This window comes from Prorops nasuta, unplaced genomic scaffold (genome assembly GCF_024137725.1).
Source record: "Prorops nasuta isolate Cenicafe-Biocafe unplaced genomic scaffold, Cenicafe_Pnas_1.2 PNAS00024, whole genome shotgun sequence".
Classification (NCBI taxonomy): Eukaryota; Metazoa; Arthropoda; class Insecta; order Hymenoptera; family Bethylidae; genus Prorops; species Prorops nasuta.
In genome coordinates this window covers 936,369-1,008,457 of record NW_027116821.1, presented here as the reverse complement: position 1 = coordinate 1,008,457, position 72,089 = coordinate 936,369, and the positions used below count along the sequence as shown (strand labels likewise).

General features: G+C 34.4%; 2 protein-coding genes across 5 annotated transcripts; one reads left to right on the top strand and one right to left on the bottom strand.

Moving 5' to 3' along the window:
- Positions 1 to 18,040: 18,040 nt before the first annotated feature.
- Positions 18,041 to 47,225, top strand: LOC136781692 (uncharacterized). Of its 4 annotated transcripts, none has more exons than XM_066740645.1 (11): positions 18,041 to 21,178; positions 21,264 to 21,387; positions 23,123 to 23,303; positions 24,235 to 24,321; positions 25,286 to 25,399; positions 25,469 to 25,807; positions 25,871 to 25,951; positions 27,181 to 29,280; positions 29,348 to 29,413; positions 29,500 to 29,675; positions 47,099 to 47,225. In XM_066740645.1, exons 2-11 carry the CDS (start codon positions 21,301 to 21,303, stop codon positions 47,135 to 47,137), a joined length of 3,270 nt encoding a protein of 1,089 aa, XP_066596742.1. In that variant the 5' UTR covers positions 18,041 to 21,178; positions 21,264 to 21,300; the 3' UTR covers positions 47,138 to 47,225. The 4 variants fall into 4 exon arrangements, with proteins under 4 accessions (XP_066596742.1, XP_066596743.1, XP_066596744.1 ...); XM_066740646.1 differs by lacking the exon at positions 47,099 to 47,225 and adding an exon at positions 30,456 to 32,629; XM_066740647.1 differs by lacking the exon at positions 47,099 to 47,225 and adding an exon at positions 29,986 to 30,303 and having other exon boundaries at positions 25,544 to 25,807.
- On the bottom strand, positions 47,112 to 49,903 carry LOC136781693 (zinc finger protein 502-like). The gene is made up of 3 exons (XM_066740648.1): positions 49,557 to 49,903; positions 49,122 to 49,468; positions 47,112 to 49,052 (listed from the first exon to the last, which is right to left on the bottom strand). Exons 2-3 carry the CDS (start codon positions 49,428 to 49,430, stop codon positions 47,112 to 47,114), a joined length of 2,250 nt encoding a protein of 749 aa, XP_066596745.1. The 5' UTR covers positions 49,431 to 49,468; positions 49,557 to 49,903.
- Positions 49,904 to 72,089: the final 22,186 nt, after the last annotated feature.

Sequence of the window (72,089 nt, the reverse complement as noted above, 5' to 3'; positions counted from 1 at the left end):
AAAACATTGCTCTTATTTATCCAGGAATTGTGCGTACTGTCGAATCCCAGCCACTTAACGAACACTTTTTCGCCCTTTCTGCGCAATACTCTCTCCACCAGATACACATCGGGATTGATGGTTTTCGAAAGCTCGTATTCGTAAAATCCACCCAACAGTTGCGTGCCCCTGGAATCCTTGAGGAGATACGTAGCGGGATTGGTACTCTGCACTTTCGCCACCTCGAATATTTCGGTCGTCCAATTTGGCGTGTAGCCTTTGGCGAACATCTGCTTGTATTTACTGATTCGTACGAAATCGCCGACTTTGAACTTGGCACGACCTGCGACCTTGATGTTACTGTATACTGTCTTGAGTAGCTTATCTGCATGCTCGGGTTTCACATCCACGGGACGCATTCCCGTCGTACGATGCTTTCGCGCATTGTACGCGTCCACCAACTCTTGCAGCATAGCGCGCCACTTGTAATTACCGTTCAACGTAAATCGTTTCCACATTTCCGTCTTCAACGTACGATTCCAGCGCTCGACTATCGACGCTTTCATCACGCTGTAGGTCGAGTAGTGATTTATCCCGCGTTTCCTCATCAACGCCCGAAAGTCACTGTTGTAAAACTCCTTGCCGTTGTCGGTCTGTAAATTTTTCGGACATCTGCCGTCCTTCAGTAGGATTCTCGTCATTGCCGTCGTCACTTCTCCGCCGCTCTTGGTCTTTAATGCCACCGCCCAAGCGTATTTTGAGAGGGTATCGATTACAGTGAGAATGTACTGGTGACCCGCATCGACGTAATTGCGCATATCAACAAGATCGGCCTGCCAGAGATCGTCGAAGCCGCGCACGATGACTCTTCTGCGTGGAAAATTTATCCTCGCCGGTGCGTGGAGCTCCTCCACCAACTGTATCTTTTCTTTGCTCATTTTTTTTTTTTTTTTCGAAATTCCTAATGAAAAGTGTTGCTAAGTATTGCTCTTTCCAGATCTCTTTTACTCACTTTATCATCCAATTTTTCGCAAATTGTTTGAAAAATTTGGTCCATCTTTTTCTCAAATTGCTCATTATGTGTATTCAATGCCATTGTCAGATATTGCTTGAATTCAAGCAGTAAATGCTCTAAATTGGGTTCGTGTTTCCTACTCTCACCATCCAGTCCAATTCCAAATTTATTTATCGACATTTCAAATGCACTACTTTGTATTTCAAAAATCAGTCTCTTTTTCCTCGCTATTATTCCTCTTTTTGATGGCTCGTAATGTCGAGAGTAAACATTCTACGATGTATGTTAAACAAATGCAAATTTCACAACAGCAGGAATCAGACATTTAATTTTTTTTTTTTTTACCTCGTACTACCGAAAGACGTTGATATTACACTGAGGTAAGAGTGTAACGTGCAACTTTCTTTATACGATGAGATCCTCCTCGCGCAACTCCTCGATTATCGACTGTATCTCGTTGTGATGACTCGTATTACCGGCAGCCACCGACGCGATCAAAAGTCTCAAACGTTCGATCAATTCATTCGGATCGTTCCAATGTACGTAGTTGATTGGTCCCTCGGTGACACGCATTAGTCCTTTACCCCTTTTTTTCGATGCTGTTGATGCTGCGCCTGACGGTTTACTTGCGCCCGACGGTTTACTTGCGCTAGACGGTTTACTTGCGCCCGATGTTGACGCGTCAGAAGTTGACGATTTTCTTGCGCGTGATGTTGATGGTAACCGATAAGGTGGTAAAATAGGTTTTCCCAATAGCAATGGTTTCATAATTTCTGTATATTTTGCACCTCTATTACCTTTGATTTGTTTTAGACTATCGTTTAACAGTTTATGCGCTTTAGTTTGATTGAGAATACTCTTGTATCGTTCCAAATCGTCGGGTTCTATAATGGCTCGATTGGGTTCTCTCATGAAAATTAGTTCATAAGTACCTCTTGTACCGGTGTATAACTTCTTATCGAGAATAATATCTCCCTCATGACTTATTTCAAATTTACATTTACCAAGCGTCAGTTGATCATCTTCATAACGAGGTCCAAAAGCATGATCAATCAAGTTCTCCCTATCAGTCAGAAGTAATTTAATATACTTGCCAGGGATCGGATGTAATTTAATATGTTGAAAGACATGTTGAAACAAGCCTGGTTCCTGTTTTTCATCAACATTTAATTTTTCTAGCAAACTTTTTTTTGAATCGGGCGACGGTTGATCGGTTATAGAAGACTCGTCGTCGTCGTCGTCGGTCATGAAATCCAATGGATTCGTAATAGTTTCACTAATATTACTACTACTAAGATTCTTTGCTCGTTTATGCGGTGTCGATGTGAAGTAGGCTCCCCTCTTCAATTTATCGTTGTATTTGACAAACGAACTATTATTATTATTATTTGTGTTATCCTCCGTTTGCGAAACGAGTTTCTTCAATGGTTCGACTATCGGCTTGAATGTCTCGTTCAAACTGCCCTCCATTATCGCCTTCTCCGATTTCAAGGCACGATGCTTGTCGCGAATCACCTCGCTCGTCTTGGCGATCCTCTTCAGAAGCGATTTTTCATCCATCGCGATGCTGTATAAAACAGCTTTCCCCCGAATTGAACGGTTTTTAACCGACCTGTTGCGATGCTGTATTCTCCCCGAACCGACACGGGTTTTAACCGACCTGACACGGTGATCCGAACAGCCTGCGCTCCAGTATCAAACTGACACTCAAGGCCGTGATCGTGAAACCTTACCGGCATGATTATCGACATTCACAAGGCCGAAACCTTACCGGCAAGGTCGAAACCTTACCGGCCTGACAAGACCGTTCACTCGATCGTGGCGTACTCGTTGAAACCTTTGCGATAACGACCGTTCCTCAGAGAGCTATCCTTGTCTATTACTAGGAAACCGTAATCGCGACTTCAACAGGTCGAACACAATGTGAGAAATTTCTCATACGACATATCACTGTTGACGTGATCGTTGAAAATATGCTTCAGATTAGTTCCATCCTGCTTAAATATTATTAGCAAGTTTGCGTTATCTCGTATCAGATGCTTCGGTATTTTCGCATAAGTCTGACAGAGGTAGAAACAATCGATGTTGGAATGTCTACCCATGCAAAAGTAGTCCCTTATATTGTCCTGCTTGTCGTTGGCCACATCGTCGAATATGAAAATGGAATTCGGCTTTGCATCCGCGACGTTCACAACCTCGCAATTGTTGGAAAATTGAAAGTAACCGATTTCCTCCGTTTCCTGCAGAAGCTGCTCCAGATATCGATACTTCGGTTGCTGCAGCGATTTCGAGTAGACGTACAGGTTCTCGAATCTCACACCGTGCGGACTCTCTATGAGGCTCAGCAGCACGTTTGTCTTACCGCAATTCGACGGACCGCAAACTATGCAGCGTATCGTAGATGGTAATAGCGATCCGTGACGTTTTTTTTTTATTTGCGCGGTAGCATTGTGAGCATCCAAATTTGTCACGCGAATAGTCGGCACGTGCTTCACGAAATGCATCCTCGCTATTGACCTTCGGCAACAGCCGTATCGTTCATTTATATTTCGCGATTCACGGAACTATTCGGTCAGTTGCCATTACGATGGCGTTCATGCTAGTCGTCGTCGATTCCCTGCATAACTTGACGAATCATCAGCTCGAACACATACCGAAGATCGTATTGCTCGAGTACTTTCCAGACAGTATCGCGAGTGTGTGGGAAAGATTACCTCGGCACATTCGCGCGGACTCGGATGTGCAGCAATATCAATATTGTTTGCAACACTACAATCTACCTGATACCACTCACCACGACGGACCACCGAGACGGATAAAAGACTGTTACGTTTGTCAGCAAGAGAAGCAGTTGCTCTAAATGTCTGGATCGTTCTTCAATAAAGTCTTGAAAAAATTGCCATTTGAGCTGCACGTGCCCGGTTACAATTATTGCGGGCCCGGTACTCGACTTCGCGAAAGATTGGAGCGCGGCGATCGTGGTATAAATCCGCTGGACGAGGCCTGCCTCGATCACGACTTAGCATATTGGCACAACGAGGATCTACCGGAGCGTCATCAGGCAGATAAAGTGCTAGCGAGGAGAGCGCGTGAACGTATTACCGCAAGAGACGCAACCTTGGGTGAACGCGCGGTCGCCACAGCCGTATGGGCATCGATGAATGCTAAGCGTAAACTTGGCTTGGGATTACATAATTTTGTCGCGATGAAGAAAGCAGTAGCGGCTAAAAAAAAGAACAACAACAACAACAAGAAAAAAATTGGTACTACTACTACGAGGAAGAGAAGAATTCGAGTGCCGAGGAAACGGGGCGGTATAATACCTATACTCCCACTGCTAGGTGCAGTCGGAGCACTGGCAGGTGGAGCATCGGGTATAGCGACGGCTGTAAACCGTGCAAAAGCTGAGAGAGAACGATTGCGGGAAATGCAACGTCACAATCGGGCGATGGAAGCGTCGCGCGAGAGAGGCCGAGGTCTTTATCTGAGACCGTACAAGCGAGTCGTCGGAGAGGGAAACCGTGGAGTTGGAAAAAAAAAAAACAACAAAAAAAAAACGGTCGAATAAGAGGAAGAAAATGAATGAGGGGAAATTTCGTCGCAATGTAGAAGCTCTCCTTCCGGATTCTGGTGCTACTAGTAACATACAATTGGCACGCATCTGCCGACGCATACCATTCTTCCGTGGAGTCTTTATGCGCACATCTCTGCCGCTCGACGGGCCGCGGTGCAACGAGTGCGCGATCGTGAATCTCGACGATCAATGCGGCCCTGGTACCCACTGGGTAGCCTACGTCAAGCGTAACGACATCGTCGTATATTTCGATTCCTTTGGAAATTTGAAACCGCCGAAAGAATGTGTGCGTTACTTTGGTCCTAACGTTACAATCTACTAGAATCATGATCGATATCAATCGTACGATAAAAGCAATTGCGGTCAGTTGTGCGTGAAATTCCTGCGAGAACAGATACCTTGAAAAAAAAAAAAAAAAAAAAATGTCTTTCACCGTGACATTATCGGATCGTAAATCAGTATTAAATTCAGATTTCTTTCCCCCGATCAATCTGCAAGTCGATCGGTACGAGATCGGTCTCGTGGACATGCAAACGTACAACTCGATAGCCAATGTGGACGAGACGAATAATAAGTTCTACTACGATAACGATAAGGTACTGACGACACCCAGAGGCTGTTACGAATTGAGTGCGATAAATGAGTATTTGCAGGCTCAAATTTCTGCGAGACACGAAATTCAAGACGACATTGACAGCGTTATTCTTCTACGAGCGAATAACAATACACTGAAGAGTGAAATATTCTGTAAATATTCAATTGACTTTGGAAAACCGAATAACATTGGCTCACTACTGGGCTTCTCGTCGAATCGCGTGATCGAACCGAACGCCCAGGCTGAATCCGACGAAACCGTGAACATTGTGAAAACAAATATTCTACGCATCGAGTGCAACATTGCGGGTGGTGCGTACACCAACGGTAGACCCCGACACATTATTCACGAGTTCTTTCCCAGCGTACCACCGGGCTATAAAATCTCGGAGACACCGAAAACCGTCATTTATCTACCGGTCATCGTCAGAGTAATCGACCGTCTCACGTTACGTATCCTCGATCAGGACGATCGTCTCGTAGACTTTGGACGTGAAGAAATTACCATAAGATTGCACATTAAGAAAAATGTTAATTTACAAAAGTAACGAGGATTATAAAGCGGTGAAACTGGATGAAACGTTCGCTAGTCGTTCGTCCTACGTGGAGTCGAATACACCGGTTCATCGGAGTGAAAATCGCGACAAGAGGAGCTTCTTGCTAACGAGAAGAAATATAGAATTTTTACAATCATTGGGATTCACCGTGAAGAGATTGGGTGAAGGTACATAGTGGAACAATGGCAGATCCCTTGAACGTCACCGCACCGCTGACCTACGACAATCGCATCACCAAAATGGAGATGCATGCCTACAATCCGTATGCGAACGCCTCGTTGGCGAACAGCGACGAGATTCGCATTCCCATACAGCAGCAAGATTTGATACTCCTGCCGTGCGAGAGTTATCTCTACGTCGAGGGTCAGCTGGTGGAGGGCACGCGTGACGCGAGCGCCAACAACGAGGATATAGTTACGCTCGACTGCAATTCCGCGGCTTTTCTCTTCGACGAGATCCGTTATGAATTGAACGGTATCGAGATCGACCGATGCAGAAACGTCGGTATTACCAGCACTCTGAAGAATCTCGTTTCCCTGAGCACCGAGGAGAGCGCCAGTCTACGTCATTCCGGATGGTTCGTCGCAACGGGCAAAGACCGGCTGAAAAAGGAGGCGGCTGTTAAGAATTTCAGCTTTTGCATGCCCCTGAAAATGCTGCTGGGATTCTGCGAGGATTATCGGCGAGTCGTCGTTAACGCGCGTCACGAGCTCGTTCTCATTCGCGCGCGCGACGATACAAACGCCATTTACTCATCGGTGAAAATCACCGATTCGTCGATCAAGCTGCTACGAGTGCAATGGAGAATACCCCATGTGACCCTGAACGAAATTACGAAACTCCAATTTCTCAGTATCGTCGAGCAGGACAAGAGTCTGTCACTCGCTTTTCGCGCCTGGGAACTTTACGAGTATCCGCTTATGCCCAAGTCGCAGCGACACACGTGGTCCGTGAAAGCGTCCACGCAATTGGAGAAGCCGCGATACGTCATTCTGGCGTTCAGAACGAACAAGAAGAGTAATCAGCACGAGGATGTGCTCAAATTCAGTCATTGCAAAGTACTCGATGTCAAACTCTATCTGAATTCCGAATCTTATCCGTACGATCGTCTCGACACTGATTTCACGAAATCCCGCTACTCCGTCCTCTACGACATGTATGTAAAGTTTTTCACCTCCTATTACGCTGGTGAGAAACTCGGGAGACCCATGCTCGACTATACGGACTTTTTGACGTACGGGCCGCTCTTCGTCATCGACTGCTCGCATCAGAACGAGTCCATAAAAACCGGCACGGTCGACGTTAAACTCGAGATCGAGTGTATGGAAATCATTCCGGATAATACTACAGCCTATTGTTTAATCATACACGATAAAATTGTACAATATAATCCTCTTACGAATATTGTTAGAAATGTAAGTTAAAAAAAAATAAGAAAACAATTTTTATTAAATAAATATATAATAAACAACAAATTTATTCATTATTTTTTGATACAAAATACCTATCAAACTTTAGACTTAAATTCCACGTTGTGATATTTTCCTCCTTTATATAACATTATTAAATTATTGGATGCTGCAGCCTTTTGTAGGTGCTGCAACTGCTCCGTATCTTCCGCCAATTTTGCCATTCTCCCTGGCAAGAATACCCAATCGGTTGTTGACAGCTTTACAATGATTTTCATTCCATATTTTGTCATAATTTTGTCCACTTCGGAAATATCGTACTCTTGATTTTCCGTCAAGCTATTTAATTTCACAAAATTTTTTGGAATGACGCTTCCCAATTCATTGATTTTATTGAAATTCATTTTTATCTCTATGAAAAAAAAAAAAAAAAAAAAAAAAAAAAAAAAATGATTAGTCTCATTAAAGTTAAAAACTCAATTAAATAATGCATGTACTAATCGAATGAAAAAAAATATCCTTACCTTTTTTATGTAACAAACAAGTTTCTTTTTAATGCGTTCAAACACACACACAAACTTATTTTTTCTTAATAGTTCAAGCACGCGTGGTACGACTATGCAGCTCTCGTTTAACAGACTGACTTTTTATATGAACGATATTGTCATATATTAAGCGTATGCAATTTTTGGAAGGGGTAATTTTTGTTTATTTTTTTTTCTTTTTTACTTGCGATGAATTTCCATTGTGATTGATCTATAGGTTTATCACAGTATAACACAATAGGAAAAAATATCTATGGATATCACTATACGGGGATTATTCAGAGGGTATAGTGTATCCTTCTTAATTAAGAAAGAAATAATGGAAGGGGTAATTTTTTTTTTTTATTTTTACTTGCGATAAATTTCCATTGTGATTGACCTGTAGGTTTATCACAGTATAACACAATAGGGAAAAATATCTATGATTAAACAATATTATTATTATTATTATTATTAACGTTCGTCGTATCAGGTCTCTATTGAAATTCTCTTTGACTGCGTTCCGCTTCTCGGATAGGAGGCTAATACGTTTTGATAAAGAGTAGACTAATATGTATGTATTGATAAAGAAGAAAGAAAGGTATCAGATTAACTACAAAATACGTGTGTAATCAGTAAGTTCATATTTCATTGGAAGATCGTTTTGCATCTGAGCGACTAGTGACGAAAAATCTTGAGATCATTTTAACGCTAGCAACGACAGTGACAATGTTCTGTGATACACCTAAAAAACGAGACATTTTTGAGGATAATCCTGATTTTGATGCCTTGATTGAAGACCTTGTGGGGATAATAAGTGAAATAGAGGAACAAATAGAGGAAGAGGACGAAGATTTGTTGAGGAATCCGGAGGATAATCCTGAATTTAGCGCCTTGGTTAAAGAACTTGTGGAAATAATGGGTAAAATGGGGGAAGAAGTGCAAGAGGACGAAGATTTGTTGGGTGACGATCCTGATTTGATAGTACTAGTTGAAAAACTAGTGGAGCTCAGAAATCGAATACAAGAAGGGCTACAGCAAGCGGAGCAAGAGCAGGTGGAATAAGAGGAAGAAGAAGAAGAAGAAGAGCATGAGGAGGAGGAGGAGGAGGAGGAGGAGGAGGAGGAAAACGAAGGAGAAGCAGCGAAAGCCTAAAAATCTTTTTGTGATTTTTGTAAGTATATTTGCTTTGTTAAAATAGTTATTACAATATCAAAAAAAAAAAAAAAAAAAAAAAAAATAACAAAATGTTTTTCAAATATGTCCCAGGTGAAAAATATGGCCACACAAACGGAGTCCATTGCTACAAGAACTGAGGCTACGCAAATGGAGCCTCAGATAGATCTCACACCACATTATTGGTGTACAAATTGTACAAAATATGGTCACCTACGCATCAATTGTTCACTACCAGAGTGATGTAGCATTTGTCATAAATATATACATCATGCAATTGAATGTAAAAAAAATTTCTAAAAAAAGCATTGTAAATAAAACCTTTTTAATACTTCAATAAATTATAATTTAAAAAAAAAAAAAAAAAGATTCCCTTTTTTCTAACTTACGAAAAAAAAAAAAAATATGGGGGAGCGATCACTGGATCGCTCTCTACGAGTATTCTCTCTCTCTCTCTTTCTCCAAAGCGTCTACACTATTCGCCTTAAAAGAAGTCGGTCGCGCGGGCACCCAGGAGCGTAAAGACTCGGTTGGGCACCCCCCCAACTCTCATCCGAGGAGCGTCAAGATTCGCTTAGGCACCGCTCTTTAAGGAATTTAAGGTAAAAGGGGGAGGCCACATTTGTACCCCCCCCCCCCCCCCCCCCCACCAAAGGAGTCAGAGGGGGGATACACGCGACAACTATCGGTAGTTAGCGATACCGACAATCATCGATGGAATCTCTCTCTCTCTCTTTCTCTCTTTCTCTCTTTCTCTACGTCCACTGCTTACCGTAAGAGGGGGGAGGCCACTTGTGTACCCTACGAGTTTAACGTCGGGGGAACGCGATAATGCGCACAACCGCATGCGCACAACCACACGAGGAGAGGGGGCAATTCCCCTACTTCCCTTGTCCCCGCGGGACCCCGACCCCCTCGCCACGCGGTCATAGAACCATCCTAGCCTATCTACTAACGGCAAACCAAAACACCACCTCAGACCGGGAAGAATAATCAAAACCCTTCAACACCCGAGACCCGAGAAATATGCCGTTATTGTAAAAATCAGGGTCACGATATATCAGTTTGTAGGAAGCTCGCCTACAGAAAGTCCATGCAAAACCCCAACCCCCATACCGTCCCTTTTACACCTAATCCTTCGAGTAATCCGACTAATCATAATAATAGACCGAACCTCGCGAATCAAAATAACCAAACATGGAATGATTCTAATAACCCGCGATATAATCCCTCGCACCCTTCCTCGGGAAACAACCGACAATACCCTGTGCGGTTCATACAATCGGACCAACCAATCTTCGAAACAAACCAAAGCCCAATAAACGAGTATCAACACCCCCCACAACCATCAGAACGATACCCGAATGAAAATGCTCACAACTACGCGAACAATTATAATAATAATAACGAGCCTCAACCCGGCCATTTTTTAGACCAAGATCTGCCAGAACTCCCGCCGAATCAGAATTAAAAATTGCCACTATTAGATTAAACCGCAATAAACACCGTAGTGTCGAATGCATAACAAATTCACTAACAAACACGACGGAGTTTCTATTAGACACGGGGGCCCAGGTGAACGTTATAAAACTCCATAAGGTACCGGATCATGTACTCGATAATTCCGAAATCTTATCATTGACAGGGATCACGGAGGGAAAATTAGTTACTCTAGGCTCGGTTAAATTAAACCTATTCGGAACATCTGCCAAGTTTCACGTAGTTCCAGACTCTTTCCCTATTAAATATGATGGAATCCTCGGGGACGAATTCTTTGCACACAATGAGGTGCAAATCAACTACGATGGAAAATGCTTGAAGATGAACGGCATTACTATACCGTTTAAGATTCCGGAATTAATCTCGCTGCCTGCTAGGACATGCAGCCCCTTTAAATTTCGAATAGGCAACCCGGAAATAAAGAAAGGATGGGTCCCCAAGATTAATCTTCTCCAAGGGTTATACGTGGGAGAAGCCTTAGTTACTAACACTAATGGGTATGCCCATGTCGCTGCCCTTAATATTAACAAAGACGATGTGATGGCCGAAGTTCCTACTGTGGAGCTTCTCGAATACTACGGGGTGACTAGCAAAGCACCACCGTCCACTGAATTTTCTAAATCCACTAAAGACGATGTGTTGGCTGAAGTTCTTACTGTGGAGCTTCTCGAATACTACGGGGTGACTAGCAAATCACCACCGTCCGCTGAGTTTCCTAAGGCCATTGAGTTTTCCAAATCCTCTGAATTCTCTGAATCCACCGCATTTTCTAAATCCACTGAACCCACCGAATCTCCAGAGTTTCGGAATATTAATCAAATTAGTAGTAATAAAGAATTAGGATTAGAATTAGATTTAGAGGGGTTAAATATCGAAGAAAAGGAGTATATTATAGATTTAGTCGCGAAGCATATAGAAAATTTCAAAATACCAGGGAGACAATTGGGACCCGCCAGTACAGCTAAATGCTCTTTCGATACCATCGACGAAATTCCTGTCCACACTAAACAATACAGATTTCCTCCCGTTCATAAAACCGAAATTAACCGGCAAGTACAAGAACTATTAGACCAGGATATAATTGAACCCTCCTTTTCCCCCTACAACTCTCCGGTATGGATTGTACCGAAGAAAGCAGACGGGGACGGTAATAAACGCTGGCGGATGGTCATAGACTTCCGTCATTTAAATGAAAAAACAATCGCTGACAAATATCCTTTGCCCAATATCACAGAAATCTTAGATCAACTAGGGGAGGCCAAATACTTTACAATATTAGATTTAGCATCAGGATTCCATCAAATCGAAATGTCTGGGAGAGATGCACATAAAACCGCATTCTCTACCCCTTATGGACACTATCAATTCAAACGAATGCCTTTTGGGTTGAAAAACGCGCCTGCTATTTTCCAACGTGTTATGGATTCGGTATTGACGGGGTTACAAGGGACAGAGTTGTTCGTTTATATGGACGACATCGTTATTTATGCCAGAACCCTCGAAGAGCACACAGTAAAGTTCGAGAGGTTGATGAAAAGACTGAGAGACGCCAATCTCAAATTACAGCCTGAGAAATGCAGTTTCCTGAGGAAAGAAGTGGTATATTTAGGGCACGTCATTAGCGAAGATGGAGTTAGGGTAGACCCGAAGAAAATAGAGGCCCTTCAGACTTTTCCCTTACCTAAAAACCCCAAGAATATAAAACAATTCCTGGGACTCGTAGGCTATTACCGACGATTTATCCCCGGTTTTTCTAAAGTCGCAAAACCCTTGACAGACCTACTACAAAAAGCGAAACCTTTTGTTTGGACTCATTTACAGCAAAAGGCGTTCGAAACGTTGCGGAACGCCCTGTGTACGGCTCCGATACTCCAGTACCCGAATTTCGACAAGCCTTTCATAATCACAACGGATGCATCGGGTTACGCGATAGGCGCGGTGTTGAGCCAAGGAGACGTAGGCAAAGATCTGCCGATTTCATATGCGTCGCGGGTATTAAGCAAAACCGAGGCGAAATATTCCACTATAGAAAAAGAATGTTTAGCCATTTATTATGCCATTTCCACCTTTCGACATTACATTTACGGGCATAAATTCACGGTGATCACCGACCATAAGCCGTTGGTGTGGCTCAAAAACACAAAAGATAAATCGTCCAGACTTTGGAATTGGTGGTTGAAGATCTCTGATTTCGACTTTGAAATAAAACATAAGCCCGGAAAAATTAACGACAACGCAGACGCCCTCTCAAGAATCCCTCCAGAATATGTCCTTTTCAGTCGTGTTATTTATTACCCCGATTACAATAAACCTCAGCTATGCGGACCCCCCGTTAGCCTCTTTACGGACCAAGAGACAGAAACCGGTACACACTGTTTAGACTACGAAGAACCTGAGCCGACAAACATACGGGACAAAGCCGAAATCTATGCTCTCCATGAAGACCCCAGTAGCGACGAACTGACCGACGATGAAATAATAGACGATATAAATGACACCGTGCAAACTACTACACCCGAAAACATCGACTCGCCTAGTTTGTTGAAACACGCGACTGCTTGACAAATCGACGCGATAACATCGTTATTTTTACTGATTGCGAAGGAGAACCCGTTGACAAAGGCGCTCTGAAATTACGTGAAGAGAACCTTTTGCCCTCTTATCAAGAACTGACACTAACTGAGGCCCATATAATTTATCAAAACCAGAAGGTCCTTGTAACTCTTCCAATAAAAAAGGAACACAAGGATTTGCTAACAGACGAAGATTTAAACCTAGCGTTATTATCACTATTACAAGTGCAAGACACTTTCAAATTTAAGACCATATGCCTAGCTAAAACAGAATCGATAGACGATACCCCTTGGAAACGAATCATAAATCTACTAAAGCGAATTTTTATTGGAAGAGAAATCACCTTCATAGTTTGTAAGCAATTGGTAATAACCCCAAATAGAGAAACACGGAAAACCTTAATTAAGGAATATCATGAATCTAGTTCAGGAGGGCACAAGGGTATCTCGAAAACGTACAACAGAATGCGACCTTACTACCATTGGAATTCCATGAAAAGGGATATCCAGGAGTTCATTCAGAATTGCCGGGGCTGTCAACTCCGCAAATTAATTCGAATAAAAACCAAGCAACCGATGGTCTTAACGGACACACCGGGAGCTTCATTCGATAAAATAGCTTTAGACATAGTAGGACCGTTACCCGAGACCCTTAAGGGCAATAAATACATCCTAACAATGCAGGACCTTTTGACGAAATTCCTAATTGCAGTACCCCTACCTGCTGCCAATAGTATCGAAACGGCACAAGGATTACTGAAAAGGTGTATCTGTGTATTTGGAGCACCAAAAGCTTTATTAACGGATCAAGGGTCAAATTTCCTATCTAGCATTATGAAAAGCGTAGCGAAAAAGTTCAACATCAAACAATTCCGGACTACAGCCTATCATCCACAGTCAAACGGGTCTTTGGAAAGGTCCCACCATGTATTAGTGGAATATTTAAAAGCTTACGTTAACACTAGTTACACCGACTGGGATGAGTGGCTCGAGACCGCCACGTTCTCGTATAACACTAGCGTACATGAGAGTACCCAGTTCACACCCCATGAATTGATATTCGGTAGAATCGCCAGGATTCCGGCATCGGACCCGCCGTTAGAAGAGTCTACTGAACATACGTATGTCGAATACGTTACGGAACTATTCCACCGCGTAAATAATGCTCAAGCTCTGGCTAGAGAAAATTTGCAGAAATCAAAAGAAAGAAATAAAAGATATTACGACGCACGCGTAAAACCTGTCACATTCAGGGAAGGGGACTGGGTATACGTGGTAAAGGAACCTAGAGTTGGAAAATTCGCGAACCAATATGAAGGACCCTTCGAAATCCTAGAGATTCTCTCTAACAATAATCTTAAGATTAGATATAAGAATAAAATGCGTGTTATACATAATGATAAAGCTAGACTAAGTAAGGACGTTCCTGGATTGCAGGACGCATCATGTACGTCTCATCTCCCCACTTCTTCCTCATCTTAACATTCGCACGTCTCTGCGCTGGGCTGATTGGTTATGACTGCCGAGGGCCCCATCTAAACGTTACCACCATCAGCCTATTAGATGTAGAAGACTGCAATATAAAGAACGTCCAAACCGAGACCACTCCTACCTATATCCAAGTCCTCCAAATCGCCGACTATCAACCCATCGAGATCATACAATGTTTGGTCCATTATTCACGGACTGTAAAATACTGCGGAATGCATTCGCATACCTCTGAGGTGCACAACGGGTTCGTCACGTATATTAAAGAGATCAATGAGCAACAGTGTCGCACTATGCACTCCACTGGTGTCTTCTACTTCAACGACCGTATAGTCATATCAGATCTGAAACCCAACTCCACCACATCCCGGCCGGTCACGGCTGCAGGAAGTATAGACAATGACGGGAAATGTATCGGAACATACTATGCAGATACTTACGGGTCCTGGGATAACGTGATCGTTCAGGGGTCACTGGAAATTACGCTTAAATCCGGAATAAGCATCTTACGAACACCCACAGGTAAAATTAATCTACCCTCTGGAACGGTATGCCACGCTGGAGATCTGGAATGCATGGATGTGCAAGACGGGAACACATATTGGCAGTTAACTCCTTCCAGTACTTGCGACTTCTCTGGGTATGACGTCCTATATGAAGGCAAAGCCCAGAAGATTCAAGAAGTTGGATCAACAAACGCACCCGAGGTCTTCTCCGTTATCTCTAATGACATCACTTTCGCCCTGACTCGCACGACTAGCCTGAAGATATGTGGATATGAGTTATATCGCACAGAACACCCTAAATTATTCATATTGGAAACTCAAGCAGGAAATACTTTCCCAAAATCCAGGGACATGTCAGTTGAAAACATGGACCTATTCACTTACATAAATTCGAAGTTTATATACGTAGAAAGACATATCCGCAACCAGGTAAATTCATTATATACGGATATCATCAGGCAAAAGTGTGATATGGAGCGTCAACTGTTGGAGATCACATTGTCGACCGCTGCCTCTAACCCCACCGATTTCGCGTACACACTTATGAAAGGACCGGGATACACTGCGGATCCAGCAGGGGAAGTAATCTACGTTATAAAATGCATCCCTGTGCGAGTGGAGATTCGGGAGACATTGGAGTGTTTCCTAGAACTCCCAGTAACCTACCTCAACGAATCGTACTTCGTGGCCCCCCGATCAAGGATTTTAAAGAGGTATGGCACTAAGAGAGATTGCTCCAGCGTCTTACCAACACGCCATTTGACTGAACATGGATGGGTGCGCCTGTTACCAAAAGCTCTGGACGTAAGTGCCCCAGAAAAGCTGAAACCGAAAACCCGACTTACCTGGAGGTACCTATCACCTGGAAACTTGGCTACTTCCGGTATATACAGCCAGAATGATATTGACCGATTGCGAGACCACATCATGTTCTCGGCCGAAAGACCAGCCCTGACCAATAACGTCATCAGAAGTTTCTCAGGACGACCATCCATGGAAGAGGGCATATCAATTCACCATTTATTAGACGAATCGGCATTAGAAAAGATTACGCAAACCACCATGGGAAAGATCTGGATGGGGATGACTACTTTCGGGACCACTAGTGCCGGACTGCTAGGAATATATATGGTATACGTGATGGTAAAGATGACTCTAGACACCCTTCTACATGGTTATGCCTTACACGCTGCCTATGGATGGGGAATCCATTTAGTAGGGGCCTGTTGGAATTCGCTGACCAACTTACTTCTGCACCGAGCCATCGTGAGGAGAGAAAATCGGGAACCTGAAGCCAGAGAAGGGAACAACGAAACGGAAGGGACCAACGGGGACGTTCCTGAAGGACCCCGTCCTAGGGCGGAGACTAATGTATACCCCGTCTTACACCGAAATCAAAGATCCATGGATTTACGTAGGGACGATCTCGATGGGCAAAATAACGCTCAACCCTCCTACCCTCCCAGCGCACCACATAACCATAGCTCAACTTTCCTAGATGTAACTAGAGTCTAAGCAAATGATACTAACAATCTCCAACATTACTAACCATCCTTTATTTCAGTTTCCCTTCCAGATTTTCTCTAATTTCTATCGCAATATAATCATGGACAACGGGCAATTCTACATCAAGGGTTCAGCCAAAGTATATTGTACGAGGGGTGCCCGCATCGTACTAAACGGAGATGTTACCAGCCCGGGGCTCATTTGTCACCTGTGTTTCAACAACAAGGATCCAGAGCTGAAACAACTATACCATGCGCGGGAGTACATACAGATCTCGAGGTCCACCTATGCAGAGGAGATAAAATGCTTCGAATGCAAAGGGGAGATATACACCAACTACCCCCGCTGCCCGAGCTGCCTCATGTGCTTCCTAGTGGACGATTGGTGCAATAATTGCATGGTAAAGGATGCACAATACAGCTTCCATAAAGTGTGCAATTTTTGCGAAGCTTACATAGACGATCCTAGGGACGAATGTCCCCACTGTGTCAAGTCCGTATTGGAGAGACGAACCAAACGAATGGAGTTAGAAGAGAACGCCCGGATTGCCAACCCGGAACCTAGCTGTAATTCTCTAGATAAGGACGAATGAAAAGCTCGTGACAAGCAATGGGCTCCCTGACCCCATTTACATAAAAGAATTCTTCCAATTCTTTTATTTATCCCAGGGGGGGAGGTGTAACATCCTTTTCCTCCTGGGAGCATATATTATAGCAATAACGTTCCTAAGATAGTGGAAAAGGGGGGGGGCAACCTCATGCGCACTAACCCTATGCGCACCCCCACTCCGAGGGTCAGAGAGTCCAGTCCTAGGTTAAGCTAACGTAGAAGTTAAGTTCGAACTTGGCATTCATTCTAATTAATTCCTTAAACTAAGTCACACGGTTACTTAAGTCGATTTGTATCAATTCCGTTACAACTACTTGTATCCAATATTCTTATCTACATTTATCTCTTAACTTTACTTTATTGTAATCTTTATCTTTATCTCAATTATACTATTCAATTATTTCCAAAGTGAAACTTGTGTCCGCGTTTTTCTTATTTTCCATCCTCATCACCGTCAAGGGTGTCTTTCTCAACACAAAAAAGGGGTAAACATCTCTGTTATTTCTTTCATCCTGCATATCGAATCGCGACCGGTCCCGGGCAAACAAGTCCAAATTATAGTGCCCGAAACGGTAAGTTTGCGAACAATACCCGTTTGTACAGTAAATTCCGACCCACGAATCGAGTCGTTACAATATCCTTTCAATTACCTATTAGGTACTCATAAATTTACCTAATCAGAAAAATTTTTATAAATTGATAATTAGTTTAAAATAGAATTAATCAAAAATTATATCAACCCAAGAATATTTATTATGTTATATATATCTAAACATATTATATTATATTCTGATCAGTAATATTTAATAATATCTAACTCATTACAAATATGTGTAATAAAAATTTAGAGAGTAAGTGACTCATTTAAGAACATGACTTTCGTTGAATTTATGAATATACTTTGTGGACACAAATATAAACACCTATACATACATATATTTAAACCTTAAACTGAATATTATTATTACTGTTTGACATAAAATTGTGCTTCAATATATATATATATATATCTATGTCAATTGAACAGTTTGGAGACTTTGCCTATATATTTAATTTTAATATATATATAGGCATAGTTTTACATTCTGAGCGTAAATATATTAACAGGATAATGTAAAATGTCTTGGTTTAATAGATATTTACAAAAAATGTAAATTTATATTAATTAAATGATATGGGGTCTTAAATTATATATCCTTATATTTCTTATAAAGTACCATAAGAACTTCATTTTAATACATATTTAGGCATGGTTTCAAATTGCGCACAAAGATATATTGGTTAAATTTAACAGAATAATGTATGTTTAAAAAATATTTCCTAAAAAAATTAAGTTATAACAATCGCATGGTTTGGGTACTAATTACAAAATTCATCCATACAATTCATCTACAATATCTTCAGTATTTTTAGAAATTGAAAGATTATTTTTTTGTAAAATTTTAAACTTCAGCCAAATATTAATGCAGCGGTTCATTCGGCTATAAAATATTATAGGTTTTTCAGTTATCCGTATAATCTTAATTATTTAAATTATATACCACTTACACAGATTAATCATATTGATGTTGTACATGTCCTCGCTTATATATGAAGTGAATTGTAAAGTAACATCATATGGTGAACGGATGAAGTTATTACATAACTATATTAAGATGGATATCAACAAGAAATTAAATATTCATTTTGCATAGTAAGCATAACTAATAATTTTATCCTAAAATAGGTTTTTTAGTTATCCGTTTAATCTTTATTACTTAAATTATATACCACGTACAAAGAATGATGTTATTGATGTTGCACATGTCTCCGGTTATATGTGAAGTGAATTGTAAAGTAACATCATATGTAGAGCAGATGAGATTATTAGATAACAGTTAAGATAGATACCAACAAAAAATTCTATATTCATTTTGCATTGTAAGTATCACCAATAATTTTATCCTAAAATAGGTTTTTTATTTATCCGTATAATCTTAATTACTTAAATTATATACCACGTACAAAGAATGATGTTATTGATGTTGCACATGTCTCCGGTTATATGTGAAGTGAATTGTAAAGTAACATCATATGTAGAGCAGATGAGATTATTAGAGAACTATTAAGATGAATACCAACAAAAAATTCAATATTCATTTTATATTGTAAGTACCACCAATATTTTTATCAAAAGTATAGACTTATTAGTTATGTGTATAATATTAATTGTTTAAACTATATATATACTACATAGCCAGGTTGAATTTATTGATGTTGCACATAGCCTCGCTTATATATGAAGTGAATTGTAAAATATCATCATACGTGGAACTGATGAGATTATTAGTCAACTATTATGATTCATACAAAAGAAATTAAATATTCATTTTGCATAGTAAGCATAACTAATAATTTTATCCTAAAATAGGTTTTTTAGTTATCCGTTTAATCTTTATTACTTAAATTATATACCACGTACAAAGAATGATGTTATTGATGTTGCACATGTCTCCGGTTATATGTGAAGTGAATTGTAAAGTAACATCATATGTAGAGCAGATGAGATTATTAGATAACAGTTAAGATAGATACCAACAAAAAATTCTATATTCATTTTGCATTGTAAGTATCACCAATAATTTTATCCTAAAATAGGTTTTTTATTTATCCGTATAATCTTAATTACTTAAATTATATACCACGTACAAAGAATGATGTTATTGATGTTGCACATGTCTCCGGTTATATGTGAAGTGAATTGTAAAGTAACATCATATGTAGAGCAGATGAGATTATTAGAGAACTATTAAGATGAATACCAACAAAAAATTCAATATTCATTTTATATTGTAAGTACCACCAATACTTTTATCAAAAGTATAGACTTATTAGTTATGTGTATAATATTAATTGTTTAAACTATATATATACTACATAGCCAGGTTGATTTTATTGATGTTGCACATGGCCTCGCTTATAGGTGAATTGAATTGTAAAGTATCATCATATGTAGAACTGAGATCGTTAGTGGATAACTAAGATAGATCATACAAATAAAAATTAAATACTCATTTTACATTTTAAGAAATTAACTGTGAAAGTTTATTTTCTTAAGAATTTTCATATATCAACACAAAACAAAGCAAATAGATAAACAGTTTATTACAGTATTTATTAATCATCTTAAATATATATAAATATATAAATGACGAGTGAATATATATGTTAACTAAAAAAGTGTGCAGATGCAATTGCTACTGCTGCACCACTGAATAAAACGTTTGTCGGGAAAAATTTAACTTTTAAAATTATCTCATTCTTTCGTCAATTTCATTAAATGTTCTAATGAAATTACAGTGGCTAATAAAAACTTATTTTTCATTCATTTTTCTGCAATGAAGTTTTTATTTTGTGTATTCGAGGAAATTTTTATTTCATCCTGTGAACAAATTACAAATTGCTTAACAAAGTAATAACATTTTAATATAATTTATAGTCTGTCATCTAATAAGCTAAAAATACTTATATGATTTTTATTTTATTAGAAATGAGATTCTGTGCTACATGCATAAAACTGGATGATGTTCGAATTAAAAGTAATGTATAACAATAAAAAATTACTACGATAGCTTTTAATATCTAACGTCAAAGTAGTATAAACGTTTTATCGTTAGATGTATATAGTCCTGATCCGTCATCTCAAAAGTCGGGATTAAGTAGGTATACCAACTTAAATTTTTAATAGCAATAATAGTATCGTCTAGTATATTTTTCTGAAAGTTGTATCACTGCTAATCCGTTGAGTTATAACCAGAACTTGATTGCGGAATGCAAGCACAAGCACCCTCAATAATTATTCAAAACCTGTTTCCGTTAAATGTTGAATTCCACCAACCTAGCAATGTGCAGCAATGAATCTACTTGCCGCCAGAATGTATGCATCGTCTGATCGACTTTTCATATTTAAGGTTAATAAAATATAAGTCAAGGTGATGATAGAATAAAAAATGAAGCAAATAAATCTTGCTGATGAATAGTTTGTTTTGATTTGATAGAAGCAGTGTTTCTGGTAGTATAGGTTTTATCCCATTTTGATGATTTAGAGAGTTGATAATAGGTATAGCTTTTGAAAGAATTATAACGGATAGAACATCATATAATTATACATATATGTATAATTTCAACGGTAATTTCAGATTAATATTTTATTCTATTCTCTTTGTAGTAAATTATATATTATTATGAAATTAAATGTAATTATTTTTTTGCAGATTCTTCTAAATAATACTTTCATTTACACTTATCAAAATGAAACTGAGAGGTAATATGGAGTCCTGGAAAAAATTAAAGTTATTTTCATTGATCGTTATCATCTATATTATGGCTTTAATACAAGTAAGTTGTTTGAATTTTATATTAAATATCTGATGGCTTAAACTGATGTAAAGCTAATATACATCATTAAATAATTAACTTAAAAATAAATTTGCTATTACTTCAAACAGACTAATTATATCAATCAAATGTCTGCTTTTTTAAATATTCAATATTCTCCTTTCTTAAGTGTATTTTATGATTTATACCTATACTATATCATACATTTGTGTGCCTATTATACCTTCTAATACCCCTCATTCTTATTTTTCAAACGTGATATTAAGAGAGAAAGAAAGGGAGAAAGGAAAATTTAATAAGTTTTTTATAAATAAAACTAGACGTCTCAGAGTATCTCGTTAATTTGACAAAATATTTGCAGTTGTTAAATACGTTTTTAATTTATACTGTAGTACTGTGATAATATCAAATAAACCAGATCCCACTAAGCACTTAATGACAAATATTTACCAAAAATGGGTGAATAAAACAGCTTTGAATTTAATCAAATTAGTATCTGGAATTTTCTCGTTTCCAACAATTACAAAAATTATTTAAACCTATCTATAGTTTTGTTAATAATAATGATTAAAAATAATATAAGGTTGCATTCAATTTATAAAAAGCACACACTGTCTCATATCATCTTTAATAGTCAGGTGGCACTGTTAAGACTCATCTCTTAAAATTAGTATAATTACTTCATATGTAAATACAAAAGAAATCTAATAACGACGTTTGTCAGTACAGTGTTAATTGGAAAACAAGATATGAAACTTATTAGTAGATACATCAACGATAATATACATCAGATTCTATATGCTGCGTTGAATGTTTCAGCAGACACCCTAAATCCACTATTCATAAATCTGTATAGGTATTCTCAAAGCTTCAGCTCAAAGTTCATTGAAAATCTTTATTTAAATTGTGGTTTAGGGTGTGAGTCCAACCAAATCCTATAAGGTAAAATTGTACCATGTGTAGGATTGAGACTTGTCGAAAATACCTATGTTGATTGGTTAATTAACAACAAATTAGCTACCCACATGGTAATATTTTGCCTTACAGGTTTGAATGGACTCACCTTTACCACTTTTTATATCAATCATTCACTATGTTTAGCACACTGAACATTTAAATAACTGATTATAGATTCTAGGTGAGTTCACGCAGTACACTATTCGCGCCAAACACGTTAACAGTCCTAGTACGCACAGTAAATTATCTGAGTATGTAGGTAGTAAGATTGATAGAGCAATTAATTCGAATCGCGCGGTACATAAATGTACCCTCTATCAACTGATTGCTTGAAGCAAAAGTTTGACCATTCATATGATAAAATCGTAACCGCTTATTTAAATGTTGGTTAGTCCCCGTATTTTGCAAGTATAACAAAAATTTTCATAATGGTAAGAACCAAAAACAATAGCATATCTGTATACATATATATATACTGACATGTCGTTATTGCACTATACCGATACCGATAATATTCGTTAAAGTTACAGAACATATGGCCAATGATGATAGATTGCGAGATTTCCGTACCTTTACTCTGACCACCATTACCCTGTGCTGCAATAGGAATAGTAGTCAGAGTGGGGGTAGCCAATTCTCGCCATCTATTATCACTACATTTGACTACGCTGAACATATTCCATTTTTGAAAAACTGAATATCTGATCCTCCCATATTCCCAATATCCTTTACTTTCCGCCATTGCAACACTAATACGAATTAACTTGGATTATTGCAGTACTCCATTGTTTCAACAAAGACGTCGACAATTCTAATTATACCATTTTATTCTTCACAAAGAATTAGACTTTGGTGTACTAACGGTGAAGAAATGTTTGCTTTAATTTCTACAAACTCTGGTTATGATATCAAGAAAAATATTAGTAGAAATAAATTGAAAAATATAGTGTTTAGGCATAGTAAGTATTTCTAATATATTATTAAAATTGCTTTAATAACTTTTTTTCGTCCAACAGTAATATATCAATTCGAAACGGTATACATTAAACCTTTCAGCTACCATTTTTTAATTTACAAAATGAAAATAAGAGGTTTGAAGGTAGAATGAATTTATTTTTTCAAGATTCAATCGTTCGATAATGAGATTAATAATGGTGCTTTACCAAAAAATTAATGTATTTTAAATCTTTTATCACATGATAAAATTTATAAATGCTTTATGTTTTCATGCAATAAATTGGAAAAGTTGAATCAGCCATTTGTCTAGGGGGTGACCGAAAGAATTAATAAACAAATCATGTCATTTATAATCTAAATATTTCAATAACTCTTTCAATAAAATAATTATCAGTGCATTGAATATAATAAATCTAATCACGTAATTCTGCCATGACTTAATTAAATTCTCATCTTATTGATTATTGCACATATTACTTATTATTAACTTCCTACAAGCACACAATATTGCTTAACATTTTACATTCCATTTTAAAATATCTATAGGACTTACAATATTTTAAGAAAGAACATAGAACATTAAATAATATTATTGGCTATAAAATTCCTGCTCTTTAAATATATGTAATTTTTTGTAAGTTATTTTAAATTCAATGATAGCTACTGTTATTACAGCCTAGATCACTAAGTACGATTAAGTTAAGATACAGCTAAAAAAAGTAGTATAGCTCCTGTTATGTAATCTTTTAGCTTGGTTTTCATTTAAATATCTTCAGAATATTCAACCTAACGAACAGATTAATCTAATAGATATTGATTAGATCTGGTTAAAATTTTAAACATGGCACTGTAGAATATAATATATCTAATGCATTTAAACTTTATAAAAATAAAATACCTGTTATCATTTAACAAAAACATTAAAAATTTCAGATGATTATCAAATTCTTAAGGATATTCAAAGGAATCTTCATTTAAATATTCCAAATGTGATGTTGACTCGATTGGAAAAAATTAATGGTAAGACTAGCCATTCAGGTAAAATGTTAATACTGCTTTTTGTAATTATTTGTTAAGCTTCATTACACTTACTTGTGGTTAAGTTTATCCATGGTTAAATATTTACTTGCTTACATTACAAATTAAGTTATAGCTGAAAGTAACTGAATATCTTCACTTGACTAAGTTTTGTAAGACTGAATAGTGGTCATAAATAAATAATTCTTATAAAGTGAGTAGTTTCAAAGGAATTAAAAAGGGTGGTTAATTAATCTGTATTATATAAACTTATGTATCTACTTCTATAGTTTTAATAGTTTAGTATTATCTAAGTATTGTTCAACAAGAGAAAGCTATTTTTTACAAACTTAAATTGTTGGATGCATAAATTGCTTTTGATCAACAGTTATATAGGGTAATCCAGACAAAACAACTCTAACCATTTAAGTAAAGTTCTTTTTTACTTCATAACTATAAGAGATATCAATCTTTTGTGTGAGATCTTTTTATGGTGTCTTTCAATTGGCATTCATATAGGTTTAAAACCCAAAATTAATTTCTGTATTCAAAATAATACGCAAGGACGTTAAATTTAGATTCTGACTGTTTCATTTAACAAACTCTATATAAGTTAGATGATTGGTAGACTGCAACATTTGGTGTGTAGGATTTAGTTTACCTGCGTAAAACTAGTGTCTTTTATATGGTACTAAAATTCACATCAAAAAGAATTATACTTAACCCACTAATGCTGAAGGAATATAATTCTAGTAATTATTTTAAAATTTCATTTTCCCTATTAAAATAGTAGAACTTTTAGTTAAAAGTTATATATTCTAGTGATTGTGAGTAGTATGGTTTATAGCTAAATTGTAATGAACTGGCTCTTGTAACTGTCGACTGAAACTCTAGAATAACTTCAACCTTCTATTGATTATTATATATATACATATTAATATATTAAAGACTGATATATTATTTTCAGGTATTGAACAGTTCAATAATGTATTTACTATTAGAGATGAAAGTATGGATGAAAGTATTGCAAATATTAATTACCGTTCTTTTAACTATCCTGATATTATGGATTCTTCGAAAGGTAACAACAAATTTACAAAAAAGTAACACGTATATTTATTTGGAAATTTAAAACAGATTAATGTTTTAGATGAGAAATTATTAAATACTTCTAAGATTGATAATTTCCTTAATGAATGTGAGCTAACCGAAATACCTCTATTAGATAACGTCACATTATTCGAGAAAGAAGCTGTAAAGAAAACCGCGGCTTCTACTCCATTTAAACCTGCAGAATTAACAGAAAACTGTCTTTCGCAATTAATTATAACGGATAGTTTGTTAAAAGATATTACATTTATTGAAATACCTCCAACAAATAACACTACATTATTAGAAAAAGGAGATAGCGGAAATAGTTCACCGTTTACTTCGTCTAAGCCAATTATAATCGAAGATAAAATTCTTTCCTCTCAAGAACAAATTGAAGGTAAATTTCATGATTTAAGTAAATAAATTTTCAATTAATATTCATATATAAATTTCGTTACAGTAATGATACAATTGAAAGGTATATCTAATACAGCTATTAGCACTCCATGGCTTATTCCTCAGAGAAGTCCAGATGAATTGGGTGAGTACATAGGAAATACATTTTATCATAAATTTAACAATGAACTCATGGTTAGCTTCTAACTGCGCACTACTTTATGTTATTATTGCGCAGAGTATCAATTTTTCACGAGTAGAGAAACTTACGTAGGTATTGCATACAATATTTTTATCATAGTAGCCTGCAAAGTTAGAATGCGAAGCACATTTTGTTTCATATAATATGTACAAAATATATTTTGCGTATCGAAAATACTATGTGAACAGCAAATTTGAGCAGTTCTGTACTGAAAATTGGGTGTGTACAATACAAATAAAAAAGAATTCAAACCACTGTAGCTCAGAATAAAATGAGTATAACAATATTGTGAAAAATTCAGAATGAAGCATAAAACGTTTGTTTTAAAAATACATAAACCATATTATAAGTCGTACTTTTATTTAAAAGCCGCTAAAAAAAATAGAATCGTATAACTTTGCAAATAAAGGCCCTCGCTAAAAAAAATATGCACGACTGAAATTAATAGAAGTTATACATAAACAAAACTAAATCCATCTTTTAGTATATTATATGTTTTTCTTACAATGGCTCCCAACGATATTTACACGATCATGTTTCATAGAGTTATCGATAATTATACAGAAAAATAGGAGTTTTTGTCACATATGCAATATCTCATGCAAAGGAAATATTTATACTGACTTCTTTATGGAAACGTCAAAAGAATAAAAGCAATACTTTCAAGTGTATTTAGCTTGTATGCAATTGAATTTTAAAATAATTCCACATCTTAAGTAATACAAGACGTAATGCAGAGTGTAACGCATGGTTATAGTAAATATTGTAAACACAGTTTCATTGGACCGTTTTAAGTAAAATAGTCAAATAAAACTTTCATTTATCTTGCACCAGTTTTAAATCATTTTCATTTTTAATTTAGTTTATAACATTGTTCAGAATTAAAAGCGAAAGAAAGAGAAAGCACTTGCTCTTGTTACCTTTGTAATTCTCTTTCTCATTCTTGCTGCTAATGCAATGTTATAACCTAAGTAAAAATCAAATAATAGAAAAATGGTACGAGATATTAAAAATAATTTTGTATTTTTTACACAAAGCAGTTTAAAGAATTTGTGGTCAAGATATTTCTTATGAGCTAGGTTTGACCATGTTTTTTTCTTAAATCTAAATGTTGTTTCTTATTATTTCTAGTATAATTACAAAGAATACTACTGATTACGTTTAATTTTTAGGTGGAGATGAAAATAATAATGATTACGAAGTTTCTAATAAGGATGGCCAGTTAAACGGGAATTCAGATATTAGCGAGCCTCAAAATGTAAAGGGAACAACGGTCGTTACTGCAATTGATAATTTGGAGGAAGTTGTAGATAATTTTGAGGAAAAATATTTGGATCATGAAAATGAGAATGATCCAGATTATGTTCCATCTGATCAAAGCATCCATTCAGACGAAAATATACAGACATCGAGGAAAGAAGCAAACGAAGAAAGCGCAGGATCACATGGCTTAAATGTGTCTTTAATGGATAGAGCAGTCGGTACTGCAATTCGTAACTCAGAAAAAGTTGTTGTTCAACATAGTAGCGACGGAACCAAAAAAAATTGTTGTTTTTATTGTAACAAATTTTATTCAAAACTTTCGAGACACTTGGAAACTGTCCACCGCGAGGAGGTAGATGTGAAACGATTTGCAGTACTTCCGAAAAACAATGTGGAGCGTAAGAAAATTATTGCTGAAATCAGAAAAAGGGGAAATTTTCTTCATAATACTACGTCATCTTTAGAAACCTGTAATTTCGTTGTTAGTCGTCGCCCAAATATTGAAATGCCGAGAACAGCGGATTATTATATACCTTGCCCAAGCTGTAAAGTATACCTAAGTAAAAAAACAGCTCATGTACATGTCAGATTATGTACTAACCGAGGTGCGCGAAAAAGTCACTCAATAAAAGTTTTAGGGCGAAGACTTGTTCCAAATGTTCACGAAAAAGCATGTTTTACATTAAAAAGTAAGGTTTTACCACCGTTACGACAAGACATTGTGACATCCGTTGTTCGGAATGATGAACTGATTGTTATATACGGTAATCATCTATGCAATAAATATAAACATTCGGCTCATCATTTTAAAATGATACGTGCACAGTTAAGATTAATAGCACGTCTATTATTAACGATGAAAGACTTAAGAGATGATATTGCAAATTTTGAAGATATTTTCAACCCCAAATTTTACGACACTTTTATAAAAGCTGTTAATATTATTGGAAGATATGACCAGACTAAAGAACTATATCTTTCTCCGAAAACGGCTGCAACTATTGGCACGTTGATATCCGATATTGGTCAGCATTGGATATCAGAGTGTATTAAATATAATAATGTTCAAAAACAAACGAATGCAGAAAATTTTTTGAAAATAAAAAAAGCTAATTACACGGCGGAAGTTAGTAAAACAGTACTTGAGTCTCAAACACAAATTCGAAGGCATAAAAAAACAGTACTTCCAAGTGTAAACGATATCAAGAAATTAACAAAATTCTTGTTAACACGAAGAAATGAAGCCCATAAAAAATTGCAAGAAAAATTCGTACTAACAGCATGGCATGCTTTAGCGGAAACAACTCTAATTACCATTCAACTTTTTAACAGACGCCGACCAGGTGAAATGGAGAGAATTTTATTGGACGATTTTAATAACTATCAGCGAATTAGTAAGAATGAAAATCCAGAGGAGTATGCCTCTTTAAGTAAAAGAGGACGAGAGGTTGCAAAGCGGTATGTACGTTTTCAAATTAGAGGAAAATTAGGCCGGACAGTTTCCGTTCTGCTAGACAACGGCATGCTTGAGAGTATTAAGATGATGTTAAAATACAGAAAAAAAGCAAGAGTTCACGAAAACAATAAATATGTATTTGGATTACCTGGTCCAGATAATCTCGTGGAAAAGCATCTAAATGCCTGTCAGTTATTGAGACGTTTTTCAAATGAATGTGGCGCTGATATGCCTGAGACATTACGCGGGACAAAACTTCGAAAACATGTAGCAACGAACTGCATAGCTTTAAACTTAAGTTCCAATGAGGTTACCGATCTTGCCGATTTCATGGGTCACCACGAAAAGATTCACTTAAAACATTATCGGCAGCCCTTGCTTTCTAAGGATATTTTGGGAATATCAAAAATTTTAGAGCATGCGCAAGGATACAACGATAGTGATTGTAGCGATGATGAAAATAATAATTTGGAGAATGAAAATGTTAATGGCGAAAACTATAATAAAAGTGACAAAAATATACAGGAAAATGAATTGTCAGGGTCGAGTGATGGTAAATTAATATTATTTAATTACTAATTTTTCATGTATTTATATATATTCAATTTTTGTATTTACAGAATCTGAATATGAGAGTCCTAATAAAAACGATACGTCTAATAAAAGAGAAAGGAAATTCAATATAGGTAAGTTAATCTATTTTTACTTAATTGATGTTTAAAGTTATAATGCTTAAAAAAATTTATACTATTAATGTATTCCTTTCATCTAGGTCATGCAAATAATGCGAAAAAACGTCAAAGAATAATGTGGACGGAAGAAGCAAAGTCAACTGTTCTTAATGCTTTTTATGAAAATATGAAGAAAAACAATAAAACTCTGCATACGAAGGAAATACAAGCATTAATAAATTCAACACCTTGTTTAGAAAATAGAACAGTTGCTCAAGTACGTACTTGGTTACATCTCCAAAAATCCAAATTTTTTTGATTTTTTATAATTTGTTTTAAGTCTAACTGCTATAAAACCGAAAAATATAAAGGTTCTCATATTTTAACTATCGCTTTCACGTGTCTGAAAAACTATTTATCGATTAAATTTTTTTTTACTGATTTTGCAACAGTTTAATAATATATATAGTAATAGCAACATTAGGATTTTAGATATTTGAGAGCGAAAGTTGAAAATGGGAAAGCGTATCTTTATCAACATATTTCTTAATGTATACACGGCCTGAAAATATTCATAATTCCTTTAGGGGTATTGTATGTGGAATGGAAGGTACGATCGTCGAATTATTACGTGTATCTTTGTTTAATACTCTTTTGATTTAGTCAAAGTATTAGCACTAGCGAAAAAAATATAGAAGGAACCAATAAACTATGATTTTATATACGTTTGTGTGAGCAAAAGTTTTATTTTAAGGGATATCGTACAGAGATTAATTATTTTGTTTATTTTAATTGTAAACAATTTTGGCACAAATGTTTAACATTATGAATGTTTATTATAAATTTATGTATTATTAAAAAAGCGTTAATATTATATGTCAATACTCAAAAATTACTATATTAAAGCAATGTTGCAATATTTTTTGAAAAATGTATTTTTCTATTTAGTATACTAATTAAAACTGTTTTTTTCAATTATCTTATGGTTGACAAACGAAACAAAAAATCTGAAGAATTTGCAGGATTACTTTCTGATTTATTATTCTTTGTTTCATAGGGGGAAAATGTGGAAGATGTAAAAGACTGTCTTCATTGAAGTAAATTGTCGAAAAAAAATTGACAAACGTAGGGTTAGGTTATATTTTTTACCACATAGTATCTGCATAACTGGAAAAAAACTACTCAGAGAATTTGTTGTAGTTATTCACGTCGTACTGGTGTTGGATTAGATTAATTACTAAACGAAATGATATAGAGCACATAAACCTAATTCAAGAAATCTGAAACCAGAGCGAAAGCAAATTATCTTGAAACAGCTTATGCTTCCGTTTTCAGTTGCTTTAATAATAGTGTATGCAGTTTTGCTACCTAGTTTCGTCTGCCATTATGTTCAACATACTCTTGTGCACAAGGAAGCAGTGAAGAAAATATTTCCATAATTTAGTTTCAATGGTTAAAAGGGTAAATTTGGACAAAAATTATACGCAATTGCTTATTGTTTAAAGAATATCAGTGACATAAATGCATCGTCAAAAAATTACTACGTGATTTCTAATCTAAATTTTCACTGAAATGTAAATATTAATCACATGTTCCAATATTATATCCTCGGTATTTTAAAAAATTTTCAGTACCACTTAATAATAATTTTTTGGTATTTTTGAAATCAAAAAGTAAGTAAATCTTTATAAAAATAATTTTATATTTAATATAACCAAAACGCTTTTAAACTAATAAAGTTGTATAAATTTTTGAGTACAATCAGGCATAGGCTTTAGGGAAACGGTTTATACAGGGCGTTTTTTAACTAGCGCAAAAATCGACATAGTGAAACAAACATAATTGGCGTCTATTTATGTCTCACTGTGTCGATTTTTATCCGATAATTGGAAAACGCCCAAAAATATATAGTCTCTACATAACCAGTCTCCACATATTAATTTTTATAAGATTCAAATTTTATTAAATATAACAATGAAGCATGAGCATCGGTGTGACTACATTGTTACGTGTTATATCTACAGTTTATTTGACTCGTTTCCAGCTTATTCCACCCAACGTTCAATTTCTCTCTTTCTCTCTTTCTTCTTATATCATTTAAAATATGTTTTATAGATACTCTGACACCATTACCAGTGAAGAATGTCTTCGATGCCGTAAAGTTACTGCTAGCAAATAACATTAATTTTATCCACCTCCGTCTACGAGTTTGCTTCTAAACATTTAAGATGATAGTTTCGAAGATGCGTATCCAATGTGTTTTCAAACTATAGTAGCATAAGTGTTCGAGGCTTTGCTCTTTTGAAATACATGAGGTACATACTATTTAGTTCGGAGACTCATATAGTTATGAATTGTTTAGTTTGGGGACTCGTATAGTTATGAATTGCTTAGTTTGGGGACTCGTATAGTCATGAATTGTTTAGTTTGGAGACTTCTGTATTCATAAACTGTTCACTTTTGGGACAAGTGCGATATTATACAATGCGACACGCGTTATATGTATCTAACAGAATCGATAACAAAGAAATGGACTATTATTTCAGAAATATAAGATTTGAAATAAGTGTTTACACCAAAAGCTATTTAAATAAATAAGGTATGTCAGAAGAATTTATTCACTTGACCATGGATAAATTACCTTTAAGAGGACAGCATTTTTCCATTGGAACTGATTATTTATTTTGCAACAAATCTATCCATGTATGCAATGTAAAGCATATACATATAAAACAGGCGAATTTTTAAGTGGCTAAACCCGTCATCTACAGGCTAACAATAGTCATGATTTTCAAATCGCATATTCTTTTTCTTAACTTCAAGAGAGCTTTTTATGCATACGGTGTTAATATATTATTTACATTATACGCTTATTAGCTATATAGAAAGCGCCACCTGTAAATTACTGTCAGTATGATTGCCGAGTAACAAATTTCCTGGAATTATAGTTGAAAATTGTACAATGCAACGTTCATCTTAGGCATAAGCTTCTTCAAAGCTGAAAAGCTATTTTCAACCTTGACCTGCACAATAATCCTTAATGTATTCGACGAAACAGTTAACCAGTTTATTCATATACAGCTATTGTATCCTCGATTTTATAAAAATATCTTCAGATCTCGTTCCGAATATCCTTTGATATTATCCAACTGAAAGAACGAGTAAATCATTATCATAGAAACTTAAATTTAATGGATTCTAGATAATTTTAAATTTAGTAAGCTTCATCATTTTTTTAGTACAATAATCCCTGTTATGGATGCAACGTTTCATATTAATTGAAGTCTTGAAACTAATAAATTCCTTCCAAAGAATTTTCTTAAGATGTTAAATTTTATTAAATACAATACTAAAGCTTTGATTTGGGTGTTACCAGCTTAGCTATTATTGGTGTTTATAACATATTTTGTTTTCTTCGAACTTATTCTATCAACAATTTATTCTGCCTGTTCTCTCTCTCTCTCTCTTCTCTTCATTCAAATTCCATTCCATAATCTCTGTAATATTTTTATGATTTACACAAAGTGGTAATTTTATGAGAAATCCATTAATAATGTAGAATTTTTATTATGTGTATCATCCACACAGAAGTACCTGTTAATCAACAGTCATGTGTTTGATCATCTCCATATACTTCTTACATTTATGTTAAGGCGACATGAAATCCATCCTATACGTACTATTGAAATATTTCTGGCTTAAAATGGTTAGTTTAGGTACAGTGATGAAGTCTGATATACTTTTCTATGGTAATGTCCTAGTTTTGCACAATATCAAACTGAATCGTCGGTCTTTGAGTTATATAGCGTACGTCGATACTTCTCTCGATATTGTTGATATTGCATGATTTTAATCTTCCCATTCATCCTATCATATCCGCAATCTAATCATTATCCTATTTTCTGACCATTGAAATTAGTTTTGTATCCATTTAAATTAACTGCTCATATCGTATTACTTTTATATTGTACTTATATTCTGGTTTCACCATTATTAATATGTCATTCTTTGTAGGCAATTGAAACTATCTCTAACTGTAGTTTACTATATTCCTATATTTTTTCTGATTAAATATTACTTATATCTCGAATGTCCTGAATTTATTCAATTTTCGATTTTTATACGATTAAAATTACACTTCTCATAGCAAATTTCAATGCTACAATCTCTTAAATAACTTTAATACACATTAGAGGTTTATTGAGCTATTTGAAGTCTTCCAACTGATCATTTAATATAAACTATTCAATACTTCCAGGACTGTCCTCAAATTAATAAATTAATATATCTTAACACTTTAGGGACTGTCCTGAAAGTGTTAAATTAATATATTTGTATACTTCCGAGACCGTCCTCAAACTATCCAATTAATGTAGATTTTTTTAGGGACGGTCTCCGAAAACGATAAAAGTCTTTAAACTGTGTAATTCTTACCTCAAAATGTCTCCAAAATATTCAAATGACATAGATATATATATATATTACCACAGCCCACATGAACAACTAGCGCTATCTATGGGATTAGTACATGTAAGGCGACACGAGATTCAACCTTACAATTGGGAAGTCGGATAGGGCTGGTTCGAATCGTTCAAGGGGTTTAAAAGTTATTTCCATTTAAAACTCACCCTTTTTCGGTCCTTTTCGAACGACTTTAACTGTGCATAATAAAGTGGAGAAAGTGAAAAAACAATTGACGAACACCCCACTAGAATGTAAAAATTATCGATCGCCCGCGATAATACATTTGCTATTTATTTCATTAATTTGGCTATTAGATTAATTTTAAAAATAGAAAAATCCTTTTCATTACAATTCCAAATCAATTCAATACAAGTATCATTGACTGAATTGATGGAAAGAGGGAGAAGATAGAATGAAAAGGAAAGTATCAAAAGCTAAGATGTCACGCGACTGCACTGATAATTTAATAGGAAACACATCAAGGCATTTTCTTTCTACAAACGAAGGTAAAAAGAATTATTTAAAATCAATTCATTGATGATAGAAAAAATTAAACTTACCCATTATTGTTCTCCAAGTTCCTTTACACCGAAGTTTTTGAAAAAGCTTCAAACTGGCTCCTCGATGATTTCCAGAATGCACACTTTCATTGATTTTGCATTTAAGAACTCGCGAATTTAAGCAAATTAGGTGTTAACCTACGTTTCTTCAAAACACCGGTTAATTTGACACTTTTTGAACTGTTTGAAGTAGGCTGAAAAGAGAGACACAGAGAGATAGAATAATCAATAATTCGTTTCGACCACTCTTAATCACCCTACTTCAAACAGTTCAAAAGTGTCAAATTCACCAGTGTTTTGAAGAAACGTAGGTTAATACCTAATTTGTTTAAATTCACAAGTGTTTAAATGCAAAATCAGTGATAGTGTGCTTTCTGGAAATCATCGAGGAGCCAGTTTGAAGCTTTTTCAAAAACTTCGATTTAAAGGAACTTGCAGAACATTTAATGGGTGAGTTTAGTTTCCTCCTTCATCAATATATTGATTTTGAATCATTCCCTTTAGCTTCGTTAGTAGAAAGAGAATGCCCTCATGCATTGTCTATTAAGTTATCATTGCGCTCGCGCGATATCTTAGCTTTTGATACTTTCCTTTACATTGCGTCAACTCGCTCTTTCCATCAAATCAGTCAATGATGCTTGTACTGAATTGAATTGGAATTGTAATGTAAAGGATTTTGTTATTTTTAAAATTAATCTAATAGCCAGATTAAAGAAATAAATAGCAAAAGTATTACCGCACGCGATCGATAATTTTTACATTCTAGCTGGGTGCTCATCAATTGTTTTTCACTTTCTCCACTTTCTATTATGCAGTTAAAGTCGTTCGAAAAGGACTGAAAAAGGGTGATTTTTAAATAGAAATAACTTTTAAACCTCTTGACCGATTCGAACGAAATTTTACACGTGCACTCAGTTTGTCACCCCGAACCTCCAGTTACGAGAAAAGGCGGTCGTTTCGTTACACCCTGTATATAAGATATTTAATTATTTGATGATCATAATTATCTTCTCCTTTTTCACAACAAATTTTTAAATATTTATATTATCTAACTACAAAGTCTGTTAAATGAAGATTTTACTGCAAAATATATGAGGTCTAAAAATTGCCGATTTCGCAAAAACTTCAATTTACTTTTCTTCTGCTCCTTTTTCTTGATTATAAATTTCTGCTACATTGTTAGCATAATGCTTTGAATGAGTTAAAGGATGAACCATATAGTTGAACATTTTTCTCCAATGACTATTCCAGCTGTTGTATATTGATGCAATGAATATTAATTTCCTTTTGTACAGAAGTATCTTGTTTCCTATTTGAAGATTACAATGTGTTAATTAATTTATTACATCATCTGCATATGGTGTCTAAATTATATATAAGTTCTTCTAGCCTGAAACATAAGTTATTCAGTATTCTATAACCTTTCATTTGTCAATTATAATTTAAAATGTATACGTAGTAAAAATTACTCAGCTTAGAAAACCTTAATTACATATATTTTATATACACCCATGAGCAAGGTTGCCAAGTCCGCCATCTTGAATAGTACTACGCTCTATAGTAAGTGAATTTTGATATAAGGAATGCAGACTGCACAAAGTATACTGCCAGCGGAAATACGTCAGTCGCCATCTTAAATGCAGAACGTAATATATCAAAAATTATATATATTATATTCACAGCCTGTCACCGTGAACGGCGTGAACGAAGACAAATGTTAGTATACGGAAAATGAAGTGTAATAATGAAATAAAGAGTAGTGACAGCTTTAATCTATCTGACAGCTGATGTACTTATGGTATAAGTGAATAAATAAAATAAAAATGCTTTTCCTAAATTGATTTTTAATTTTTATAAAATGGTCAAATGTAGCCATTAATTAATTATATTTGGTAATAAATACAAAAAATGCGTTTTATTATAACAATTGAGTTGAGGTAAAATAAACTCAATGTTTTTATATTAATCTGTTAACAAATGCATTTTTTTATTTATTATTAAGTCCAATAAGTTAATGGTTATTAAAAAAAAATTCCTTGTAATGAAAAAAAAAATGAAAAAATTTTAAACTTCACCAAGACTCGAATCCGAGCCCAGCGCATGACAAACGGCAACCTTACCGCCTGCGCTACAAGGCTCACTTAATAGACCAAGAGCAAAACAGCGTTTTAAAGACTAACTACAATTCTTTCATTAATTCGTCATAAATGATCAAGAGATAGCTGTAATAATAAATACATTTATCTACACAGAATTATTGTACTAAATTTATTCTTTTTAATTTGAAGCATACATTTTGCATGAAGATATGATAATTTAAGGGTAACCATTCAGTACTCTAAATACATTAAACTATTCATATGCTCATCTATCATAAATTATACCATTACACGTGTAACATATATTATAATATTATTTAATTAATTTATGACAATGGAGCATATGAACAGCTTAATGTATTTAGAATACTGAATGGTTACCCTTAAACTATCGTATCTGCATGCAAAATGTATGCTTCAAATTAAAAACAATAAATTTAGTGCAATAATGCTGTGTATATAAATGTATTGATTATTACAGTCAATTCTTGATCGTTTATGACGAGTTAATGAAAGAAATGTAGTCAGTCTTTAAAACGCTGTTTTGCTCTTGGTACATCAAGTGAGCGCTGTAGCGCAGGCGGGTAAGGTTGCCGTTTGTCATGCGGTGGGCTCGGGTTCGAATCTTGGTGAAGTTTAAAATTTTTTCATTTTTTTTTTCATTACAAGGAATTTTTTTTTTTAATAACCATTAATTTATTGGACTCAATAATAAATAAAAAATGCATTTGTTAACAGAATAATATAAAAACATTGAGTTTATTTTACCTCAACTCATTTGTTATAATAAAACGCATTTACTGTATTTATTACCAAATCTAATTAATTAATGGCTACATTTGACCATTTTATAAAAATTAAAAATCAATTTAGGAAAAGCATTTTTATTTGCTTTGAGTTTTTAGGTAAACGCAGCATCACTTCACACGGATGACATGTAAAAATGTCACGGTTAGCGGTAGTCGCTCTTCTTCTAAAACCAATGTTGCCTGAAGTCCAAATCACACCTATGCTGTCCAGGCATAGCTGTGTTTGTACCGCTACCGCTGCTGGCTAGCGCTTATCTTCATATTTGTTGCTAAAAGCTTGATTCTGGCATCACTGCCGTGTGGAACTATTAGTTTGCTAATAAAAGCAGAGGCTTAATTTTAAGAGATTGCAACATATAGTAATTAATATAGATACAATTGCAAAAAGAAAACAAAAATTTTATTTTACATATATTAACTTTAAATAAAATCCCACAAAGTACTGTAAAATATCTAACATGTTATATTATATATCTAATCTGTCAGCTTCTTTATTTTAATATTCATCTCAATTATCACAGTTTGATCCTCAGCGATGACACAGTAATCACATTATGGTGAATCTATTCTTTTTTTTTAATGTTCGATTCACATAGCTTCATCCTCAGCAGTGATACAGTAAACACACATTACTATAATTTAATCTAAAACAAAATCCCACAAAGTACTATAAAACATCTTACATTTTATATTATATATCTATTCTGTCATTTTCCTTATTTATTATTGTATTTGCCCAAAATTGCTGACTCGTTTATTTTAATATCTGTCTCAATTAACACAGTTTAATCCTCATCAGCGATGACACAGAAACAACATTATGGTGAATCTATTCTTTTTGTTTTAATGCTCAATCCACATAGCTCCATTCTCAGCATTGACATAGTAAACACTTTACAATAATTTAGTCTGAAACAAAATCCCAAAAAGTACTATATAAAATCTTACATTTGAAATTATAAATATAATCTGTCAGCTTCTTTATTTGTATCGTATTTACCCAATGTGACTTGTTTATTTTAATATTCATCTCAATTAACACAGTTTGATCTTCAGCGATGACACAGTAACCATAATATGGTGAATCTATTCCTTTCATTTTAATGTTCAATCCACATAGCTCCATCCTCAGTAGTGACATAGTAAACACATTACTATAATTTAATCTGAAATAAAACCCCAGAAAGTACTATAAAATATCTTACATTTTATATTATATATCTAATTTGTCAGCTTCTTTATTTATTATTGTATTTACTCAGTTTTTTCACTCGTTCATTTTATTATCCGTCTCAATTAACATAGTTTGAATCTCAACGATGACACAATAACCACATTATGTTTAGTCTATTCCTTTATTTTAATTTTGAAAATCCGCATAGCTCCATCCTCAGCACAGTGACATTGTAAACACATTACTATAATTTAATCTGAAATAAAATCCCACAAAGTACCACAAAATGTTTATATCTTACATTTTATATTATAAAATTTATTGTTATACTTATCTAAAATGTTAAGTCCTTTATATACTTTTAAAAATTATTTTTATGTACATTTTACAAATTTCTTCACTTTATTTATTCACTTATACCATCAGTATATCAGCTGTCAGTAAGATTAAAACTGTCACTTATTCATTATTTCTTTATATTACTTTATAACTTGTGGCATGTATGTACTACGATACAATAATACTAACATTTGTCTTGGCTCACGGACCATGCATTATGTATTTTGACTTATTGTCTATATTGCAGCCCCTCTACAGTCTCTACTCTCTGACGTATTTCCGCCGACCAGTAGTATCAGCAGCGACTATAGCGTAGTACCCAAAATAGTACTACGCTATAGGATATGTCGCTTTTGGGTACTACGGTAGTACCGAAAGTACTACACTTGGCAACCTTGCCCATGAGTATAATTCATAAACCTGGGTAAAACTTTATACGAGAAGTGACATTTTGACAATTGTTCTGTTCTCTATGCACATTGTCTAAATTATAAATTGATTTCACTTCAAAAGTAATGAAGATCCAAATCTGGTTTTGAATAATAGTCAATTTTAAAATTGAAGACTTATGAGAAGAGTACATAATAGCATTCGTTTGAAAACTTCAGGGTGTTAATTGATTTCTTGTCTGAAAGAAAGGCGAATTAGTCTTTCTGTTTTGATTTATTAAAGGAAACCACACTAAATACGTTAAAGAATATAGAACTATTGCAAATTGCTGAATTTTATACATTTTTTGTTATGGGTACCTGAACATAAAGCTCTCCAGACCAGAAGTTTAAAAAGTAGACAGTTGTATCATTTGACTTTTTTCCAAACATAAATTGTTAGAATATCTATATGCAGGGTAAACTAAACACACAGAAAACCATAGCATAAAAGAAAATAACATATTCATACTAACAAATTGAATATTGTTTTCGGCAACTTAATCTTGTATGTAATTAAGTAGACAAATATCAGTGCCATGATCGTTGTCGACGTGACTAGACTATCATCTCGAAGTGTGTGACCAAATAATATTATATATCTATAAACTGACTATCAGCTCGAAGTTGAGTCTGATAAAATAAAATATTAACCAGTATTTAAAACTATTGTCGAGCTTCCTTTTGACTAATAATATATTTAAATATAGACATAATTCTGACGAAAAATGGATAGCTCAACTAACCTAAAAGCCCCAACGGAAAATATTTCAGCGGCTCAGAAAACTACTGAGGAAAAAAGACTCAAGCAAATTAATTATGCAAAAGAGCAGACCACAAACAGATATAACAATATGCACACAGGACCATTTATAGTAAATATTACATCAATAGACACAATGGAAAACTTAGGTAATCTCCATTTGATGAAAATAAGTAAAACGATCAAAGAGATATACAAAGAGCCTTTTAGTATCACCAAACAAAATAACCACACAATCAGAATAAAAACTAATGAAATGAAAGATGCCAACAAACTAGTAGAATTACAAGAAAATCTAGCGTACAAAAAATGGCTATTTTATATACCAAACTACGCTATAGCAAAAATAGGTTTAGTAAGACATGTGCTACAAGATATTAAAATTGAAGATATTCAAGAAAACATTAATAGCAATAAGAAAAATACCCCAACTCTAAAGGCTGAAAGACTCAATAGATGGGACAGGCTAAACCAAGTGCAAATTCCCACGAACACTATAAAATTAACGTTTCTAACCAATACACTACCGTCATGGATATATATATATAATGTCAAACTAAAGGTAAAGCCTTACATAGAAAAAGTTAGCAAATGCTTTGTTTGCAAGAGATTTGGACACAATTCTATACAGTGTAGAGGTCATAGAAGATGTGACAACTGTGCTGGGGACCATGACGAAGCAAATTGTAATAATATAACAAATTGTGGAAACTGTAATGGCGACCATAACTGCCTCAGCCATGAGTGTCCTATACTAAAATACATGATACTAATTAAAAAAATTAAAGCATACAAAAATTGCTCCAATTACGAAGCAAAAAAAATTCTTTTGGAGAATAAATTTACCAATGAAAATGAGATAGAACTTTACTTTGAGGGCCTACACAGAGACTCTAATAATTATCTGTATAACTGGTTAGAAATATACATAAATAAAAAAAAGGAGAATAGAACTCTTCCTATAAAAAGAAAAATAAATTCATACTCAGACATAATAAAAAAAGACAGAAATGAAATAATTAAAACAGTAAATGATGTCAACATTAATAGTGATTTATTCAGTAGTGCGTTTCCGGATATACAAAATAATCGGGAGGCCGATTCTGATGAAATGAGGGCTGATGAAATTGGGATTACTAGCAGTGATGTCATGATTGAGGAATTGGACATTGGAGTGGTGAGGCCCAGCTTGGAGCACGCACCAATAATGAGGGATGGGGCTACTGGTGAGTACGACACAGCAAATTTCAAACTATACACTACAAATAATGACTACATAATTGATACACATCAGCTTGACACAAACAATCTTGAAGAGAGTACTGTGGAGGGGGTAATTGCCCCTACCACCCTGGATTACAATAAAATTAGAGATGAAAATCATTTAGGGGTTAACAACAATAGGAAGTTACAAACAAAAATAAGATCCAAAAATATTAAAACTAATGAAAAAATATACAAAAAACAAGAAGGGACTAAGAAAAGGGACGTTAGAGATTTCCTAAACACGAACAAAAATTTCAAATTTTCATAAACCTACTGAATACACAACCATCACATTTAAGTATACCACAAAACCTTAGAGCCACTAGTTCCTTCAACCCATAACAAATATGAATATTAGCATTGTACTATGGAATAGCAGAAGCGTCAAATATAAAAAAAACTCCATAATACAATTGATACACAAACAGGATCCTGAGTTACTAGTAATAACGGAAACATGGCTCTCCCAAAATGACCATTTTAATATCAATAAATATGACATAGTTAGAAAAGATAGATCTAATATGGGAGGAGGCATTGCAATCCTGATGAAACAAACCACCCTAGTCTATAAAATTGAAAATAGAATAATTATGGAAATACTCCCTGAATCAATAATCATTAAAATTAAACTTAAAAGCAACCAATATCTTTTTGTCCTAGCCATATACAACCCCCCTTCGAACATCATTAATAATGAGGATTGGCATAAAATAATTACCCAAATGGACACAATCACTGAATGGAACACAAATTACATTATCATTGGCGATCTTAACTGTATACACACTGAATGGGGATCAACAAAATGCAACAGAGGAGGTAAAATCCTTAATAAAATCATACAAAAATACGACCTTAAAATAACAAACAAATACACATCTACAATTAACAATAGAATAAACTACAGTAGCATTCCAGATGTATTAATAACAAAGAGTTCCTCTCCTTTCAGAATTGACTACGTGGTTGATGAAACCAATTTTGATAGCGATCATTTTCCAGTTACCTACTACATTAAAGAAAACTTGGTCACAGCAGAGGGCCAATCCAATAACGGCAGAGAAAGAATATACAATAACAAAGTAGACTGGACCAAATACTACAATAAATTACAAAAATACCACACCGAAGACCCAAATGAACTCAACTACCTAACAAAATACAAAGAAATAGAAACGACAATAACTCAAACTCTTATGGAATGCGGTGCAAGGAAGAAAAACTATACTAACCATCACCAAATCTACAACAGTAACCTATACAAAAACAAACCAACGAATTACTGGTGGGACAACGAGTTACAAAATCTCTGGAAGGAAAAAAACTTAGCATACAAGAAATATTTAAATACAACTTCTGAAGCAAACATGGAACTATATAAGTTGAAAAAGAAAGAATTTAAAGGGCTTTGTATACAAAAAAAAGCAAACTCTTTCAAAGCATTTGTAGAAGAAATCAACCCTAACACTAGTTCAACTATAATTTGGAATAAAATAAGGAAACTTAAAAACTCCAAATTTCTTGATGGACCCAAAATAAATGAAGCGCTAAATGAAGAAAACCTTAAAACCTTAATCAACAAACTGATTATACCAGGACCTACTCCGCTACCAAAATATGAACTCACGTGTAATACATTCAGATACAACTTTGAAGACAAACCAATTGGATTAACCGAAATGACCAATATAATAAAGAAGCTTAAAATAAAATCGTCTCCTGGATCTGATTGTATAAATAACGAATCAATCAAAAACCTCCCGCCAAATATCATAAACAAGATTTTGATTATATTCAACCTCATCCTATACAGTAGCATATACCCTGACAACTGGAATAATATAGATACAATATGCTTAAAGAAACCAAACAACAATAAACTTAGACCTATCGCCCTTCAGAACTGCCTGAGAAAACTTTTCGACAAAATTATAGCTAACAGAATAAACAAATATTTAGAGATCAACAATATACTCCCGGAATACCAATTTGGATTTAGACCGAGAAGATCATGTATCGATGGCCTCATTTGCTTAACAAGTAACATATACTCCACTTTTATAAAGAAATCGAACATGATAGCTGTCTTCCTAGACATCGAATCGGCTTTTGACAGAGTATTACCGGAACTATTGACTCAAATACTAGGTAAGCACAAAATCCCTATTAACATCCAAAAATACATATTCAACTCTCTAACCGAAAGAAAACATAGATTTTATATAAATGATAAATTCATAGATGAAGGCATAGCCACAAGAGGACTCCCACAAGGATCATCGCTGAGCCCAGTACTATTCAACCTATACTTAAAGGATCTACCAAAAGTAATAGATAAAGAAAGTAGTTATATCCAATTCGCCGATGATATAGTGTTACTTAGTACAAACAATGATGTTAAACTAGCTGTTCACTCTGTTACTAGTTCAATCAATAAATTTAACACGTACATCAAAAAATTAGGACTGAGTATATCAAAGGAAAAATCGTCTTTTATTCATTTCACTAGAAAAGCATCAGTTAACAAAGTCTGTAGCTTCAAATGCGATTTAGGCAATATTAACTACAAAAAGGAACATAAACTACTTGGTGTAGTTTTGGATGAAAAACTACTATGGCAAAAACATCTAAACTACTCTAAAGATAAAATTAGAAAAGTAATGAATATGATTAATTGGCTTATCAACACCAAATGGGGTGCCCACCCGGAAACGCTATTAAAAATAATTAATGCATATGCAAGACCCAAACTAGAATGGGGATCTTGTGTCTACCTAAACCCAACCAACAGAGGATATGAAAATAGCTATAATTCCATAATATTAACCCTACTTAAAAAAACTATAGGACTTACCAAAGCTGCTTCTAACAAAATCACATGGTTAATGGCAAACAATTTAGACATAACCACAGTAGCTAGAAACAAATTATCGAGGTTTTTTCTAAATAGAATGTCAACCTTCAATCACCCCTCAATAGAAATAGTAAACAAATTTTTAAACATATTCAAAACACAAAATACAGTCTCTACTAGATACATTCCCCTTTTTCTGGATGTCTATATAGATATTTTAAAATGGAATAAATTCATATTTAAACTAAACCATCCCTTTATGTTACATGATATGGACTACAAACAAAAAGTACTGATTTTTAATGACAAAATAGGAAGACTTTGTGAAAAAGCTGATAACCCCAACATGGTCTTTAATAATGAATTAAATAAAATTAAAAATAACAACACTGAAGTAAACAATATATTTTACACAGATGGATCCAGGGTGGAGGGCAAATATGCTTCCGCTGCAGTATTTGATTCTTTTAATAACGGTAAATTTAGAATAGGATTAAATCCTCTTACAAACATTTTCTCAGCAGAAATGGCTGCACTTTGGTTCACCCTTAAACTAATAACAAAAGAAGTAAATAAGTCAATTATAAAAAGAAAAAAATATATAGTTGTGTCGGACTCGCTAGGTGCTGTCTGCAGGCTCCACTCCAGTGCCATGGACAAGAAGGGTGAGTTTTTCTTGTTTCAGTCTGACATCATGCTACACCACTTGTCGACTCATGACGTTAGGATTATCCTCTTGTGGGTTCCTAGTCATAGGGGTATATGGGGAAATGAAATCGCTGATGACATAGCCGGAAATAATAGTCTCCCTAACACGGTTAATGTCTCACTACTAAATGTTGAAACCATCTACAACCATCTAACAACTATTAACAACTCCAACTTCTGGGGTAAAATCAACATACCTAGTAATAACTCTGAAAACAGATTCCTGACCTATTACAACAAAGTCAAATTCAAAAAACCTTGGTTCTACAACACAAGTCTCACCAGAAAAGAAATAACGATAGTAAACAAGATCTATTCTGGCCAATTTATATGCAATTACTACCTGAACAAGATTGGAATAAAATCTAACCCCTTTTGTGAATGCGATAATCAATCTATACAAAACTTGGAGCACATAATGTGGAATTGCCCAAACAAAAATGGAAAAAGACACATAATAGTCAAATTGTTGGAAAAATGCCCAAGCAAAAAAGAAGACGAACCAATCCTATTTTTAAATCAATTAGACGTTAATGACATAAAATTATTTATAGATTTTTTAAGCTAAAAAAAAAAATGGACGATATAACATAAGTTAGATTATAAACTAAATACTCTAACAGAGAATAACTAACAATACACACCAGTTGAAATTGGCGCCATTCGTTAATAAGCACTAAGCTCTCCAAAATATATAGATGGCCGTGCGAGCGCAAGATGGTCGCAGGAAACCTATACGATAAAAGAGTAACAAGCAAGTTCCCAAAACCATTAATACCTAAACAGTTTTATAACTATATCTAAACCGTCAGAAATTTTGAACCACACAATAGTACCATTAATGGTTAATCGCTTAGATAGCGAAGACCAATATAAATAAGAGAAAAAAAAAAAAAAAAAAAAAAAGTAGACAAATATCATCATTAATATATTTCTTGAATTATTTTGTAAATAACGATACCAAATGTCCTCTTATTCTATATTGAAAAACTACGAATACAAAAGCTTCCTATTTGTTGATAGTTGGTCTTTGGAACTTTATCTTCAGAGATTGAAAATATGAAACATATTTTAAACTCAGCAGTTTAGCGAAAGATAGATCTGAGATGTTTAGTGCACAGCCGTTTAGAATTTAAACCTAATTAATAAAAAGGAAATCTTAATTTATACCTGACATGTATATTTTATTATGTTTCTTCCTGCATGATTCGTATAATCATGTGATTTGTCATACTATTATCCTTTATTTGGTAAACTTTTCAAATATTCTGCATATTCAGTTTGTTTTAACTTCTTAATTGGGTATAATCAAAGTTTTATATGAAAACAACCATATCTTCAATAACAATTTAACAGATTGCAGATATCATCCACTATCCAGTTTTTATCTGTAAAATCTTCTAGTATACGTGCATCAACATCTTTCCTTTATTTATTTCAGCCTATAAAGAACAATAGAAACGTCAAAGTAACACTTTCTTGTAATTAATACAAATATTTGAATTAATTTACTAAAAATATACTTATCTGATATTTCTGTAACTATTAACAATGAAAACAATTATAGGTACTGTGTTTTATCGCACAGTTCCATAATTAACCTAATATTTTTAATTTCAATATTTCTTCAACTTTTCTTTGATGACTTTTCAATACAATTTGATTAACTTGAACTAGATTTTATGCTTTTACTAGTTTATTACACACTTTTGAATCTGAATGTATGTACCAGTGTTTTGACAGGTCGCCATATTCACAAAGTTATGTAGAGAGACAAACGCATTGTACAAAAATTTTGGAACAAATGGGCCCCTACCGCTGGAATCTGGCATCCCTGTTATGTGACCTCGTATAGCACCCAATCTCCAAAATAATCGTTGAAAATTAATGCATAAAAAATAGAACAAAACGAGAGAAATTTCAAAAAATAACTAATAATTAACGTTTAATGTTTCGAACATGATTTTGATTGGTAAATGACGTTTGTTACATCTTGTCTGATAGCACAAATTTTTATTATATATGCCATAAAAGGTTTGATTAATTTATTAAAAAATTGGATATTCATTAGTAACAATTGAGCTTACCATAAACAATATATACTTATAAATTTAAGAGCTTATCATATTAATTAAGCGAATAGTTAATTTAGGTTATTAAAGTGTTAAAATACAAGTAGTTTTTATAAACAATAATTTCAAAATACACATTTCTTGCTATATTTTGTTCACAGGTTAAACATAGTTTTAGTACATTTGACCTATCACAGTAAGCGAACGCACTGCAGATTGCACATCATTAACATGGATATGTGCTATTGTATGATGGTGATGTTGAGCATCTACCAATTCACCATACTGATTACGACAACGTTTTTGATGTGCAAATAAGCTACCACTATGACTGTAAGCTGCACCACATGTTTTACAAACATATGGCTTCTCACCGGAATGGGTATAAGTATGTTCTTTTAAAGTGCTAAGTCTTTTAAATGCTTTCCCACATATTTTACAGAGATAATTGGCTTCGCCTGTGTGTCGTGTTAAATGCCTTTTAAAAGCTGAACTGACAGCAAAGGCTGCACTGCAGACATGGCAAACAAATGGTTTATCTCCCGTATGAATACGTATATGGTTTGCTAGACTAGTAGTAGTGGTAAATCCATTATTACAAGTTTTGCAAATATGTGGTTTAATTCCTGTGTGCGTTCTCATATGATAAGTTAATGAGGAATTACTTGGATATACTTTACTGCAAATATGACACAAATATTCTCGTGCGACTTTTTCTTTTGGTATATGTGTTCTTTGATGAAGGAGTAGACGCGCTTGACTGGCGCAAATTTTTTTGCAAATCTCACAGGTTACAGGCTCAGCTTTTGGTTTGTGAATTGATACATGACGCCTGAGACCTTTTTTTGTTGTCATAATTTTTTCACAATGTTGACACTTATATTCTCCAGAACTGTCTTCCTCACTATCTTCCTTTTTGACTTTATTTTGCTCTTGGCCCGTTTTTTTGTCATCGATCGGAAAAGAATCATCATCCGAATCAAATAATTTATTATCTTCTATTAAATTATCTAGTAGTCCATGACCATGTTTTTCTGCATGTTTTTTTAATGTATCAGGTCTAAAGAACCATTTCTTACAAACTGTGCAAGAATATTTTTTATCGCCATGTATTAAAGTATGCCTTTTTAAAGTTTTTAAGGATGAACAATATTGACCACAGATCTCGCATTTATATATTTCAGGTGCATCTTTAAAGTCATTAGCTTCTATTGTTTGATTGGCTTCATTATCTGTGTCTTCTTCAGTTATTAATTCCTTCTTTGGTCTTGTATCTTCATTTTGCTCTTCAGGATTTATTTTCTTCAGAACATTATTAATTGGTTTTTCATGAGACTTTAAATGTCGCAAAAGGCTACCTGACTTAGAAAAACAAGAACAACATAGCTCGCATGAATATGGCTTCAATGTATGTATTTTCTTATGTTTCTCCATATTCTTTTCTTTATAAAACATTTTTAAACAAATATCACATTTATGTTTATTTTCATGAGTATGATAATGTTTACTTAAACTCTTTTGTGTAGCATATTCTTTAGAACATATTTTACATTTGAATGTTTTTTCTGTAAAATTATTTTGAGTGATACTTTTATCGTAATTATAATCAATTTCATCTCCACTACATAATTTTAAAGGTGACATCTTTCTAGATGTATGCTTTTGATGAAATAACTCACTTTCAATAACATTTAATTCATGAAACTGATGGGAATTATAATTTTTTTGCTCTGTACAACCTTTAAGTATAGGTTGATTGATCTCGTCACTTTTAAGTGATTTATCTTGTATATACATAGATCTATTTATGTCATGTGTATTAACATCAGATTCTGACATTGGTAGCTGATGAATATTGCTTTCTAAAATACTAGTCTCTTTATCTATACACTCAGGTTCATCAAATTCCCCAGAACATATAAATAATTTTTGATCTGTCATATCTAGCTGACTAGTACGTATGGCTGATTCAGCATTATTATAAGTTCTTTCTGATTGTATAAATTTCTGAGGATTTGAAGAAACTTGTAGTTCTTCCTTTACATAATAATTTTCTGGCTGATTTTGTTTAAGAGAAACAAACTTAGTATGTCCATCGGTTTGTGTACTAGAATCCTATAAAACATAAAAATTGATTAAGATGTATACGCATGATTTTATACAGAGATTAATATAACTTTTTACTTTTACTGCTGTAGATGTAGATGGTTTATTGAAATATAGTCTTAACTTTGCATCTGAATTTTGGCATTGCTGTCTAAATTCATAAGCGACAGCTGCCTTATAAGCACACACTTCACAAATCAATGACGGAAATCCATCCTGTTCTTGAATATCTATAGATCCACAAATTTGAATTTTATTAGCAACAGCTATGTAATTATTTATATTTTGACCAGAACCAAAAATTGGTGTTAAATTTGTACTTTCTATAAGGCATATTCTGCAGATTCTATCCATATTTAAAGTCATATCAAAAAATTGATAACTCATTACTTTACTACTGAACCAGCTAAGGAGTAAAAAATTATCTGTAATATAAATTCCATTGTTTAATTATAAATATTAAGCTCACTATATTAAATAACTACAGAGACTTATCTTATATTAAGCACTTACATAGTATATTAACATTTATAACAAGTTAATATTAATCCATAGTAAATATTAAATTGAACTTTATTTTTATCCAAACAGTTATGCATAAAATTATATTAATTGTTAATAATTTACACATCACACATTAATTCCTGTCTGTTATGTATCAAATAAATTTCATTATATTTTCGCATATAAGTAATGAATATTTATAGTTCTAGGTGCACTAATAATGTGTACACGTAAAAATGATTTACATAAAAATGTTTATTAAACATCAATTAAGCTTGAGATATATAAATTTAGTACACAAAAATAAAAGGTTCTCATTCATAGATTGTTCACTCGTAGAAAGTGGTTGAAAATCGAAAGCCACGGTGGGTGTTTCTTTTCTGCGGATTGGATCGGATTGGATTGGCTTCTAGTCACAGTCATGTAATCTGTAACAAAAAAAAACTAGATTCACTAGATTAAAGGGGGGAAATACCAGAGATGAAACGGGAGAGATTGCTGCCGTGTCCCGAAACAATCCTTGCCGGTAGGCGGCGCTTCGATCCCATCGTTTAGCTTCCAGACAAGGTTGCCAAGTGTAGTACTTTGGTACTACCGTAGCAGCGTTGCCAAGTCCGCCATGTTGGAAGATACTACGCTGTATAGTTTGTTGGCCGAGAATTGACTATTGGCCGCATTCATAGTCGGTCCTTAAGGAGCTCCTTAGATTAAGGACGCCTTATTCACTAGGCAAGGAATGAACCAATCACAATGGGAATAGCGATGACTCTTTCATTGTGATTGGTTGATTGTTTTATGCTACAGTCGGCTCAATACTACTTTAGTATACTTTAATTAGATATAGATATAATTTTTTGCTTCCTTATTTTAAGGAAGGTCTGAGGCAGCGTTGCCAAGTGTAGTATAATTATACTACCGTAGTATAATTTTCCTATAGCGTAGTATCCTTAGGATACTACGCTACAGTTTCTGTTCCCTGCGGGATCCTACGCTATAGTTTCTGTTCACTGCGGGATCCTACGCTACAGTTTCTTTCCTTGCGGGATACTACGTTTTGGCCATTAATCTTGAGTCTTGGCGAGGGGAAGTTAGAATCAGAGGGGCGAGGGGATTTCTAGGGAGTTTGTCCGTAGCTGTCTAATGGCGCGATTAACCCTCAATTTTGTATCATCAACAAAAATAATATTTTCGGAAAACGATTGTGGAAAAGAAGGAAGGATTTTAATAAATAACAGAGAAGACAAAATATATCAGATGAGTATAAATTAATAAAAAAAATGAAAATTATTGTGAATTTTTAAGAAAATATACTTTGTGGTTATTTTTTTTTTGTTACAGTTGAAATCCGGTTATGATGACTTTCAATTAAGGAAAAAAGTAATTACAGACCAATAAATGAAAAAGTATTAATACATTAAGCATTTCTGTACGGCCCAGTCATTTCAATAATTGTGACTTAATGTTATAATAGTGAATGTGTAAGCGATTAGTGGATATACAACAAACCCTTATTGTAAATTTAATAATCTTGTATGACAATGTTTTAATTGCTATTATTTTAAATTAAAGTTAGTTTAATTAACATATTTTTATTTCATCCCTTTCTCAAAATTCTAAACACACATGGTAATTACCTATTCTTGTAGTAGTCATATATTCGTTAAATTACATACAAAATTACAACTGTTTTATATTTGTAAAGCATAGCTGTTTGTTGCAATGATTTTTATTATTCAATGTGAGACAAATCGCATTTTGTTTAGGCAAATGTCTTATTTATCCGCCACATCCTTCCATATCCTATGTAACATTTATTTGCCTTGTTAGTTCTTTCTTTTAGTTTTCAAAATATACGATTAATTTTTTGCTATTTTTATATACACTCAGATATAGCTATTCTATTGACTAATTAATCTTATAAATGTCAAGATGATTGGTAAACCATTGTTCTATTAAAGTTGAAGAATGGACACTTGAATTATTTTACTTATAATGTTTGGCATCTCTTCCATAGGATATCTTCTCTTTAAATTTTAGAGAATGTTGTTCTCCAATACATTTAAGGATACTTGTTGTATCACTAATGTTAATTTCTAAGGAAGGTAGATAAATGAATTGCTACTGATATTTTGAGCTAAGCTCAAGGCGGGAAGCTCATACGGCATAAACCCTCCTGAATTCAACATTTATTGATAAGTTTACAATATGTTGTAGGTAAGGATTGCTAAGCAGCACTGCTCGCCTTTTCTTCCCCTGAGCCTTATATCCTCACGGACGGACCATGGAGAGATCCGCCTAGTCCCTGGAATCGTGGTTTTAATACTCTTGTCCTTTGCCGCCTCAATGTTTCATAGGCGTGCCGCAATCCTTAGCTTATGTGTACAATAACAATGTTATAGAATTCGCTGCTTTCAACAGAAGGATCAAATTTCTCGACTAAGTCATCTGTGTATTATACTTATTTATGATCAGATTGTAGCAAAGTTATTTCGTTCGACTTACGAAACAATACTGCTGAATTTATCTTGCTTTTAGCTTCAAATAATTCACATTTGGATATCCTTCCTCAATATATAATACATATTTTGTTAGTCCTATTTGTTTGTGAAATTTATCTGTTCTAAAACCTTAATTAATCCAGTTACTAGATATATAATATATCATTTTCAAAGAATTGATATCTTTCTATCAATCTTAACAATATCATAATAGATGTAATGAAATATGTATTCTATATTCAAAATAGATATCCATGCGTATAGTTGGAAAACTATTTAAAGCTGAAAACAAGATGAACTCAGCAGTATACATATACCTTTTAAAGAACTTTATCTTCACAAATATTATCAGAACATATCTCGCAGAAAAGTTGCCAAATTTTAATAGCATCATTCAAATGTCCATTTTACAAATTAAATAAGATAATGGTTTAACAATCATTTCAACAATTACAAAAATAATTGCAGATCAGCAGTATTATTAGATCTGTGTGTATGTATAAATGATTAGAAAATTAATGTTATATGATATAGACTGGAAGAAAATAGTGCAACGGAGCCAAATAAATGTCGCATAAGATATGGAAGGATATGGCGGATAAATAAGACATTTGCCTAAACAAAATGCGATTTGTCTCACATTGAATAATAAAAATCATTGCAACAAACAGCTATGCTTTACAAATATAAAACAGTTGTAATTTTGTATGTAATTTAACGAATATATGACTACTACAAGAATAGGTAATTACCATGTGTGTTTAGAATTTTGAGAAAGGGATGAAATAAAAATATGTTAATTAAACTAGCTTTAATTTAAAATAATAGTAATTAAAACATTGTCATACAAGATTATTAAATTTACAATAGGAGTTTGTTGTATATGCACTAAGCGCTTACACATTCACTATTATAACATTAAGTCACAATTATTGAAATGACTGGGCCATACAGAGAAGTGCTTCATGTTTTAATACTTTTTCATTTATTAGTCTATAATTACTTTTTTCCTTAATTGAAAGTCATCATAACCGGATTTCAACTGTAACAAAAATAAAATAACCACAAAGTATATTTTCTTAAAAATTCACAATAATTTTAATTTTTTCTATTAATTTATACTCATCTGATATATTTTGTCTTCTCTGTTATTTATTAAAATCCTTCCTTCTTTTCCACAATCATTTTCCGAAAATATTATTTTTGTTGATGATATAAAATTGAGGGTTAATCGCGCCATTTGACAGCTACGGACAAACTCCCTAAAAATTCCCTCGCCCCTCTGATTCTAACTTCCCCTCGCCAAGACTCAAGATTAATGGCCAAAACGTAGTATCCCGCAAGGACAGAAACTGTAGCGTAGGATCCCGCAGTGAACAGAAACTATAGCGTAGGATCCCGCAGGGAACAGAAACTGTAGCGTAGTATCCTAAGGATACTACGCTATAGGAAAATTATACTACGGTAGCAAGGTTGCCAAGTCCGCCATCTTGAATAGTACTACGCTCTATAGTAAGTGAATTTTGATATAAGGAATGCAGACTGCACAAAGTATACTGCCAGCGGAAATACATCAGTAGCCATCTTAAATGCAGAACGTAATATATCAAAAATTATATATAGTATATTCACAGCCTGTCACCGTGAACGGCGTGAACGAAGACAAATGTTAGTATACGGAAAAATAAAGTGTAATAAAGAAATAAGGAGTAGTGACAGCTTTGATCTATCTGACAGCTGATGTACTTATGGTATAAGTGAATAAATAAAATAAAAATGCTTTTCCTAAATTGATTTTTAATTTTGATAAAATGGTCAAATGTAGCCATTAATTAATTAGATTTGGTAATAAATACAAAAAATGCGTTTTATTATAACAAATGAGTTGAGGTAAAATAAACTCAATGTTTTTATATTAATCTGTTAACAAATGCATTTTTTTATTTATTATTGAGTCCAATAAATTAATGGTTATTAAAAAAAAAATTCCTTGTAATGAAAAAAAAAATGAAAAAATTTTAAACTTCACCAAGACTCGAACACGAGCCCACCGCATGACAAACGGCAACCTTACCGCCTGCGCTACAGCGCTCACCTGATGTACCAAGAGCAAAACAGCCTTTTAAAGACTGACTACAATTCTTTCACTAACTCGTCATAAACGATCAAGAATTAGCTGTAATAATAAATACATTTATCTACATAGCATTATTGTACTAAATTTTTTGTTTTTAATTTGAAGCATACATTTTGCATGAAGATATGATAATTTAAGGGTAACCATTCAGTACTCTATATACAAAACTATTCATATGCTCAACTATCATAAATTAATTAATATTATAATATTTGTTATATGTAGTCGAATAACTATGATAAACCAGCATATGAATAGTTTTGTATTTAGAGTATTGCATGAACACCCTTAAAGTATCGTATCTTCATGTAATATGTATGCTTCAAATTAAAAACATAATAAATTTAGTGCAATAATGCTGTGGAGATAAATGTATTTATTATTGCAGCTAATTTTTGATCGTTTATGACGAGTTAGTGAAAGAATTGTAGTCAGTCTTTAAAAGGCTGTTTTGCTCTTGGTACATCAAGTGAGCGCTGTAGCGCAGGCGGTAAGGTTGCCGTTTGTCATGCGGTGGGCTCGTGTTCGAGTCTTGGTGAAGTTTAAAATTTTTTCATTTTTTTTTTCAATACAAGTAATTTTTTTTTTAATAACCATTAATTTATTGGACTCAATAATAAATAAAAAAATGCATTTGTTAACAGATTAATATAAAAACATTGAGTTTATTTTACCTCAACTCATTTGTTATAATAAAACGCATTTTCTGTATTTATTACCAAATCTAATTAATTAATGGCTACATTTGACCATTTTATCAATATTAAAAATCAATTTAGGAAAAGCATTTTTATTTGCTTTGAGTTTTTAGGTAAACGCAGCACCTTCACTCGGATGACACGTAAAAATGTCACGGTTACCGGTAGTCGCTCTTCTTCTGACGCCAATGTTGCCTGAAGTCCAAATCACACCTATGCTCTCCAGGCATAGTTGTGTTTGTACCGCTTCCCTTTAAATTTTCTATACTGCTGCTGGCTAGCGCTTATCTTCATTTTTGTTGCTAAAAGCTTGATTCTGGCATCACTGCCGTGTGGAACTATTAGTTTGCTAATAAAAGCAGAGGCTTAATTTTAAGAGATTGCAACATATAGTAATTAATATAGATACAATTGTAAAAAGAAAACAAAAATTTTATTTTACATATATTAACTTTAAATAAAATCCCACAAAGTACTGTAAAATATCTAACATGTTATATTATATATCTAATCTGTCAGCTTCTTTATTTTAATATTCATCTCAATTATCACAGTTTGATCCTCAGCGATGACACAGTAACCACATTATGGTGAATCTATTCTTTTTTTTTAATGTTCGATCCACATAGCTTCATCCTCAGCAGTGATACAGTAAACACACGTTCATTACTATAATTTAATCTGAAACAAAATCCCACAAAGTACTATAAAACATCTTACATTTTATATTATATATCTATTCTGTCATTTTCTTTATTTATTATTGCATTTACCTAAATTGCTGACTCATTTATTTTAATATCTGTCTCAATTAACACAGTTTGATCCTCATCAGCGATGACACAGAAATAACATTATGGTGAATCTATTCTTTTTGTTTTAATGTTCAATCCACATAGCTCCATTCTCAGCATTGACATAGTAAACACTTTACAATAATTTAATCTGAAACAAAATCCCAAAAAGTACTATATAAAATCTTACATTTGAAATTACAAATGTAATCTGTCAGCTTCTTTATTTGTATCGTATTTACCCAATGTGTTGACTTGTTTATTTTAATATTCATCTCAATTAACACAGTTTGATCCTCAGCGATGACACAGTAACCATAATATGGTGAATCTATTCCTTTCATTTTAATGTTCAATCCACATAGCTCCATCCTCAGTAGTGACATAGTAAACACATTACTATAATTTAATCTGAAATAAAATCCCAGAAAGTACTATAAAATATCTTACATTTATATTATATATCTAATTTGTCAGCTTCTTTATATATTATTGTATTTACCCAGTTTTTTCACTCATTTATTTTATTATCTGTCTCAATTAACATAGTTTGAATCTCAACGATGACACAATAACCACATTATGTTTAGTCTATTCCTTTATTTTAATTTTGAAAATCCGCATAGCTCCATCCTCAGCACAGTGACATAGTAAACACATTACTATAATTTAATCTGAAATAAAATCCCACAAAGTACCACAAAATATTTATATCTTACATTTTATATTATAAACTTTATTGTTATACTTATCTAAAATGTTCAGTCCTTTATATACTTTTAAAAATTATTTTTTTGTACATTTTACAAATTTCGTCACTTTATTTATTCACTTATACCATCAGTATATCAGCTGTCAGTAAGATTAAAACTGTCACTTTATTTCTTTATATTACTTTATAACTTGCGGTATGTATATTGTATGTACGATACAATAATACTAACATTTGTCTTGGCTCACGGACCATGCATTATGTATTTTGAAATTAGTAATTAGAAATATCTATATTGCGGTCCCTCTACAGTCTCTACCCTCTGACGTATTTCCGCCGACCAGTAGTATCAGCAGCGACTATAGCGTAGTACCCAAAATAGTACTACGCTATAGGATATGTCGCTTTTGGGTCCGTACTACGGTAGTACCGAAAGTACTACACTTGGCAACCTTGTACGGTAGTATAATTATACTACACTTGGCAACGCTGATTCCTTTACTTACAACTTTTTATGCCGTTTGGTTGGCTGCATTGGTATATAGGCATAATTTGCTATAGTATATTACTGTTATACAGTGTGTGTCATAGCTGACAGCCACTGACAGCTGTCAAATGGTGCGGTTAACCTGTATTTTCGAATCGTAAACAAGAATAATATTTTCGGAAAAGGATTGCGGAAAAGAGGAAAGGATTTTAGTAAATAACGGAGAAAGAAAAATATATCAAATGAGTATTAATTAATATCAAAACATAAAAATTATTGTAAATTTTTAAGGAAATATACTTTTTGATTATTTTATTTTTGTTACAGGTGAAATTCTGTTCCTGATGAGTTTCAATTAAGGAAAAAAGTACTTATAGACCAATAAATGAAAAAGCATTAAATTATAAAGCATTTCTGTGTAGTCCAGTCATTTCAATAATTTAGACATAATGTTATAACAGTGAATGTGTAAGCGATTGGTGTATATACAACCAAGTTTTATTGTAAATTAGTAATGATGTACGTTAATGTTTTGATTGCTACTTTTATAAATTAAAACTAGTTCAAGTAACCTAATATTTATATTTCTTCCCTTATTCCAAATTCTATATACACATAGTACGTAATTGCATATTCTCATATTAGTCATACATTCTTTAAATTACTAACAAAATTACTAACAAAATTACTACAATTTTATATTTGTAGGGCATAACTGTTTCTTGCAATGATTTTTATTATTCGATCAATGTAAGACAAGTTGCATTGGGTTTCTGCTAATGTTTTATTGATCCACCACATCCTTCCACATCTTGTGTGACATTTATTTGGCTCTGTTGCACTATTTTCTTCTAGTCTATAACATATAACATTAATTTTCTAATCATTTATACATACACACAGATCTGATAATACTGCTGATCTGCAATTATTTTTGTAATAGTTGAAATGATTGTTAAACCATTATCTTCTGTTGTGGTTCAATCGCTGATTCACGACAAACTCGAAATTCTTTTGTATAATAAAGTTTATTGACGTTTGATTTACAATGTTTCTTTTTATACAAATTGATAACCAGAGCTATGAGCTAGATAATTATAGTTTTAAGAGACAAAGGATTGCCTGGATAAGTTTAAGAAATAAGAGGACTGAAGGTCCTAGGAGACTCGACCTGCTCCTTCTAGCTTTTGACTCGAACTGATTTTTGGGGCTGCACGTTTGGGGCTCCTACCCTCAAAGTGCAGCGTCAAACATCACCTTATATGGTAACATTTGCGGGTCCCAATGGTCAAATGCGTCATTGTTCTAGAACATTCGACTGCCGTCGAAGTGCATTTTGCCACGTGTCGGGACTTAGCCTTGGCGACTGTGTGAACGAGCTGCGTCTGGCGCTTCGTATTACATTTAGGAATTTGTCGCTTTTAGGAGTATCTCTCCTTTACAATGAGGCTATTGATATTTTAATATAATCATGATGGATTTAGAGTTATTAATTATATCTTTAAATGATAATAATATTAATAATATTAATTATATAGTGCTTATAATAGCAATGAGTTATGTATGTTTATTCTATGTACATAACACCCCTCCCCCCCTGGAAAAAGAGGGTGGGTGGTTAATAATCGGGGTTGTATTGAAGGTTTACTGCTTGCTCAGGTGTGACGATGATCATGTGCGTCGGGGCAGCGTCGTCCGTTGCTGGGGCGGCGGCGTCATCTGTTACGATGGCATTGGATGGCAATGCCTGTATTGACCTGAGTCTTGGCTTAGGTTTTGGTCTTCTGTGAAGATATCGCCAGATTATGTAAATGGTTAATCCTATGATGATTAACGTTGTAGTAGAATATGAGATGGCCATATGTTGATAGGTGTGGTGTTGTCCTAGGTTTTCGTTTTGTACATCCTTTTTCAGCTGTTTTAGCTGGATGCTGAGCGTGTTGAGGTCGTTGACCTTGTTCAAGATGTTATGCAGCCTGGGAATTTTGGTTGTGTTGATTGCTGCTACGTAGTTTTCAGGATCTATGGCTCTCAAAGAGAAATTATAGTGCGGGATATAGTTCTTATGTTTGTTGGGCTTGGAGGTTTGTACGGGTTCCAAAACAAAATCAGTAGCTGTTAGGATACAATTTTTATATAAATTAATTACTCCGGAGCCCATTAATTCTATATTATAAGTAGGTTTTTGTTTGCAGATTACTTCTACAATTTCTAATCGCGGTGTGGAGTATATCCACGAAGCTTGGTTTTTCATGGGAATTAGCATCGGTTGCACTAAATGTATAAGTTTATGCTCGCACGTATTTATATCTATGTATTTTAAGTATAATGCAATTTCGCATGGATTAATTGTCTTTATTTTGTTGGATGGTTTATCCGTTGGACAGAAATAATTATCTTTTATCGTGTAACATTTTCGTAGTTCGTCTTCGGTATATTCTGTGTATCGCTCAGCGATGCTATCTATCGCTATGTAATCTTTTCTTAAATCTATTATGGAGTGTAATGTTGTAGAATTCTGAATAGGGATTGGGATTGGATATATTTGTAAAAGATCGAATTCTTTGGGTGTTATTAGAGGTATATGGAGTACTACAATTAGTTTGTTTGTTTTGGTATAAATTGTGGGTTGCATTAGCTTGGAAATTAAATGGATGTTTAGTGTTTCTAATGGAAAAGGGAATTGCGTGCCAGGAGGGATGTGAGGAATCGCATCTTTAAGGTATTCGATAATTTTTGTGTATCGAATAATGTTCGGGTTTATTATTCCTTGGCTCGCCATTATCACGAAATTTAATAAGTGATCTGTGTCTATCATTAATTCTTCGGATGTAAGATTAATGTTATATAGAGCTTCTCGCTCGTCCGCTTGGGCTTCTAGATCACGTGCTGCTTTCATCAGCATTTTTTCGTTCGCATCTATTTTTTGTATCGTGTTATTATAGGTTTCTATGGTTTGGTCGATAATTTGTATTTGTTTTAGGAGTGCTAATCTGTTGGTTTCTACTGTTTGATCTAAATTTTGTAGATGTTTATTTATTTCTTCTTCGTCGTTACTGTCCATTATTCCGAATAAAATTTTTCCGATTGACCCTACTCCGTTTGCTAGTCCTCGTCTGTTTCTTTCTTGATGTAGCGTTACTTCATCTATTTCGTCTAGGATTTTTTCGGTTGTCTCTAATTTGTAGACGGTATCAATGACGGAGTGTTTACAGATTTTTTTTCCTTCTTGTGTGGAGCAAAGGGCGTGGTCGTATAGGAATTTGTTTAGTTGCGCGAGTCTTTGGCGGTATTCTACTATGTCGGTAGTTATCACTAATTTCCATTTTTCTTTATAAAAATTGACCGTGCCGAATTTTTCATAGAATAGTCCCGGTTGACCTTTGATGGGAATATTTTGGACTTGCTGGGAGCTTCTGTGGATCGTTATGACCATAAGGGTCAGCATGCACCTATAATAAAGGGTATGTTTGGTTAATTTTGGAATTTTAATATGTAAAATTTAAACAAACTTTATTTCTACATGGGAGTTATTTTAGTCGGTCGCGAAGGTGCGTCTAGTTCGTAGACATTGGGTCAGCGTTTTTGCGTGAATTTGCGTGAAGTGGGGAATGCACTATATATTAGTGGTTCCCGTGCGGGGAATTTCATTTCGTCTTGATTCGACCGAAAAAGTTTCAAAGTTTCCCAGAGTTTATTGTGCAATGGCTGTCCAAGTGTACAAACGGAAAGACATGTACGACCGTGGAGAGATTGACGGCCAGGGGCGTCGCCTTTTCTTAAGGCTGGATAATGGTGAGTGTCTCTCTCTCTTTTTTTTTTTTTTTTTGTTTCTAATTAATTTTAATTTCGTTGTTTCTATCCCTTTTCTTTTGTTTATTTAGTCATAATTTTCAACGTGGGTGCGGTGCAGTTCCGGAGGATGTGCCGAAAGTCGGACCGCATCCAGAGGCATCACGAGTGGGATTATGACTGCCTGGAGGACAGCTTCTGGGTCGTCTTCGACTTGTTTGGAATAAGGTGGCTCCAGTACACCGGGGTGGAGCCCTACCGTGGTTGGGGGTACCCCAACCAGCAGGTTGAGGGGTGGACGGGTCCACCCTTGGAGGAAAATGATGTCCTCCGATACCATGGCTTAATTTAGCCAAAAAAAAATATTTTTTTTTTTTTTTTAAAATTCAAACAAATGTATTTATATCAAAAAAATTCTTTGTTTAACAATTGTCAGAGACGGTGAGGTGATTCCTTGAATAAATTTCAATTTATTTAAATGTATGTCTAATTTCTAATTTTAGTACCTTTCCCTGATATTTAAGTTTTAGAGATAGTTAGGGCAAGAGGGAGGAAGGAGAAATTAGAGAAATTCTAGTAATAATAAGGGAGGGGAAAACTTATAAAAATATCTTAGGGATTAAAATTATGTATATATATCTCTTTCCCCTTTTTTTTTTTTGAATCGAGCTTTACTTATTAATTGTAACGAAAATATTTAAGAGTTGATTTTGATAAAAAAAAAAATTGGTAAGGTTGATTATTCATAAAATTTAATTATTATGGTTAGATAATTCTAGTGGTAGTAGCATATAGAATTGATTTAATTTTAATAGTAATTATAAGAGTAAATTGTAGTAGGAAATTGATTAGGGCGATGGGAAAAAGAGTTAAGAGAGGATAGTGTATGTGAGTGTATGAGTCGGTAACTATACGTGATACGGCTTTAGCCTATTGACGTGGGTTACGATTTTCTTCTTACCTACTGCTAACTCATAATTTAACTCGCTTAGTTTTGCGGTTATGGTATAGGGACCGTCGTATAGGGGTTCCAGTTTCTTTGGTCTTCCAGCGCGAATCATTTCTCGCTTTAACAATACTTGGTCTCCTACTTCGTAATTTGATTCTTGAGTATTGTGATCATAATAGATCTTCGATTTTTCCTTTTCCCGTATTAATTGGTCCTTCATGACGTTACCTGTTGAGCGAATTCTTTCGCGAAGCTCGTTATAATAATCTTCAAATGTATACGTAGGTTGCGGCGGATATTTGAGCGTGGTCGGTAATTCAACCTCGCGTCCGAATAGCAGTGAAAAAGGCGTTCGGCCTGTAGCTGTGTGTGGCGTAGTGTTATAGGTGAACATGGCGTAGGGTAACCATTCGTCCCAGTTATCTAAATCTTCGTTGACAAAGTTTTTTAAGTACGACGCCAATGTTCGGTGCGACCTTTCTAGCGCACCATTCGACTGTGGGTGGTATGCCGTGGTCTGTATTTTGTCAATTTTTAATAGCTTACAGACGTCCTTAAAGAGGTTACTTAGAAAGTTAGTGCCCTGGTCAGTTAAAACCTTTTGGGGTAGCCCGTAGGAAAAAATGATCCTTTCAACGAATAGTCGTGCCACAGTAGAGGCTGACTGGTCTTGAATTGGTAGGGCTATGCTGTACCTTGTGAAAAGGTCTTGGAAGGTTAAGGCGTACTTATTTCCTTGTTTGGTCGCAGGGTATGGTCCTATTATATCTAGGGCGACCTTTTCGAAGGGTTCTACTGGCGTGTCTGTTATCTGCATTGGTGCACGTTTCACGTTGCCTGTTTTATTGCGCTGGCACTTGTCACATTTTTTTATGTATTCTTCAATGTCCTTTTTCATATTTGGCCAAACGTGTCTAATTTTAATTCTCTGCAGGGTTCTATTTACGCCTTCATGTCCTCCGAAGGGAGTATCGTGATACTCGTAAAGGATTTGGTTTATCATTGCGGGAGTATAGGTTGATGACTTCTCATCAGCTGTTTTTTCCTCGGCGTCGGAGTTAGCTGAGGTTGCATCCTCGTCTGAGTCGGTTGGCCTTGGGGCGGCTTGCCGTGCTCTTGAGCGCGTGGTCACGTATATACGACTTAGCGCATCTGCGTTTGTATTCTGAGTACCTGGTTTGTATCTAATTTCGTAATCGTACTCGGCTAGCTTTAATCTCCAACGCATCAATCTGGAGCCTGGGTTTTCTACATTGAAAAGCCAAGTAAGTGGTTGATGATCGGTGATGATGTTAATCTAGTACCATATAAGTAAGGTCGAAAATTTTGTACAGCCCAAACTATAGCTGCTAATTCTTTTTCCGTGGTGCTGTAGTTTACTTCGGCCTTGTTAAGCGTTCTGCTGGCGTAAGCAACGGGGAGGTCTTTGCCTACCTCGCCTTGCGATAACACGGCTCCTATTGCTTTATTGGAGGCGTCCGTGGTCAGAATGAAAGGAAGATGAAAGTCTGGATACTGTAAAAGTGGTGCAGTAGTCAATCTTTCCTTTAGATTTTCAAATGATGATTGTTCTAGGGAGGTCCAGTTGAACTTCACTCCTTTCTTTAATAGGTTCGTCATGGGTTTCGACAGGTCAGCAAAATGGTCAATGAACCTTCGGTAATAGCCTGCTAGGCCTAAAAAGGATTGTACGTCCTTTACGCTCTTGGGTGCTGGAAAATTTTTTACAGCTTCTATTTTAGTTGGGTCTGGAGAGATGCCTTTGTCCGTAATTATATGACCCAGGTAGCAAGTTTCCTTGCGAAGGAAACGGCATTTTTCCGGTTGCAGCTTTAGAGTATTTTCACGCAATCGAATGAACACTTGTTTTAGTCTTTTATTGTGCTCTATTAGAGTAGGGGCGTGAATTACTATGTCGTTAAGGTAAACGAAACATTGGATCCCTTGGAGTCCGGATAATACGGTGTTCATTAAACGTTGAAACGTAGCTGGCGCGTTTTTCAATCCAAAGGGCATGCGGTTGTACTCGTAGTGCCCTAGGGGTGTGGAGAAGGCTGTTTTTCCCTTGTCTTCTTCAGCCATGCCTATCTGGTGAAATCCAGAGGCTAGGTCAAGGGTGGTGAAATATTTCGAGTGGCCTAGTTGGTCCAATATTTCGGTGATGTTTGGCAATGGATAGGCATCACCTATAGTAGCTTCGTTTAGCTTGCGAAAATCTACGACGATGCGCATTTTTATATTTCCTTGTGCATCGGGTTTCTTGGGTACCACGAGCAGTGGCGCGTTCCACTGGCTTCGGCTCGGCCGTACTATTCCGTCAGCTTCTAGCTGAGAAATTTGTTTATCAATTTCCTGTTTATGCTTTTCAGGTAACCTATAGGGTTTCTTGAAGATAGGCTTGGTATTTTCTACCAAGGTAATGGTGTGTTTTACCGCTTCAGTGGTGAGGAGTTTGTCACCTTCTAAGTGAAATATATCATTGTATTCCTCACAGATTTCTGTTAGAGTGCGCAATTCTTCCCGATTTAAATGATTTAGTTCTAATTGAGACTTTAGCCGGGCGAGTCGATCGCTGGCGCAATTATTTACAGCGTATACTGTTATGGGTACAGAAGGGTCGTTGCCCTGAGTCGGTGGACTCGGAATATCTTCTAACACAACTGTAGGCAAGGGTATCTCTAGTTCTCTCTCCGTGATGTTCAAGATGCTGACGCAGCAGGTAGAGTTGGTTGGCCTAGTGGCACAGTTACCTATATACACTCCAGGTAGTATTTGGTGTCCGTTTACAATGCCGTCTTGTTTACTATCTGTTAACGCGGCTACTAATGTTTGGGATCTCGGTTTTAGTGATACCGTGCGTGATACTACTTGTTTCATTGGCCAGGTGTGTCCCAGCATCGTCAAGGACACGTCCTTTTCATAATGGAAACTGTTTCTTTTCCAGAAATCCATACCGATTAGTCCGTCGGCTATTAGCGAAAAGGTGTCTGGTACTATTTGAAATTTATGGGCTATAGTGTATTTTCCGACTTTTACGTGTAGGTAAACTGATCCAAGCGTCTTTACAGGTGTTCCACTTATTCCTGTTAGCGTAATCGGGGTTTTGTCAGCTATCGTTTCCTTGCGCAGGACTTTTATTTTAATTATGGAGACATCGGCTCCAGTATCGAAGAGTAAGGTTGCTGGTCGTATGAATTCAGCGGCTTGTACTTCGATCAGATTTTTTATGGGAGTACATAATACCATATTAGCGGTTAAATTTCCTACAGGTGTTGGTCGATTCAGGTTTTCGTTAATTGGTTGCTCTGAATTATTTGCATTCTGCTGAGCTTCTCTTTCTCGCTTTGCTTTTAATGTGCGGCACTCTTGGACGGTGTGTCCTGGTTTTTTGCAATAATTGCAAGAGGTGGATACTTTGTTAACGGAAGATGAGTGACTCTGAGTCCGCTTTGCGTTGCTAAGTCGCGCGTAGCACTTTTCGGCTACATGTCCTTTCCTATCGCAGCGTTTGCAATGGAGGTGCGAATTATTCCGTTGTCCGGGGGGTCGTTGTTGTCCTTGGTTATCGCGTCTGCCATGGGTCGAGCCCTGTTGAGTTCTGTACTCTTCGTCGGAGCGAGTCAAGGATTCACGATCGATTGCGATAGCAATTGATTCTCTTAGAGTTGCACGCTCACAAGATGCTACCATAACTTGGAGTTTAAAATTCAATCCTTTTATGAATTGATGTTTCGCTTGTTGCGTTAACAATTCTTCTATGGCTTCGTTTTTAGCCGGATCATTTGCTGGCGTGATGCATCTTTCTTTCAAACCTGATAATATGTCTTCTAGTCGAGAAGCATAGGATCGTACCGATTCATCTTTTCCTTGTCGGCATCGATTTAAACTATTTTGAAGGGTCGCGGTAGACCGTCGGGGTTTGAATGCTTCTTCTAATTCTCGTATTAGTTGCTCGATATTTTCGATTACTTTGTGCTTAGTTTCGGTATAAGCTTTGCCTCTTAGTATAGTGAATCTAACCTGCCGTAGAAATTCGTCTCTATCTAACGGGTGTAGATTTTGGTTTGCCATAATTATGGAATTCACAAACGGTTCTAGCTCGTCTGGGTCTCCTTTATACTTTGGAATTCTTCCAAGAGTTACGTGTAGGGAAGCATATCCGTGGTGAGGTTCTTCTTCTTCCTCATCGTCTAGATCTGGCACGTATCGAGGTCTTTCGCATGGAGTCACATACGATGTTCTTTGTGTCGGTCTTGCCGTGGAGGTCCTCGAGGGGAACCTATTAAAATTTTGTCGTAACCTGGAGAGTTCGTCTCTCAGTCTCGCGTTTTCTTCTTCCATTATGCTAATATCGCGGGGCCTTATGCTGTGGTGTAATCTTCTAATTTCAGCATCTATGGCGCTAGGAGGTACGCTTTCGTCAAGTGGAATCGTGTTTGTTGGTGCGTCTTCTATTCTGATAGGGGGACGTTCCGCGGTGTAACTATGGTCTAAATCTGGGGCGTCGTTATTCGCGTTGCCACGGTGAGCCATAGTTAGTCTATTCCGTCTTCGCGTATTTACGTTTCGAAATGGGGTTCCTTCGTCGGTTTCCCTAAGAGTACGCAAAGTTCTATTCCCTAATTGAGAGATGCAACTGTCTATCTCTCGGGAGATTGAAACACGATTTGGTCGAGGTACACTATGTGTCGCGGGAGTTAAGCTGGGTTCAGATTGTGTTCGGTCTAAATTATCGGGATTACGGTACATGGAAAAAATTTAGTACTACAAACGCTATGGGCTCGCGGTTACAATGTTCACAATTAAAATTGCTACTGATATGATTGGTACCGTACTCACCAAAAGCTCATTTTCACTGGTTGGCTGGCTGCAAGTTCTGCTGGTTTCCAGTCGTTGATTTCTTGTAGTCGTGAGGTAGTATGCGGGGTGAACCTCGAAGTTGTGGGTTTGTCGCTCCGTTGCTGAGAAAGGCGAAGTTGGCGGATGTCTCGTTGAGTATCGATGATCGTCCACGTCGGTTCGTCCTTGTAGAGGTTGGTCGATCGAAGAAATAGAATTTTCTTGATTTTCCTTGGGATGAAGATTTATGTAGGTTTGATCTTCACCAGTCAACGGATCCCACCGCTGCCACCAGTTTGTTGTGGTTCAATCGCTGATTCACGACAAACTCGAAATTCTTTTGTATAATAAAGTTTATTGACGTTTGATTTACAATGTTTCTTTTTATACAAATTGATAACCAGAGCTATGAGCTAGATAATTATAGTTTTAAGAGACAAAGGATTGCCTGGATAAGTTTAAGAAATAAGAGGACTGAAGGTCCTAGGAGACTCGACCTGCTCCTTCTAGCTTTTGACTCGAACTGATTTTTGGGGCTGCACGTTTGGGGCTCCTACCCTCAAAGTGCAGCGTCAAACATCACCTTATATGGTAACATTTGCGGGTCCCAATGGTCAAATGCGTCATTGTTCTAGAACATTCGACTGCCGTCGAAGTGCATTTTGCCACGTGTCGGGACTTAGCCTTGGCGACTGTGTGAACGAGCTGCGTCTGGCGCTTCGTATTACATTTAGGAATTTGTCGCTTTTAGGAGTATCTCTCCTTTACAATGAGGCTATTGATATTTTAATATAATCATGATGGATTTAGAGTTATTAATTATATCTTTAAATGATAATAATATTAATAATATTAATTATATAGTGCTTATAATAGCAATGAGTTATGTATGTTTATTCTATGTACATAACACTTCTTTAATTTGTAAAATGGACATTTGAATGATACTATTAAAATTTGTCATCTTTTCTGCGAGATATGCTCTCATAATACTTGTGAAAATAAAGTTCTTTAAAAGGTATTTGTATACTGCTGAGTTCATCTTGTTTTTAGCTTCAAATAGTTTTCCCACTACACGCATAGATATCCATTTTGAATATAGAATACTTATTTCATTACATCTATTATGATGTTGTTAGGATTGATAGAAAGACATATCAATTCTTTGAAAATGATATAATATATATCTAGTAAAAAGATAAATTAAGATTTTAGAACAAATGAATTTCACATACAAATAGAAGTAACAAAATATGTATCATATATTGAGGATGGATATCCAAATGTGAAGTTGGATAATTATTTGAAGCTAAAAACAAGAAGCATTCAGCAGTACATTTAAATGTATTGGAGAACAACATCCTCTCAAATGTAAAGAGAAGATATCCTATGGAAGAGGTGCCAAACATTATAAGCACAATATTCAAGTGTCCATTTTTCAAATTTAACAGAACAATGGTTTACCAATCATCTTAATATTTATAAAATCAGTTAGTTAATAGAATAGCCATATCCAAGTGTATTTAAAAATAGCACAAAAATATTGGTATATGTTAAAAACTTGAAAAAGGGATTAACAAGGAAAATAGATGTCATACAAGATGTGTGGAAAGATGTGGTGGATCAATTAGCCATTTGCAGAAACCCTTTGCAATTTGTCTTACATTGATCGAATAATAAAAATCATTGCAACAAACAGTTATGCTCTACAAATATAAAATTATGGTAATTTTATTAGTAAATTAAAGAATATCTGACTAATATGAGAATATGTAATTAAGTACTATGTGTATATAGAATTTGGATTAAGGAAAGAAATATAAATGATAGGTTAATTGCACTAGTTCTAATTTATAAAAGTAGCAATCAAAACATTATCGTACATCATTACCAATTTACACAATAAAACTTGATTGTATATACACCAATCGCTTACACATTCACTGTTATAACATTATGTCTAAATTATTGAAATGACTGGGCTACACAGAAATGCTTTATAATTTAATGCTTTTTCATTTATTGATCTATAAGTACTTTTTTCCTTCATTGAAACTCATCAGAAACAGGATTTCATCTGTAACAAAAATAAAATAATCAAAAAGTATATTTCCTTAAAAATTTACAATAATTTTCATGTTTTGTTATTAATTAATACTCATCTGATGTTTTTTCTTCTCTGTTATTTACTAAAATCCTTTCTTCTTTTCCGCAATCGTTTTCCGAAAATATTATTCTTGTTTACAATTAAAAATTAAGGTTAACCGCGCCATTTGACAGCTAAAGACAAACTCCATTTTGCTACAGTTAAAATTCCCTAGATAAGGAGTCCTTAATCTAAGGATGCATTCCAAATTACGCATGAAGCGCATAGAATGTACAGTTTATGTCACATTTATTATAGAATTTAAGTGCTTACTGCGCGCATATGCGTGACTCGGAACGCACCCTAAGGAGCTCCTTAAGGACTATAAGGACCGACTATAGTTGAGTTCGGAATTAAACTCTTTTCACTCCGACGGAGCTTTCCCTAGAATTCCCTATTCACTCCGACTAGAAATTCTGTGTCCGGGAGCAAGTTAGAGAGTGAATAGGGAATATGGAAGAGCTGTGATAGCTAATTGCTATTCTATCCCCACTTCTAAAAGAAAAATAGGGGTAAGGATAAATAAGAAATATTGGCACTAATTGGGAGCTCCGTCTGACTAGTTTAAGCGGGAAAGAAGCAAAATTGACAAATGTTGGTTTCATTATTTTGGAATTAAATTTCAAACGTTTGTTTATATAAATCTAAGGGCCTGATAAAGTAAGTGAAATAAAATTTAAAATAATACAATATCGTGTATAGTTAAAAAATTAATCTTTTATTTCTTTTTAACAGTTGTTATGAATAATGAATTTAGTTCGTGTAGACTCTACCAATTTTAATTTAATTTATTTTGATAAAATAAAAATGGATGTCCTACTGCAAGAAAAAAGTAGTGAGTAGTTTATAAAATTATATTAAAAATATATGGAGGGATAAAGTTGCTACTGGAATTTTTCATTTTTGCTGTACTACTAAATTATTGCAATTAATTGAAAGAAGACAGTTATCAAAATAAATTAAATTAAAATTGGTAGAGTCTACACGAACTAAATTCATTATTCATAACAACTGTTAAAAAGAAATAAAAGATTAATTTTTTAACTATACACGATATTGTATTATTTTAAATTTTATTTCACTTACTTTATCAGGCCCTTAGATTTATATAAACAAACGTTTGAAATTTAATTCCAAAATAATGAAACCAACATTTGTCAATTTTGCTTCTTTCCCGCTTAAACTAGTCAGACGGAGCTCCCAATTAGTGCCAATATTTCTTATTTATCCTTACCCCTATTTTCCTTTTAGAAGTGGGGATAGAATAGCAATTAGCTATCACAGCTCTTCCATATTCCCTATTCACTCTCTAACTTGCTCCCGGACACAGAATTACTAGACGGAGTGAATAGGGAATTCTAGGGAAAGCTCCGTCGGAATGAAAAGAGTTTAATTCCGAACTCAACTTATGAATACGGCCGTATACCACGCAATATGTATAGTAAGTGTGATTCAGAGAAGAAATGAAGTATAGTGTTTTAAGTATAATAAGCTCTCAGTGCTTTCGGAATTCGGACTTCTTCTGACAGTATTTCACGGATTTCAGCAATTCCACGCTATATAGGTAGTGAATTATTGTGATTGGTCCATTTGGAATAGCAGTGATAAATTGTATAAAATGGCTAGCAACTAAACGTTTGAAATGATGTTTTCGAAATTCAATTATATTAAATGTTCTTGTTAAAAGTACATCATTATTTCATCATATAATAAATAAATTATTCAGTATATTATACAAACACGACATTAAAAGATTTTAATAGTATATATTATAGGAATATTTCTGACCAATGATTCAACTAAAATTTGAAATAAATTTTAAAAGATATTACGTATATAGATTATACATTCAATTTATCTTTATTATAACTATAAAATAATCGCATAGTGCACAAATTTTTTTTTACAGGTGGCTGCTAAAAAATTATACATATTATACATATGCTACTTAAGAATATGGCATTTTTGAAAATAATTAATATTTGATAAAAAAACATGTAGAATTTGATTTCTATTGTAATTGTTTTTTTTATACTAGAAAATGATATTTTATAAAATCTCACGCACCATTTTTATTATTTTTTAGTAATAATAAGAAAGAGAAATCATGTATGTTAATTATTATTGTGATCCATCTGAAGACCCTAATTCAAAATTAAACGTCCAAACTCCTATAAAAATATTCGAAATATATTAATATATATAAGGCGTTATAAAATATTCTTCAATATTACTATTACCTTCCGGTGTATTAGTTCGTTTTATTGGGGAGACTTTTTTTTCCTCCTTCATCAGCGGTTTCCTTTGTTTTTGGACCTCTCTATCGTACTGAAACAAATAAAATTTTTTTAATATGAAATGTAATATTTGTGTAAGATAATTATAAAAGACTATATAAAATAAAATCAATATATATATATTACTCGCGTGTTTCTCCAGCAATTAGTGGGATCTTTTGAATAGTTGGGTTTATCAAATAAGTTTTTTTTTTCTGGTTTTTTATTTGTTGAAGCATCCGGTTTATTGATTTTGTCGTAGATCCAGTCGTTCTTTTCATCTTCATATTTCTAAAATATAATTCATATTATCATTAATAATCAAACTTAAAGTGTTTTTATACAAATATATAATGCATATAATATATACACCACATAAATTGATCAATAACTTTTTTAAATAATTGAAAAAAAATAATGAAGAAGCGATATATTGAATGAAAATTACGAGACAAATTTCAAGTCACTAAAAGGATTACTTACATATCTGTGATCTTTTGAAAGTTCCATATTATTGTCACTGTCAAAATTATACGGGCGATGATCCATGTTTGCAGAATGAGAGAACACGGTAGACTGCCAAAATGCAGCTCGCTTACATTAACCTGCAGTAAAGTTATTTGATCCATGATATTGAGTGATAACAATATGGAACTATGAAATAACGTTTCATCTTTCAAGTATTGTATTCTTTAAATACTCTATGTTTATCGGTTTTCATTTAACATTAAGATACTCCTAATATTTTAACATTAATATTATTCAGCCTCGTACATCCTTTAAAAGCCACTAAGTGGTATATCGTATAAAATTTTATGAATTATATCACAAACAAAATGTATTCATTAATCGATTGTTAAAATAAAACAAATTTATATATATATGCTGGAAAGAAAAAATTTTTATTTAATACTAACAATTCTTCATACATGTTTACATGATATAATAATGTTAAAACCGCGGCTCCCGTTCAAATAAACAAGGAATACGCACACTTACCCGCTGCGTTCAGTTACCCCGAATTACTCCATTTGAATTTAATAAATTTTTACAAATAAGTAATGCATATCAATTTTATTGGTTTATTTATGATGTTAAAAAATATTTATATCAAGATTTCACATCATCAGATATGAATTGAAATTAGTTGGTAAAATCCATGATAAAATTCTCATAGAGTGCTTATAGAGTCCACTTGAAATAACTCTTATTGG

Bases quoted from the DNA above. Each gene is read 5' to 3' on its own strand.
- LOC136781693 (XM_066740648.1), bottom strand. From the start codon at position 49,430: ATGAGTTATCAATTTTTTGATATGACTTTAAATATGGATAGAATCTGC. The intron at 49,053-49,121 runs GTAAAAAGTTAT...TATGTTTTATAG, and splicing joins CTACATCTACAGCAGTAAAA to GATTCTAGTACACAAACCGA.
- LOC136781692 (XM_066740643.1), top strand. From the start codon at position 21,301: ATGAAACTGAGAGGTAATATGGAGTCCTGGAAAAAATTAAAGTTATTT. The intron at 21,388-23,122 runs GTAAGTTGTTTG...GGATTATTGCAG, and splicing joins ATATTATGGCTTTAATACAA to TACTCCATTGTTTCAACAAA. The intron at 29,281-29,347 runs GTAAATTAATAT...TTGTATTTACAG, and splicing joins ATTGTCAGGGTCGAGTGATG to AATCTGAATATGAGAGTCCT.